Below are 72,089 nucleotides of genomic sequence, written 5' to 3'. Positions count from 1 at the left end.
AGTAGTCAATGATGGTAAAGCACCGTCTATAAAGCATTTTTTTCCAACAACTGTGAATCACAGCAACCACAAGAAATCCTTGAGTTACATGTGCATACAAAATATTAGGCTGGTTTCGTCTAGTAGTTTGCAAAATTAGCTATGGACAGACAGATACACAAAAGACCAAAGGCATGATCCCTCTAGGCTTATGTCTGGCATAGATAATTATAATGACATTTTTTTGTTAAAGAGTGTCAGCCTCCGCCTCTGTATGGTTAAAAGATTCTTTCAAAATTTGTTATTCAACCCAAATATGGAAATGTCTGTGTGTGTAATTTTCCACTCTTCCCCTTTCAGACAAACAGCCACAGCTTTCGGAGCCATGTTAAGCAGAGTAGATGGATTACTGGCTCCACTGCTCAACATCTTGGCCATGTATCACTGGGTCATAACCACAGCAGTCTTCGGCAGCCTAACGCTGGTCAGTGGAGCGCTCAGCTTCCTGCTTCCTGAGACCAGGAGAAAAGAGCTTCCTGAGTCAGCCGATGAGGCGGAGAACAAACCACAGGTGACTATCGCAAATATATTCCATCATTATATACCTCATTAGACAAGTCTCTATCTCTTACATTCACCATTTGTCTACCTGTCTTTCAGAAATAGGACACACAAAGACCCAGCAAGTTGGTGAGATCTAAAATTATCCATGCTGTAGACGTGTGTTAGAAATGCAGAATGAATTTACTGCAGCCTGCACATAAGTCATCAATTCACTTCATACAGACCAAAAGCAGCTGCAGAGGTTCAGAGTCTTGTACGCACAAAGGTCTCTTACTGTTTGCTTTTGTTTTCGTATTCTGCTTAATTTGTCTTTTACTGAGTTGTCATGAAGCTGTTGAATGAACTTTGTTTTAGACAGTGAGATTTTATATTCTGAGTGTACACTTTACACATAGACATGATGGAATTAAACATTTTGAGCATTAAAAATGACTCTACTGTATATATGTATATATACATTTCTGTGCTTGCGTTTGCAAAAATTATATATAAACTAACTATAAAAAAGGCTGCGAATAACAGCCAACTACATGCATTCTCAAATAATATTACATCTAAGCTTCAATGTTAAGTGTGTAAGATTGAGAGGGCTTTAGTGCCATCTAGTGGTGAGGATTGAAGACTGCAACCAGCTTAAACTTCTCCTGGTTAGAATTCCTTCAGCGTTCAGGTCTCCTACTCTTCAAAACAAACAGACCAGGTGATTTAAACAGGTAAAATCAGTGTTTCTCCGACATCCTCCTCCCGGAGGTGCTTCTAACGATGGTGACTGGGGTGAAAACACAAATGTCCCTATCTAAAGCCAATGTCTTGTTTGTCCGTTCTGGGCTACTGCAGAAACATGGCGGTGCAACATGGCAATCTCTGTAGACGAGGACTCACTCTCTATTTAAATATAAACGGCTCAGTCTCAGGTAACGAAAACACAATGATTCTTATTTTCAGATGATTATACGTTTAATATATCCCCCTAAATGCTACACACTGGAGCCTTAAAGGAATATTTTACCTCACTGAGTGTTACATTGAATTTATGAAGAAAACTTTCTTTTTCCCACATGCCTTCATGGTGGATGAAGAATCCAAAAAAAGGTGAACATTCTTCATCAATTGGGGCCATGTTAAACAACAGTAAAACTATATCAAAACATCTGTTTGCAAACTCTTACACAACTCGTACAGTATAATTAAAATCTCATTTTTCCAGTTTATTGCTCAGTACTTCCCAAACAGATGCATCTATGCTAAAACATTACAATGAAAAACACTTCTGCCAACAGGGATTGGATTATACTTTGTGTGAGATGTTGGCAGATGTTTTTACATAGTTTTGCAGTTGTTTAACACAGACCCTGTTTACTTTAATTCATGAAGAATATTTGTCTTCTTTGGATTCTCCGTTCACTGTGGAGGCATATGAAAAAAAGTTATGTTTATGAATTCAGGGTAAACTGTGGTGAGTAATTGTTATGCAGCTGGTCATTTTGCAGGTGAAGTGTTCTTTTTAAGCCATTAGTAGAAAGGTGAAGATATATCTTGCCAAGAGTGTCTTCTTGAGGATGAGTCTTCAAATATTTAAAACCATTTTACAGAGATTAAGATGTACAAATACTCTGATTTTTTGTCACAAATTTGGCATATAACAAGTGATAAATGATTGATTAAAACAGGGACAGAAAACTGGGAAAATGTTTAATTGAATGGGAACTTTAACTTTGAAATAAAATCACACCCACATCATAAAATGCATTGATTTCACAGCTGTAATACAAAGACACATCCACACTCACTTGAAATTACATTTACGTTACAGATCGTGTTGCAGCAAGACATGAAAGCAATATTAGTTTTTTAATTGATTAAATGTGAAGTGGTTCTCATATCCATGCACCTCAAGAAGATATATTTTTACATTCCAACTTCATGTGATACGTCCAGAGTCTGCTCAGTAGTGATCACTGCTGTATCGAGTTCCCGCTCAAACACCCATCCAGCCAATTAAGAGCAGCAGCATTGATCACGAGTACACCGATTGGCACACACAGATGACAGTCATGACCTCATTTTTATAGTGTTTAATGACTAATTAAACCAAACTTATCAGAAAACATACAACAGCATCCAACTCCTTTGGAATGAACAGGCGTCATCTTGGTGTTCGGTATCTCATGATTATTAAAATCTATGGTCCCGACCCCCACTGGAGGTCGCCGAAGCTACACGGGGGGTTGGAAGGGCTTCTTGATTTTAAGGGGTGACAGAAAACAGTTTAGATTATTATTCAAGATATAAACTCCCAGGATGAGGGCACAGTGAAGACCTGAACACAAATATTCACAGAGGCTTCACTCTGCTAAACAGCCTCATCCTGCATTAGAAATGTACGCCATTAAAGCACCAAAAAACCTAATAGAACAATGGTAAAGCATCAGGGCATGAAAACAGTGAATTTGTTTTTTAAAAAAGAAGCCCATTATGTATGTATGATTGATAAAAATGATAATAAAAAAGACAATACAGAGAATCATATACAAACATACTAAAAGTAACAAGAATAATCATCACTGATGCAAGACTCAGGAAACAGTCTGATCAAAATTAATTTGAATCGCTGTTTTACACACATTGCGTTCAATGTTTGGGTTAATTGTTAAGTTTATCCTATGTTCTGTACTGTTACTGTTATACATTGAATATAAAATGAAATATCCATAAAATATTACACTTAAGGTCTTTACACACTGAGTCCGGATTGTTTTTTTGTTTTTTTCAGTCCATATTGTCACAACTCTAAAAATGAATATGATCTCACGTTGTCCTCCTGCATTTGTTGATGACGTTCTGGGACAGCGTGTTAAATTACGCCTGTTAATGCACTGCGTCTTTTCAAAATACACATTCGTTTTCACAGGAAATGTACAGTTCCTGCTCGTTAGATGCATACAGTCTTTTGCAAAATAAACTTATGTTGGTAAACCACCTCGTATTTACGTTTTTTTCCCTTGTGCAACAAAAACATGGTTTTGTTCTGTGTTTGTACGGAAAGTGAACATTGGCCTCCTTGGTGAAAGACCAGGGTTTGTTGGACCCATCCACCACCCTTTCAGCATGCTCTATAGGAACTTTTCAGCTCGTGTTACTGGCAGCATTTTAAACTGATGTCGTGAGCACAATCTCACTCCGAAGTTGGCAAAATCCGGCACTTGGGCAGTGACTTGCACTGTCAAAAACCAAGACAAAAAAGGCATCCTTTACAACGACATGATACACATTCGGTTGCCATTATAGTTTAAAAGCACCTGGCGGCGTCAGTGGGGAAAGCGCAGCAGGACAAGAACAAAAGTTAAGGCGCTGAAAGTCCAGCTGGGGTGGGTGGGAGTTGTGGTGGATGGGTCCAACTTTCACCCGAGAGAGCGGTGCTCACATCCCGTAAGATTCTAAAACCAAACCCTGTTCTTTTTTCCTAAACCTAACCACGTGTTTTTGTTGCCTAAACCCAACCATGTGTGTTTGTTGTTGAAGAAAAAAAAATTCTAGCATTGTAACAATGTAGTGCGTTTATTTTAAAAGATACTGTAAGTTAACGTTCTGTGAAAACAGAAGTGTATCTTGAAAGGAGAGAACTTGACACAGCGTCCCAGAACATCAGCAACCTTGCACATTGCATGTGGACGTGGAAAATCCATGACCAAAATGTCAGTATGTGACATGGTCGGAGTGAGAATGTGTTGATGTTATCCAGTGGCACATCATAGCGCAATGACGGGTGCCATCTGGTCATATTATTAATTGATGCTGCCCATTCACATATCATACAGCTGCAACAGGTGCCACCCGGCCGAACGGCAGCGTATCATAATAGCGTGAGCGATGGCTTTTAGCGTCAGAAATCACTGACAAAATGGCGGTATTCGACAACTTTGGAATGAGAACGGGCTGGTCAATCACGTTTACACACTTTCATCTGTCACTACAGTTTTCCGAACAGGTTCACTTTTCTGCATTTATTCCCATTTTGAGAGATGTTTCATCACGAGGCACTGGACAAGAGAGTGTCACACGGTGCAAGGTTTTTGTGCCTAACAATTTTGCATGGTTGACAAATTTAAAAAAAAAAACTGCTACAAAAAAAAACAGACTCACTGTGCAAAGGCCTTCAGTCAGGGGCCATCAGTTTCCTCAATGATAGAAAAAGGGTTCCTCAAGAAAAAGGTTGCGAATACAGTCCTGCTTTTACCCGAGCAAATCATCCATCCAGCTGCTGCTTGTGACGTCACTTCCTGCTGCTTGTTGAGTGCTGTTGTCAGACACAAGAAGACTGTCCACAAATAAATTGACATCACTTGGCTCAGACACTGGCGGCAACTGTAGCTCTGATGCAAAGATGTCGTCAGCGAAAAGATCTGCCTGAGTTGGTGGAGCAGTGGAGGATGCATCTGAACCAAGTAAATCATTCAATGAGTTAGACGTGGCAGATGTGGATGGCATCACCGTAAACACATCACTTACTCCAAAGATGTCATTGGGAAAGGCAGACAGTTGGGTTGAGGAAGCATCAAATCCTCCTTCATAAGGAACAGCAGGTGACTGAGTGAACAGAATGTCGTTTGAGCCAAAAATATCAAAGTCTGCACCCTGCTCTGTTGTCTGGCTGTTTGAGGTTTGATCCTCAACTTGGTTCATGATCGCTGAATCAGGGACAATTAGCGGATCTGTCGGGCCAAGCATTGTGTCATTCTTAGCCGACGTTGGTGACGAGTCAAGCAGGCTAAAAGTATCAGTGGGAGCAGCTTCAGACAAAGCTGAGGTCTGATCCATATCTTGGTTCATGGTTGTTGAAGCAGGGACAGTTAGCGGATCTGTCAGGCTAAGCATAGTGTCACTCTTAGCCGACATTGGTGGAGAGTCAAGCAGACTAAAAGCATCAGTGGGAGTAGCTTCAGACAAAGCTATGGTTTGATCCTTATCTTGGTTCATGGTCGCTGAATCAGAGACAGTTAGCTGATCTGTCGGCCCATGTATTGTGTCATTCTTAGCTGACGTTGGTGGAGAGTCAAGCAGGCTGAAAGCATCAGTGGGAGCTGCTTTGGACAAAGCTGAGGTTTGATCCTCATCTTGGTTCACGGTCGCTGAATCAGGGACAATTAGCTGATCTGTCGGGCCATGTATTGTGTCATTCTTAGCTGACGTTGGTGGAGAGTCAAGCAGGCTGACAGTATCAGTGGAAGTAGCTTCGGACAAGGCTGTGCCACTCAAAGAAGATGCATCAGCGGGGGTGCCCACAGAAACCTCCGGATCAAAAAGACGAGAGGAATTTTCATGGTTAAGATCAAGAAGCGCTTCACCACACAGGTCTCTCCCTTCTGCGTCTGCATCACACAGTTCATCTGGCTTTTGAGCAGATTTATCAGTATTCATCTGAACGTCCGATGAGGCAACAGGGGCTAAAATATCATCATTAAATTGAGCACTCAAAACTTCATCACCACTTTTCTCATTTGTTAACTGACTGATCAACTCCTTGGATGCTTGGCTCACTGATTGCACAGTAATGGGAAGATCTTTAGACTCAGCTTTTTCAGGATCAGTTACAGTAAGGCCATTGCTTCCTAAATTTGATTCTTGATCACACGTTTGTTCTGGAGCTGTTCGGTCATCTGTTGTTTCACGTGTTGTAGACTTGAACAGCTCTGGGGATTTGCTCATAGCCTCATTTTTGGGTTCAGCATCATTTGACTTTTCCTTTAGATGCTCCCCACCTTCTTGATCCTGAGACAGTACTTGAAAGTCCTTTTGCATCTCTTTTGCGACGGCCTCCTTAACCTCCTCTTTTTCATCATCACGTGTTTTGTCCTTTCTACCATCTTGCGCAGTTGATTTTGTGGCATCCTCAGCCTTCTCCGAGGATGACTGAAACAGTCTTCCCAAGAGTCCCCCACCAGGTTTGACATCAGGCTTCTTGGCATCTTTTGCCTCGTCCTTTTTGTCATTTCCACCTGATGTGAAGAGCTTTGACAAAGGACTCTTCCCTTTGGACCAGGATCCCAGTTTGACCTTTGTCTTTTCAGCCTGTTTCACAGAACCCCTCAGAGAATTTGCTCTTGCAACAGGCTTCTTCTGTCTGCTCCCATTTTCTTGATCATTGGCTGAATCAGCCTTCTCAAGTAGATTTTTATCCCTCTCAAGAACGGCCTCTTCTTTGGTAGTATGTTCAGCAGAACTCTGAGGAGCTTGTGGATCTTCTGATTCAAATGGGTTGACAGAGTTACCTGGGATTACTTGGGATATCTCAGATGCCACTTGGTGTTTCTCAACTACTTGAGAAGAATTAAAAGTTTCAGTGAATCTATGAGTATCAAGTGAAGCCTCCACCTTGTCTACACCTCCATGGGGAACTGTTACATCAGTCTGTCGGATCTCTTGACTGCTCTCATCTTTAACTTCAAGCTCTTGGTTGCTGCTTGTTTCTCCATGGCCTTTAGATTCAGGGATTTCAAGGCACACCTCACTTTCGCTCTGTTCTTTGCTGAACTCAATTGACAAGTTATTTTTGTCACTGACGTCTTCTATATTCCTGGATTTATTCACTTTGTCGTTTTCAGTTTGATCTGTAAGCTGTGTGCTCTGCTCTTCACCTTTGGCTCCAGTGTCTAGGTGAGAGGTCAGGTCATACTGAGCGACATCAACACTTGGAGAGAACCGTACAGACTTCCTAACTTTATTTGGATAAGAGTCCAGCCTGTTAGATGTTGGCTTGTGGTTTGTTTTTGAGGTGGGTGCCACAATTTTCTCTTCGGTTATCCGTTTTGTGACAATTACACCCTTTTCCACTGAGGGCGAAGAAAAGTTAAGCACTGTTGGGGAGATGCTGTCTTTGGTTGGATCACTCCTGCGTTTTGCTTGCTCTGACGACAGCCTCTCAACTGAATGAGATCGTTCCTTGATCCCTGAAACAAAGGAGCTCGACAACGTCTTCACTTTACCTTTCATTTCTCCACTGTAGTTCATCTTTAATTGGCTGTCACTTTTGTGATGCTCTAAAGATGCTTTACCAATGTCAGATATCTTATTTCTCACATACGTTTGCTGTGATTGATTAACCCCTGGACTCTTCCTCTCTGGTGGCCAGCTCCTTTTCAGTTTGCCCTTCACATCAGCACCACTATATCCCAGCTCTTTTACATTAGACTTTGTGATGATCACACCAGTAGAGGACTCTCTGGAGCCATCAGACATGCTCAAGTTGCTTTTTGTAATTTTGGCTGTGGGTGCAGCTTCTGGTTCATCTATGCCTTTGTCTTTTTTAAGCCAGAGGTCTTTATGTTGCTTGTGCCCGAAACCCTCATCGTAATTTCCTGTTCTTTTAAAAAGCTGCTGGTAGTGGTGAATGCAGTAGAACTCTCCATACAGAGACGAATAGTTGTGGATGCTGCAATAAAGTGAGAAATCGTTTGTAATATAAAACAAAATTCAAAATCAGATATTGTTTAATTTGTATTGATTTATTCCTGCTGGATCAGCTGTTGTGAATGATTTCAGTGTATTGGAGATTTGCAATTATCATGGTTTAATTTCCAAAATCCTCTGTAATAATATTTTTGCACATTGATATTAGAATACTTTGTTTGCAATCACATGACTATAAAGACGTGCAAAATTGAGATGAAGGAAAGGAAGTGATAAATCCTTATACTGTGTCAATTGTAAATAGAGGGAAGTGACTGCATCAAAGGGTTGGATGAACCTTCAGGCAGCAGGTATTGTCAGGATATTGAAACTCATGTTGGATGTAATTAATACAAAATGAGGAAAAGTGATTTTTTTTCCCCGCAACTTGACCGATTTGCTTTAGAAATTACCTTGTCCTCCAGACCTTCTAATGTTACTGATGCCACACAGCGAGCTGATAAAAGTAAACAAGACTCTAATGGACTGTAACTATTTTGTGTGTGGTTCGGTCGACGGCTGAAACGACTGCAGTCTTGTTTTTGGCCGGGTGAGTAAATGACAAACAGCGTAACTGTCTGTTGTTCTGTTCCCGGGGGTCTTTGCTGCTGCTTACGCTTTCCATGTAGGCGCATGGAAGGGCAAGGAGGTTTGTGCTCTCTGCCTTTGGCTTTCTGTGTAGGCCTAGAAGAGGCAGAGAGTCCCCAGAACAGAGTCATACTGCCAAATATAGTACTGCAAATGGAAATAAAGGTTATTTTGACTATGGTATACACTGCTGTCAGGCTAACGTTACTGGCTAACACTAGCTAACAACTATTTTCTATCTTCTAGGTAAACTGTTCCCAGAGGTCTGGTGAAACGTTGCTGAAAGTCTGGGTCATGGCTTAAAACATGGAAAAGTTGTCACAGCATATTGTAATTGCATCCAGCTCAAGGCATGTTCAATAGAATGCTTAAGTTAACGTTTGTTAACGTTAAGTTGACTCTGCTCCTCCAGACTGAAGAGGGAGGTTTTTGATTCACATCTGCTGCTTTATTTCTTGTTTTTATTTTTTGAATTTACTTCTCCCCTTTACGTTCTACTGTTTTCAGGACTTAAAGCGGCCTTTGTTTTTTCCCAATTTCATCGACTGGAACAGGCGTGAACAGATCACATCATAGGCATTTGTGCAGTGTTGGTTGTCTTTGCCCCCCACTTGCCTTCCCTTCATCTGGACAGCACACCGATGAATGACGCCATGCAATGAAGCTATTTTCATTCTGGTGATTTATGGTATTAATTTGGGTAAATATCTTTATTTTTACAATTGTAGATTTGATTTCATTTTATCACACTGTGAAAAACATCTCACCTGAGCTTCTTCTGACAGTGTTTACAGCAGAAACAGTTCTTGTGCAGGACAAGTTTATTGGCCACCATTTTCTCCATCGGATAGACGGGTGTCAAACAGGCTGAACACATGTCCTTGGCAGGTAACCCAAACTATGATGATAAAACAAATTCAGTTTAAGATATTTTATGTTAAACATTTTACCTCATTTGGCTTCTGTGTCATCTTTTTATTTCTCCAGCATTATGCCTGTATTGGAATGATTTACCAGAGTTAGAAAATGTTAAATGACACACTTTTTTTTTCTTTTAGGAGCAGTCAGCTTTCGCATTGGAGCAATTTTCTGCCAAACATAGGCTGGTGTCTGCTTGCTGCATGGAAGTCCTGTCCTGATTTCACCCAAGTGAGTCTTCACACACCAACTTCAGGTGACTTGCAAATTGTTGTTAGGAGGAATTTTCTCTTTTGATGGAGGCAAATTGATTTCACATACCCCAGTGTTTCAGCTAAGCTACACTAACCATGTCCTGGACCTGCAAGTGTACTGGATCAACCCAGCCTCACTCCAAAGTCGTTAAATTTGGGGCTGTAACTTGGGACGTCAGACACTGACAAAAAAAAAGCCAGCCGTCAATGTTAGCATGATATGCGGCTGGTCAGGTGGCATCAGAGAGCGGTGTTCACGTCCCGTAAGATTATAAAGCCTGTCCTTTTCTCCTAAACCTAACCATGTGTGTTCGTTGTTGGAGGAAAAAAGATATCAATTTGTGTTGTTGTACTGAAGTAGTGTGAGTCAGTATGAAAACTGTAAATTTCCTGTGAAAACAGAAGTGTATTTTGAAAGAGGACAATGCATGTAGCAGGCAGACCTTGACACGGTGTCCCAGAGCATCAACAACTTACACACCCAGGGTACCTTTCAAATCGTATCTGGACGTGGAAAGCCCAAATTTCAATATGTGACAAGTTCGGAGTGAGAATGTGTTGACTGGATGTGCCATGTAGACACTGATAGCTGATGTCATTTGAAGTTTAAGACTTAGAATTCAGTCAAGTATACAGTATTTTGCTAACGTGTAGTGATACAAACACATAATGGCATCTATCATTAAGGTGAAAGATATTTATGTCCACATTTTAAAATATATTTCTTTTGATAACTTGAAGGGATACTCCACTCACAAAATAACCATTTGTATATGGTACTTTAAATCCATGAAGAAACCTTTTGTTTTTCTCGCACCTTTACAGTGAACATTGTATAAAAAAAGTGAACACTCGTAATGAATTGGAGTCATTGGGGTCCAAGTTTAACAACAACAAAACTATATCACAATGTCCATTAAAAAACTCTCACACAACCCATACAGTAGAATCCAAGTCTCATTTATCCAGTTGTATGCTCAGTGCTTCCCAAACACATGCATTCCTGCTAAAATGTGACAATATAAAATACTTCTGCTTACGAGTGAGTTGCCCAGACATGCTACTCATTCATGCGTTAGACTGTTTATGCCGAATAGTTTTAAATCGGAGCAAAACTGCATGTGTTTGTGAAGTACTGAGCATACAACTGGATAAATGAGACTTGGATTACACTGCAAGAGTTGTGTGAGAGTTTGTGAATGGATGTAGTTTTGCTGTTGTTAAATGCAGTCCCAGTTTAATTGAATTCATGAACAATGTTTACCTTTCTTACCTTTCTAACTGGCTGCTGACTTATATTCAACTATAACAGATATAAGAGTGTTACTGATAACTCTCTGTCAGGAAGCCAGTGTGAAAGTGTATTTACCAAAATGTTGATTAAAGGCTGGGCAACATAGGAAAAAATCAAGTATCACAATATTTTTGACCAAATTCCTCAGTGTTGTTATGTTGCGACAATATTGTTGGGTTGACTTTTGGTGCTTTGTTGATAGGATATTTGATAAATAATCATCAGTAATGTGGATATAATGACTAAGTGGGTATAGACAAGTAAAAGAACAGTCTAGTCAAATTACAAATTACATCACTCTTCTGTAACGCAGCCTTTAAAACCAGGAAAAGACAACACTTGTAATATGATATGACTATGATATCCAAAATCTAAGATGAAATCTAGTCTCATATCACTATATTAATATAATATCAATATATTACCCAGCCCTGTGTTGAGCTGTTCCTTTAAGCATACTTATTTCTGTTTAACCCTTCAACGTTCTGTTCAGCAGTTTGGGCGAGCACATTTTGAGTCACTATATCTTTATGAAAAATCAACCTGATCGAGCTATCTCTACCGTTCTGTTTGGGCATGTTAGGCTGACAAAAATCCACTAGATGTCATGTCTTTAAATCGTCTGCTTTTTCAGTTCGCCTCCTACAGGAAATTAGTAACAAAAAAAGTGCGGTGGGACTTTTACAGGTAGGCATATTTTTTTGACATGCTATAGTTCAGAGGTCTTATTGAATAGATTTATGTAACTTTATATGAAAATAAGAATCTAGTAAGGGTCAAATCATTTTTTAAAAACCTGCCCTACCAAACGGTTGATATGTCCTTTTATGGTGAAGGCAGTGATGCTAAGCTAATGTAATTAAGTTTACACTGACTGTTTGCTACAAAATAAAAAAAGACTTCTGATCAGTAATTGTTGTTAAATGATACAGTCATTGTTATCTATTATATGTATGCTAAGATAATTTTGTAAGTATGATTTTTTTACCATCTAAAGCTAAGTTCAACCAAACGCTTGGATTGTCCTTTTATGGTAAAGGTGCTGATGCTAAGAAATTAAATTTACAGTTTTTATTAAATGTACATTAAAGGGTTAGCTAACTTTAGGTTTTAAAAATTGTGGAGTAATAAGTGGACCAATATAAAGAATACATTTTTACAATCACCTTTTAAACTATTTATTTGACAATTTACACAACAAAGCAACAGTATCAACTATATGCTTAGCTTTAATAAAAGAACTTAACACTTTATCATGTGGTTACAGTATAAAATCTATAAGACAAATTCTGTTTTAATTAGCAGTCAACATTTTAATGATTTCATGGGATCAATTTTACGACTAACAAAATCTTGAATGAAATGAAAACACATTATAATAAATACACAAATGGAAGAATTAACTTTCCTAAAATTAAAGGACCAGGAAACACACTGCTTGTCTTATTTAGTGCTTTTCCTTCGGTTGGCTAAATGTTACAAACACTGTCCCTTCCTCGTTGCTCAACACTTTATCATCAAAGGGGCGACCAGCTCTTCGAATTAAGGGGGATGTCATGACTTCATATCTGGCCGGACTCCCGACAACCTCAAACAGCGCTGATGATTTACTGTCAGACTGTTTGGTGACGAATGTTGAAGTCACAGAAGAGACAAATACATTGCCAAAGCCATCGGTCTCTTCGTATGTTTCACTGACGGTCTTTGTTCCAACTATTCCTGCGGGTTGCTCTGGAACAGTTTTCACTTCAAGCACGCTGACCTTGCGTTGTGCAGGACTGTTGCCATTCTTTGAAGGTTCAGCAGCAGCACCCTCCTGTCCCACATTACTATTTACATTGTGGCAACTTTGAGAATCACCCTCTGTTTTTGGTTTAAATGTTGACATGGGTGACTTGGGTTGTTCGGCAGGCTTTCTGGCAGCTGAGTGAATGGAGATAAATGATGGAGAAGACTGGGAGGAGGCTTGCCTGATGAGTGGCTTATTGTTTCTCGGCATGTCTTGTTTGGCAGGATTTGAATCCGAAATGGATACCTCTTTGATTTGCCCCGATTTGGCCTTGCTTGACCCAATACTTATTTTCCTGATGTTGTTGGTGGGTTGAAAGTTTTGCTCAGATTTCAAAGATTCATCGAAAAGTCCTGACAACCCTGCAATGTCAGCCTCAGATTTCAGATTGGAGACGGAGTACAAAGCCTTTTTAATTGCCTCTTCGATGTCAAGAAGTTTTGCTAACGTTTGTTCCTTCAGATTCATTATTTCCTTGCTTGCCTTTTCTAGATCTTCAAATGCAGTCTCGACCGAGGAAATGCTTTCTAGATCATCGTCCTGTGTCTCTACTTCAACTTTCTTTTCCTCCGTTTTACTTTGCTTTCCACTTGGTGTGACCATCCAAGCAGGGACAGTCTCATATAATGTCTTAAAGGAGCTAACGTCTACACTGCTGGTCTCTCCTTCTATCTCTCGCACCTGAGACAGGATTCCTTTGAGTTCCTCTCGTTTCTTCAGATTTTCAAAGATCTCCATGGCCGCTTTCACATTTCCCTTCATTATCTCCTCCTTGTGGACAGAAAGCCTTTGTCGTCTTTCTTCATCTGTCTCCTTTACTTTCTTTTCTCTTAAAACAACTTTACCCTCGAGTTCTGGTTGCTTTTCATTGGGGTCATTTTGCTGTACGTGGCATCTCTTGGTTGTTGATGTTTGCTGTGCGTCTTCAGTGTCTTTCTTGGGAGTTGATTTTTGTTGTTGAACAGTGGTGTTGTTGGTTTGGTCATGGTCACTAACGTCATTTATCACTTTTACCTTCTTGGACAATGAAGGGGCTCTTTTATCTAGAGTCTTACTTTCCTTTCTTTCAAAGTTCTGTAGAGCAGCTTGCAAGCTCATGTTCATTTCATGTTTACCATCTTCTGCGTAACTCTTCATGCACATTTGAATCTCCTCAGCTGCATTGATTTTCTGTATTACATTTCTCTCCATTTCCACTTCAGTACTGTTTGGCATCCTTACTTGGCAGTCTGATTTGCTCCCCTTCTTCATTTCTTGAACCGTTGAGTGCGTTGGTAGACTTGTTTGATTTGAGTCTTGCAATAACTCAGTACACTTTTTGTGGGATGTTTCATGTGAGTTCTCTTTACTGATTTTGCCTTGGGTTGTGATTTGTTGTAGTTTATCTGGAGAGGGTGTAGGAAACTGTTTGCTTTGTTTTGGAGGAATCACTGTGCTTACTATGTGGTCTTTGATGGGGCAAGCAGCTTCGGGAGCAGGCAACATATTCGGTTCTTTGACAACTACTGATTTTGTCCATTGAGGCTTTGGTGGCAAAGCTGGCTTCTTCTCCTGCAGTTTCTCACTTGTCTTTTGGGGGAGTGGAGGTGGAGTTACATGCACAGAGCTGGATGATTTAGAGTTTCCATTTGCTACAGGGTTGGGTGTTGAATTCTGTGTTGTAATGGGTGGTTGTCTTTCACAGGTTACTGAAATTGAAGGAGACAATTTTGTGTCAGATAGAGGCATAGACACCACAACACACTGCTTGCTCCTCCCTGGACAAGCCTTCCCTGAATTCCTGTATATCATTGCAGCTTTATAGTCTCCTTTGGATACATTTACACTAGACTTCTCAAGAGATTGCAGAGCCAATTGGACATTACCTCTTACAATATCTTCTTTATCTAAGAGCTTCTGCTCCGTGGCTGCACTCTGCAGAGACCTAATAGCTGCCCTCACATCTCCTCTGATAACTTCCTCTGTCTCTTCTTCTGTTGTCTGACCATTACACTCACAACTTACAAAAGGTGGCAGTGATTCTGGTGCACAATTACTGACTATAATTGCACTTGGTTGACAAGCCTTAAAGGAAACATGGCTTCCCTGATCTTTCTCTGCATCACTGACCTTTGGAAAAGTCTTGGTTTGCTGACATCTGGAGGAAGTCGAACATGTGGATTGCATCGCTGTGGAGGAGCTTTCCTCTTGTGCTGTGACATTCAGGTTGTATATTTTTCCTGGGACAAGGACTTCACGCTCCACATGCATGCTTTGCTGCTTAGCCATTTCAAGGGACTTTTTAGCCGCTTTTACATCTCCGGATATAATGACCTCTTTTTGGGCTTGGCTTCCTTCAGTTTCAGGGCCCGGCATGTTCATCTCATAGATAGTTCCAGGTGTAATGATCTCCTTCTCCACACACATGCTCTGTTGCTTTGCACGTTCTAATGACTGCATTGTTGCCTTGATGTCTCCAGCCACAATTTCCTCTTTATCCACAGTGACAGGTTGCTTTACTGCAAGTTGTTGCTTTGCTGATAAGATATCTCCAGGGATTATTTCTTCCTTTGGAATAAAATTTTCAACATTGACAGAGCACTCAGACGAGAAAACTTTTTTGGTGTTTTTTACATCCCCTGGTAAAACATCAGAAATGGTTCGCTCTACCTGCTCTCTTTGCTGGCAGAGGCTTCTCTTTGCTTCCCTCACATCCCCCTGAACTATTTCAATATGCTCCTCGGCCAGAGAGCTGTAATCAACTTCATCTCCCGATGCCTCAGTGTGAAGACTTTTCAGATAGTGCAGATCTCCTTTCTCAATGCAACTTTTGTACAAATTCACATTTCCCTTTTCAGTTTCATCCACTCTGCATGATGCTGCAGTCCTCTGACTGCTGGCAGTAGCCAACAGATTTCCAATCGTGGACTTTACGTCTCCTTTCTCTATAATGTGACTCTCACTTTTGGTTTCGTAGATGAGTGAATAAACTGACATCTCTGCTTGCCCCTCTGCAGTCTCTTGCATTATGATTCCTTTTTTCAAATCCTTATCTTGAACCAGCAGTTCGTCGATCATCTGGACGATGTTTTGTACTCTTTGATCCCTCTCAAGGGTGATAGTTGTGGCTGACTGGTAGACTGGAAGTTCAACTGCTGTGGTATTCACTTTACCCTTCTCCACTTCTCTAAGAAGTCTAACTTGGGGCTTTAGGGTTGGTTTGAGTAAAAGTTGTAACATAATGTTCCTGATGTTGCCCCCAACAACCTCTTCTTTCTGGATTTGCACACCTTCATTGCTTTCAAACAGATATTTTGCCATGTTCACATTTTTCCTCTCATTTGCTTCTATTATGATGCCGCTTGAGTGAAGAAAATTCATTTGATACAGATAAGACAAGGTGTCAGACACACTGCTGGCAGTGATTTTGTCCAGTGGAGTGGTCTCAAAGAGCCAAGTAGTACACTTCACATCAGATTTTGGTATCTCCTCTTCTGTACCTTGCACTAAGGTATCCTCAGGCTCCTTGATCTTGTCCAGTGGCTGTGATTCAAACAGCCATGTGCAGCGTTTCACATCTCCTTTCTGGCTGTCTTCCCTGTGGACTGTTTTTACTGGACCTTGTTCCTGAGGTTCCCCTTTCAAACTGTCAATGGATTGATTCTCAAAGAGCCAGGTGGAGGTTCTCACATCACCTTGCTGGACGTCAGTGACACTAACCATTCGCATGAACTTCTGGCTTGATTGATCAGATTCAAATATCTGTTTATTGAGTTGCACATTACCGCTTCCCAAGTCTTCAATGACCCTGACAGATGGCTCATCTCGGCTGGTAAGGGAGTCCAGAGGTTGTGTCTCAAACTTCCATCTGGCTGATTTGACATCTCCTTTCTTGACATCTTCTTGGGTAACAGCTCGGATCACGTATACTTCCTTCTCTGCCTTGATGGCGTCAAGGGGTTTCGTCTCAAACATCCACCTTGCTCCTCTTACATCCCCACTCATTATCTCCTCCTTTTTCACAGTTGTAACTTCATGAAACTGGCCCTCTTTGTCTCTGATTGCATATCGTGGCAGGGACTCAAACATCATGGTGCTTGACTTTACGTCAACATTGCTCACAGGCTCCTCCACAGTGTCTGTCTTCAGTTCGAGGGGTTGATCGTGCATTTTGTTCAGTGAGGAAGTTTCAAATACAAACTTTTTGTTCTGTACATCACCACTCTCTGCACCACTGACTGTCTGAATGTTTGCATCGTCATTGTCCTTATTGATCTGGCTCATGGGACAATTTTCAAACATCCAAGTAAATTTATGTACGGAACCCTTTTCAAGGTGTTCGTCTTGTTTCTGTTCATCAGATGTAACCATTTCCAATCCTATTTCGTCGAGGGACTGGGATTCAAAGAGTTCTTTGACTCTTGAGACATCTCCAGACTGAAAGTTGACCTGGCTGACACATCGCACATTGTGTTCAGAATTTGCATCCTTTCTTATTCTGTCCAAGGTCTCTGTTTCAAAAACATGTTTGACTGTTTTAACATCAACCTCCGATTTGACAGAATCCCGTATGGTGTCGCAGAGCTTCAAATTGTACTCCTCGCCGTCTTTAATGCTGTCCAGAGGCTGTGATTCAAAAAGCCAAGTAATGGACTTGACATCAGTATTGTCAATGGCTTCTTTATCATTTACTTTTTCTGATTTGTCATACAAAATGTCCATTGGTTGTGTCTCAAATAACCATTTACAGTTCTTGACATCACCTCTGTGATGCTCCTCTTGTACAGAAGCATCCTGTGCTGTCTGGTTGAACTTGGAATGGATCCCATCTATTGTCTGGGTTTCAAACAGCCACTTTGCCATCTTGACATCACCCGATGTATCCTCCTGTCTGGTGATGCCTTTGATTACCTCAACATCTCCTTTCCCTTCTACAAGCTCATCTAAAGGCTTGGTCTCAAACATCCACTTGTAGTTTTGGACCTTTCCTGTGATGAATTCTTCTCGGCTGACTGTTGTGACTGTGTGGAGGTTTCCAGAGCTGTCCTTTATTGCATATAAAGGCGTTGTCTCAAACATTGCTTTGTTGCCTTTTACATTTCCTGCTGCTATAGCTTTTTCCTCTTCAACAATCGTTCCATCGGAATGAGCAATTTTGCTCAGAGGAATTGTTTCAAAAAGATGTTTGAATCCCTTGACATCGCCCTTTTCAATGTCTTGTTCTTTGAATGAGACGTTCTTTTGAATACTGCTGCTCTCAAACATTTGTTTTTTGCCTTTGACTTCTCCTTGTTCGTCAGCTGAAAGGGTGACTTTCTTCAACCGTCCAACTTCATAGCTATCGGTAAGGGTCTCCATGGGTTGAGTTTCAAACAGCCACAGAGAAGTCTTGACATCTCCCGCGATAATTTCTTCCTTTTCCAAAGACTTTTCTTCAGAGTCTCCTTTTAGTGCTGCCAAGGGCTGCATCTCAAAGAGTTTCCTCTTGTTCACGACATCGGCCTCTCCTGCACATTCAGCCACCGTCCCTTCAAACTTGCCCACTCCCATGACCTCTTTTCTTGTGTCAAAAGACTGTGTTTCAAACATCCACCTCTTCTGATCAACTCCTCCTCTGTGCCCCTCTTCCAGAGATATACCCCGAATTATTTTCACTCCATCTGCTCCCTTATTAATCAGATCCAAAGGCTGGGTTTCAAAAAGCCAACGTGCAGTGCTGATGTTGCTGCTGTTGATCTCCTCCCTGCAGATGGATTTAATCTCATGGATGTTGCCACTGTTGTCTCTGATGGCACAGCAGGGTTCTGCCTGGAAGAGTTTTAAAGTCTTCTTGATGTCTCCTTTCTGCTCCTGGAGCTCAGATCTCAGTTTGAGGAAGCTTTGGTCTTCTATGGAGTTACAGCGTCCCAGGTCACTCAATGGTTTAGATTCAAAAAGCAGCCGAGCACCTGTCACATCTCCTGGCTGGATGGGTTCTTTCAGCACTGCTTCGAACAGTTCACCTTCTTCTGTTTTCGATTTACTTAAAGAATCTAAGGGCTGAGACTCGAACAGCCATGTCGATGTTCTCACATCCCCTCTGACAGAAGGCTGTCTTTTAGGGGACATGTGTTGGGTGTCGTCAATGTGTTCAAACATGGAGGAGGTTCCTCTGACGTTTCCACCTTTTAACTCCTCATCATCCAGCAGCTTCTTGGTTGCATGAGGATCCCCAATATTGTCCAGAGTCCAGTTCTCAAAGATCCACCTCATGGACTGCACTTCACCCTGATAAGCTGCGTCCGCTGCCTGAGTGCTTTCTGACTGCACCGCCTTCAATATGTCATCATCCACGGCGTCATCGAGACTTGCCCTCAGGTCTGGGTGGATGTGTTTGAAGAGCCTCTTTAGCTCGCTCTTCTGCCGTTGCTGGTAGAATGTGGAAAAGGTTTCTTTAGGTGGAGGCAGAGGGAGGCCACTTAATGGTGAAGGCCCTTCATAGTCGAGGGGTCTGGGTGGTACGGGAGGAGGTGGTGGGAGAGGAAGGTCATCGTCATCATGAGATGATTGCGAAACTGTGATTTTCCCAGCTGCTTCAGCCATCTTTAAATGAAAGACAGACGGGAGTAATATTGTCAGGTTTCAGTTATCAAAAACAGTATTAGTTATGATACATGCAAATATTAGAATGACATGCATTTTAGCAAGTGAAGCCATACTTTACCTTCGTCTATGCTCGCTTGATGTTTTTCACAGCAAACCATCCTCTGTCACACCAGGGTTAACAAAACACTTCACAGCTGTTAGTAAGCAAACATCACACAAACACCTAGTCTACACAGTAAGAGCACTAATTTACATTAATAACTAAATGTCTGCCTTTTGAAATATAAATCTGCATTAGACCAGCAATAGATTTGTTTTTTGGCCACTTGGGGGCAGTGAAAAAAAGCTGCAAATACAACACTAATCATTTCCACTGCATGGTTCGACTCAATTCGACTCTACTTGACTCTTTTGCTACCTGGTGCTTTTTTCAATTTCTCCCGGCCATTGTTCACCTCCTCAGCCTGGCTGGGAGGAGATTTTTGAGCCGACTGAACAGGTCATTACATTATTTTTTCCTGCTTTTATCCTGAACAATGTTTAGAATGGCCATATAAGAGCCTACGTTTAAACAGCAATAAAACACTTTTAACTGAATAACTTGAAAATGAGCTAAATAAAGAAGTGGTCTTTGAACAGAGTGACTAATCAGAGGTTTAGCGGCAGAGGGAAAGGAGGAAAAGGACTTGATGCAGCAAGCGTCATCATAAATTACTAAGCCTGCGATCCACCGTCGAACTTGATCTGGATTGCCGTCACCTAACGACACCGAAAACGCTAAAGCAGGATTTGTGCTTCTGCGTCAAATTGATGCCGTAGCCTGACATGCACCTTGTGACGACGCAGACCCCCTGTCTATTTTTGTAAGCTGAAACCATTTCCCTCAGTGGTAACGAAGGTTTATTTACTTAAATTTCACAGATAAATAAAGCCTCCACAAAATAGCATTTTAAGTCCTGTGAGTGATTTATCCTGGCTTCATTTGAGTAGAGGAAATCTCTGCTTGTTGCTAGGTTAATTTATACAATGTAAAATACCATAGGCTTGTGCTAATAATGTTAGCATGTTATATTTGTTTGGAAAACGTGTTTAGTATAAGACAGTTGTTTTGTCAGTGAACCTTGTGACCTCTAATGGAGCCAGATTTTGTAATGTTACCTTTGTTAAATGTTGCTGTTGTCCCTGGCTTTATATGAGTAGAGGAAATATCTGCTTGCACATCTTATAGATAACCCTGCTACTCTGCATGTAAACAAAAGTGATCCTTGATTTTGTCCTGTTTATGGCACTGTACCTCACTGTTTCAAAATTACTGTTGCCTGACATTGACATCAAACCTAAATTACTGAGGCCATGGTAGAAGAGTATGTTACTGAACATAAAGCAGTTAAGTTGGCTTTTATAGAACTGTAATTTCATTATATGTTACTATATGGTACATGTTGAGTTCTTGTATGTAGGTCAAAGGTCAACTGTGTCTTTGGTCATACAAGCAACATAGGAGTGAGCAACACAGCAGACAATCTATCAGCACCCACACATTGTAGGAAGGGATGCTAATACAGTACCTTGCTGTTTTTAGCTCTTGTTCCTGGAGTATTAACAATTTCCTGTTGAACAACAGAAAAATTAAGTTAGATCAGTTTGGATCAGGAGTAAATATATGTCATCACTGTGCTGCACATCTGTTGTAGACGACATTTAAAGTATGCGATAGATTTATTGTAAAATGTTGAGTCGCTCCCATTGAGACGGAGCATTGTGGTCATTCCCTGTTGGGGCCCTTGACCTCGGTGTGTGGTGGAATGAGAGGCATTTCAGGAACTCACTGGCTGTGTCGAGCCTCCTGTGGAGTCGATAGCTGCTGCTCTTGACAGATAGAGAGCTGATCTGTCTCTCACCGAGGAGGAAGTTGATATCCTGTCTCTGCTTTGTCGCGTTGGCGTGCCCCCCTTCGTCAGTGATGGACTATATTTGTCATCTGCAGTGGAAAAGACAAAATAAATCCAAGATCATTCGAAAATTTCCTCAGTAAGACAACAATAACTGAATTAAAAATACTTTGGGGCGGTATCGCTTTTGTTAGTTTACATCTGTTGACACACACTTGTAAAAGTAGGACTCAAATGTGTCCCGAAATAAGTGTGGAGTGTTTCCAGAGCCAGCAACAAGTTTAATGATAACACTGTGTATATTTATAGTGTTGGAATCTTTCTTATCCCTGTCGCAGCCCCCTGTTAACATGTGCAGTAACCGATCTGACATCCCAACAGTGATTTTAACAACTTATTTAAACAAAGTAACATGATTCACAGTGCCAAAGACAAACACTGTGACAAACAAATGAGTTTACGAAGGCTTTGAACCCAGTAGCTGACAGGACAAACAGGCCACACAGCCTGCCTGCTGCCTGGGACCGTCACCAAACTGCATGCCATGAAGCAGCCATGACGCCCAAGAACAGAAAAAAAAAACAGCAACTGCTAGCTCAGCTGGAGTGACACAGATTGTTTGCACATTGTTTGTGTGAGCTCTCTGCCATCAAACCATCAACACCTGACCAGAGGAATGTGACTGCCTGACCTCGTAAAAAACATGGAAATGATCTCAGCTCGGTGTGCGTTACTTCACCTGGTTGTTTTACTCTGCAGTAATGCAGTTCCTTCATTGATTTAAAAAAAGCAAATGTGGAGTATGCAGTGTTGTAGCTCTTGAGATTGGTCTTGAATCCACTGCATTTTTTCTCAGTCTCAGACAAAGAGGACTCAGGATTTTATTTCAAGAGCGCAGCTGTGGGGAAATCACCGAGTTGCCTGTGCGCTGTCTAATTTAGTGCACAGGCACACATGAGCAAAATTAACACCATTGAATATTCACCTCCTGTTTACCTCCATTAAAAGCAAGTCAGGGGCGTAAATGTAGACAGTGCAGGCAGTGTAGTTGCAATGGGGCCTGAGGGGTGGAGGGGCCCGATTGCCACCTGGAAATATGCCCATGTTCAAACAACAGCTCACGTTAAATGGTGCAATTTTCTATATCCTCCTAAGACCCATGTTCTCATTGGAGGACATTTTGGGTTGACACGACTTTGATTTCACTTAACTTTGACCTGTTGTCCTCGTTCGTGGACACTTTTTTGTGCCATCTCGTGGTAGTAAGAGCACAATACACTAATCCATGTAAAAACAAGATGGCAGACATCTCTGCCAAGCCAGTCTGCAACTGATCCTGACACAAAAGTGAACAAGGTCCAAAACCTGATCACATTTTAAGGTTGATACTTGTTTATTTATGATTAATAGTGTTTGTAGTTTGATAAGGCGACAAATTTGACCAATTTTAGCAACAGTAACAAGCTAAGATTAGGAAGCACTTGTTTGAGGACATTGGAACTTTATTATCGTCTTGTCTAAGGACATTGGGACTTTCTTGTTGTCTCTTTTGAGAACATTAGGACTTACTTATCATTTACAATGTATAGTTTTTATACTTATCAGGTCCCACTGATCCCACATAGCTAGGAGAAATTGAAAATGCATACCAAACAAAAGTTTGAGTCTCAGGAGGTTAAATGCCATCAAAAAGGCATATTCAGACATGTAATGATAATTACTGGGTGATATGTATGTTGATGTCCAATATCAGGTCACTGTTTAATTGTGTAACGAGAGGATACGACTTACAGGAGCTAGTTTCAGTGTTAAATGTCTCAAGACTGAGAAGCTGGGCACATCTGCAGGTGGATGTAACATAAAAGCGGCAGTAAGTCACACTGTTGGTAAAATATATATATGCCTAAACCTTAGTGTGTGCTTCATGACTGGTAACTAGGGCACACTAAGGCCCGTCATAATAGCTTGCACTGTGGCCCATTGTAACAACCTTACGCCACTGATGCGAGCAGAGTTCAACTTTGGTGAACGCTGACCAGTTAAGCTACGACCAGTACCAAAGACGTATGTACGAAGGTGACATTGTTTGTTGCTTTATCTTACCAGCTGATAAGTAAGGGATAATGTATAATGAGCCGGTGAATACTGGGAAAATAACGCCCGACAACTCCCCTGAAGGGAGTTGTTTTCCCAGTATTCACCGGCTCATTATACATTATCCCGCTTATTACACGGCTAATTATCAGTTGAATAGACAGAATATTGATTAATTATACATTTTGTAAGCGGTAACGGCTACTTTAGCCCGATAAAAAAAGTAACTGTTGTCAGGGCAGCGTCCCTATAGCAACGCCGGGCTACATAGCAACTGTGTGTAATGACCGTTGCTACTAGCAGCGGTCATTACACAGTAATATCAGACCGCAGAATGCCGCGACTGACCAATCAGAATGCAGCATTTAATAGAGCCGTGTAATAATGTTCGATATTGACCATGAAAAATACAAACTGCCCCACGTGAGCGAACCTGCCTGGCTGGCAGTTAGTCAGGAGAATGGCATAAAATGCAAGTAAATGGTGTACCAAAAACATCATATTTCGCTGTATTTATACGGAGCTAGCTAGCATTAGTTAGCAAACCATTTTTCCGTGTCCATCACGTGAGGAGGAATAGAAAGAATGTTGTCTCGACAGGTAAAAGGTAAACTGGTAAATGGACTGCACTTGTAAAGCACCGTTCTACTCTTCCGACCACTCAAAATGCTATTACACAACATGCCACTTGACACGGCCCACTCAATCAAACCGCATGACCGTAGCTCTCAAATGAAAGGTCATATGAGTAAATCACTTAAACTCAGCAAATACAGCAGTTGTTTATATATAATCATCAAATAAAAACCTTACAAGGTAGATTTCTAAGTTGTCATCATTTGTCACATCATTTCCTGTCTTTACTCATCTGTCATCATTTCCTGTTTTGTTTTCTGTTCTCACCTCTTGTCTTGTCTCAGATAACTTCACTTCCTGCCACTGTGTGTTTCCCACCTGTGTGATTACTGACCCCGCCCTGATCAGTTTCACCTGTCTCTCATTACCCTGCCTTCTCCCTGGTGCATTTAGTCAGTGTGTTCCCTGCGCTCTGTGTCGGTTTGTCTTGGTTCCTCAGTGTCCAGCGTTCGATCATTCTCTCCAAGTGAGACTTCTTTTGGTATGTGATGTTGTTCTGTATTTTTGACTTTACCTTGAGCACTGTTTGCTCTGGACTACTGTTACCTGGGGACCTCTGTTCACTGACATTATCTCCCTGATAGGGTGCATTTGTAACTCAAATATACCCAACACAGAAACATTACACAGTCCTACTAGTAATGGTTCTGCCACACATCGTCACACGTCATCCAACTCATCATCTTTCGAGATGTCGCTCTTCTGATTGATTTGAGCTTGTTTTTTTCTGCAAATAACTCTCCATGCGGTGTATTGAGATGACTCTCCTGCACCTAAAATACTGTTAAAACCTTCCTTTGTCATTGAAAATGCAGCTTCCATAGTTCTCAACTGGGAAAGACGCAGAAAAGAGACGCTGAGAAAACGAAAAAAACTAAATACAACCGCAAATATTCAAGATGGCGATTCGCACAGGACTAATATTATTTCACGCCCTCTGTTTGGAAATTTGTGGTGGATTAATTTGAAAAATAACAGATGGGATAAAGATCACAGATGACCACCACCATTATGACAAATTACAAGAGGTCCCCAGGTAATACGAGTCCTGTGTGAACAAAGCTTTTGAGAACAATTTGAGGAGTGACTATGGTTTGCATGTTCCACATTTTATCATGTGTGTGTCATGCAGATCTGGTGTTGATCTCAGACTCAGCTAGAGTTGAGTCAGTTTCTGGTTTTGCCACTCCCATCTGTAGTACGAGCTTAAACCAGTTTGATTTTATGCAAACTGTGTGAACTGGCATTTGTCATTATAACAAGTTATGGTAAATTAAAAAGTAGCCCACATCAGCAACCTGTGCTGACGGCATCACAGCGCTAAATCCTGCCAGATTAACATAATATTATGTTTATAAACGGACTAACAGAGCCAGTAGTGTCTGACAGGCCGTGTGCACTTTATTGCCGAGCTCAGGCCAGTGTTGACAACATGAAGATCAAAATTCAGTAGAGGCAAAGCAGCACACGCTGTTTATTTACAAGAAAGTTCATGTGTTTTTTGGGGTGACGAGACGAGACATGGCAGAATTTGTCTCTTATGGCCCGACCTAACTGACCACTGCTCATCAGGTGAAAAACAAAGAGTCCACTTCTTCTTCTTCTTCTTTGATACTTCATTTGATACATTTCTCACCGCTGTAGTCGTCAAAGGTACAAATTTTTACTATTACATTGAGCAGTGTACATCTGACTTTACATGGCGGTCAAAAAAACTATGTGTACTCCCCCGTCTAGCAACACTTGTCCCTGAATGCATGGGTCTTACCTATATTGACAGACATCCATGACAGAACAGTGACCCCTACAGGACAAATTAGCATCCCACCCATGCTTTAGAAGCACCACAATGGGTGAAGAATGGTTGATTCATAAAGCTGAAATGAGGAATTATCTAACAATACCTCCTTATTTCAATCCAAAAATAAGGTGGCAGCCGGCTGGATAACGATCACCGGAGAGATTAAAGTTTCTTGTAAATGACCATCCCTAATAACAAGCTAGGCTACTTGCTGTTGGCCATGTGTCATTTTCAGTAAATATCACAATATAAAATGTGTGTTTTGGTTTTAAAAAGTAACGTAACAAACATAGGAAGATAGCAAGTAGGCTACACTCCCGTCTGATCTCAAGCAAACAGCTGATAGCTATGTTTGTTTACATGAAGTGACAGAAGTGCATATTTGGCTTCAGTGTGGATGGAGAGCTCTGGCACCTGGTAAAATTCGATATACTGGTCAAGTCTGGTGTTTGTAATATCAAACCAGTTTGACAATTTTCACACCAGCCCAACCCCAGTCTAAATCCCTCAAAGTCTTGGTCTTGTCTCGGTCTCGACACACTCTTGGTCTCAATCATGACTTGGTCTCGGTTTAGGTGAGTCATAATCAATCCGTCTGTATCAGCTGAAAACAGTCGCTCGGTCTGAGTCAAGAACACGGTAGATGTGATAAAATATTTCAACAACAACAGCTCTGTGAACAATTTGGCCAGAGGTCAACAGCTCGGAGTGCTGCACGGGCCATCCAGCTGTAACTAATGGCCTCCTCTTTTCACACACTAAGCCCTCGCAGGACAAAAGGATGGACCAGCAAGCTGGCGCCTCTCACGAGTCCGGACTTAAACTATTTTCATAGATGGGTGAGCAGACAGAATGAGGCAACCGAGTGCCGTGCGTGTCCTGTTGAAGTCCTCACCCACTCAACTGAGAGGTCAACTTCATCACTTATCATCACCACACACACACACACACACACTGTGTCAGCAGCTGGTGAAATATCGATTTGTAAAACCCAGTCGTTTCCAGTGTGATTCCCACACTCTGAAAACTATTTTCTGCTCTTGTCTCTTTGATGTGGGCTCATTCTCCAGGAATGAAGACGAGCTATTAGCGGCTCAGTAATGTGGGGGCGTTTTGGGCCGCTGGCAGCTGTACAAATGATGGTGAAATGCAGTTGCTATTTGTTCTTCACCACCACCACCTTCACCACCATCAGCTGTTGCCGATTGTAGCTACATTCACAGACTGTAATGAAAACCAGCGTGCCAAAAGGCTGCTCAAACTGGAGGGCCCCAAACAGCACATCACGCCCCTGTGTGTCCCACCAGTCGATGAAAGTTACGTCTGATTTTCCTTATTTCATTTATTAGAGATAGACTTGTGTCAATATTATTTGTGTGAGGTGATCGCCAATGTGTGTTAATGTGTAGTCTGTGAATATAAAACGACCGCCACAAATATAACAAAAGTTTTGTAAAGACTCAAAAATATTTAACAAATACAAAACATCTGCAGATACACAAATGCAAAAGTGTGCGTAACATGCTAATTCGCAAGCGTAAAAAACTGCGGTTCAAAAATAAAAACTGGATTCACAAGTATGGAAGTAGATTTGTGTCAGTATTTTTTGTGTGAGGAGATCGACAGTCCGTGTGTTAATGTGTTATCTGTAAATATAAAAAAACACATACAAAAAAAGATTTGTAAACGTACAAAAATATTTCGCAAATATAAAAGGGATCTGCAAATACACAAATATGGAGGTAGATTTGTGTCATTATTACTTGTGAGGGGATCGACAATCTGTGTGTAATCTGTTAATATAAAACAACTTCAACTAATACAAAAAAGATTTGCAGAATGAAAATTGACGAGTGAAAAAAATAGCTTTATAAATAACAATCCACATGTTAATGTGTAATATGTAAATTTAAAACAACTTCCACTAACAAAATATTTTCAAATGTAAAATAGATGCAAATAACAAACTTTTGTTTTTTTTAAATGTGGAAAATACAAATTCATGAGCGAAAAACTGAGATTCATAAACAAAAATTGGATTAAAAATATGGGGATAGAATTGTGTCAATACTATTTGTGCAAATCTGTAAATTTAAAACACAAATACATTAAAAAAAAGACTTGTAAACTCAAAAAAATAAATAAATTGGAAATTCCACCAAAAAATAAAAAAATCGAAATATATTTAATTCAATTACAAATAAATGAAAAGCATTTGTGAATATCTTACTAACATTTACAGCTTTTAAACAGATCATTGTAAAAATATGCACACTGAGTAAATTCTTCTAATTTCTGGAATTAGTTTGTGTATTAACAGATCTGTTTTATATTTGCAAAATATGTTTTTTGCCTCTACAAAGCCTTTTTGTACGTGTGGAAGTTGTTTTATATTTACAGATTAACACGTTAACACACAGATTGTCAATCTCCTCACACAAATAATACTGAGACAAATTTATCTCCATACACAAACATCTGAAAGTTGTAAATGTGAGAAAGATATAACAAATGATTTTCATTTATTTGTGAGTTAATTAAATGTATTTACTGGAATTTGTGTTTTTGCAGATCCATTTTAGATCCAAAGTAAAATCTTTTTTGTATTAGTATGTTATATTCACAGATTAAATATTAACACACGGATTGTCAATAATATTGACACAAATGTATCTCCATATAAACTGCTTCTCATTTTACAGCTTGCCATCAGTCTTTTGACGATGGAAAGAAGGAAAGTTAATGGCTGAGTGATCCTGTCGTATGACCTCCCATTCCAGACATTACAGAGGATAAAGGGCTGAAAATTGATCGCCACTTAAGACTAAATGAAGATGCCAGTAATGTAGACACAACACAACTAGCTCTGATATTCAGAGCATCTGTTTCGCTTCTTTTTGATCAGAGTTGGTGATTCAATAATTTATCCTTAGCTTTTATCCTTTTTGTTGTAATCTTGGAAAATACGTTTGTTTCTCTGTGACTTCTTGACTCAATGGCACTATTTCTAACTTTAGTATTTTGAATATCGTTACGCTGAAATAACAGAAAGGAGCATCCACTACACTTCACATCCAGTCTCACAGATTGAAATCATAATAGAGTACTGTAATATAAAACAATGTATAGCTTTCTCAGTCGTCCTTAAAAGGTTATTTTTATATTTGTTCATCAGTTTCAGTAAAGTTAATACTCACTGACACACCATCCGGTGTCGTTCCCTGTGTATCTCCGCTGTGCTGGACTCTTAAGGCCCCTGTGATGTGTGATACAGCCTCTCTCAGAGCTCCTCTCTGCGTCTCGCTTCACTGTGACTGAGCTCTTTCTCGCCCTGTGGCCTCGGTGACAGCTGATTTTTATCAGAGCCCACTGCCCAAGTGGAAGGCTTTGGCTATTTTGGGAGGGTGGGCTGGCGGCTGCTGCTGCTGCTGGCCTGAGTCAGTCACCTCTGTTAGTCACCGAGGGACTGGGGCACCCCTCCACCTCCCATTCTCATAGTTACATTGTCACCCACTATAACGGGCGCTGGGTGGGACCTGCAGTATGTGTGTCAGTGGGTGTTTGGTGGGCAACACGAAAAAAAACGACTTACTGAAGGGCCTATTTTGGTAAAGTGGTACACTACAACGCTGCTAAAGAGACTATTTTATATTATTATTGTCACATAGATTATTCTAGCAGACAATAGGAGGATTTTCTAGTAGTTTAAATGTAGTTTTTAGCAGAAGTAGCAGTGTTGCGATATCGATACTGATGATAACTGCCATATTTAAAAGTAAAATATAGATATCATATTAATAATACACTATCTATTCAGTCTAATAGCTCTTTTTGTCAGATTTTGTACAGTTACCATTAAAGACTCTTTCCACCTCCCTACACTTGTATTTTAGTGAAATTCATTTGCCAAAAAATAAACAAAACGCACAAACTATTTTTAAAGTTGAAATTGACGGATGACATTTTTCTATGCCTCCATGCCGTGGCAGGATGTATTATATTTTTAAGTTGTCTGTCCCATTATCATGAACATGGTATCTCAAAAATGCCAGAGGGAATTTCTTCAAATTTGGCACAAACGTCCACTTTGAGTCACTGATGAACTGATCAGATTTTGTTTGTCATAGGTCAAAGGTCAAGGTCACTGTGACCTCGTCTGCGTCATTTATATTATATTTAGGTAATTTATTTTATTCTTTTATTTTTTTTTTAAATTTGGCACAAACGTCCACGTGGACTCATCAATGAACTGCTTAGATTTTGGTGGTCAAAGGTCAAGATCATTGTGACCTTTGCATGTAATTCATTTGTCAGAAAAAGAGACAAAGTGCACAATAAAGATGCTGTTAAAGATGCCAGTGGTAGATGTGGAGGGAGGCATTATGTTTTCCGGTTGTCCGTTCCATTCTCATGAACGTAATATCTCAAGAAAGCCTTGAAGGAATTTTGTAAAATTCAGCTTGAAAGTCCATTTGGACTCAATGACGAAAGATTTTGGTGGTCGTAGGGCAAAGATCAAGGTTACTGTGACCTTGTCTGCATCATTCTAGCAAATGGGATATTTCAACAACATCGGTAATGCTTTCAAAATTTAGCACAAACGTCGACTTTGAGGTGAGAGGCATTCCATTTTCGGGTTGTCTGTCCGTTGTCGGATTGGCTATAACTCAAGAATTCATACGTTAATTATGACAAAACTTCACATAAATGTCTAACAGGATAAAAAAATGAAGTGATAACTTTTTGTATCAAAAAGGTCAAAGGTCAACTTCACTGTGACATCATAATGTTCTGCAAAGACCCTTCTCAGGCCATTATTCAACGTCACATCTCGGGAACACAAGGGGAGACATTTGGTCAGACATTGAATTGAAACTCTGCTGACTGTATAGAGCTTCTATGCTGTTGGGGGTAAGATGTATGTGAAGCATGTTTTCACAGACATGGATGTTTGCAACTTGACTGGTTTGCAGAGACATACAAGCGCGTGGGAGTAATTCTAGTTTTCATTTTTCCATAGATATCGTGATAATATCGTTACCATGAAATCTTTTGACCATGATACCTGCATGGTGAAAATCCAGCCCTAAGCTAAAAGTAAAAAAAAAAAAAAAAACATTCCCAAATATAAAAATTATTTCAAAAAAAAAAAAAAAACATTCCCAAATATAAAAATTATTTCCTAAATATTTATTTAGACATTTATTTTTGTCAGTAATCCTCAGAAATTCCACAGTTAAACCCTGCAGATGTCTGCTCACATTCCTGTCTGTGTCTTACTCACACCCCCGACACATCTCAGGGTCAAAGTGTCAACTACGAAACGCTGGAGTGATATCAGTTCCAGGACATGGCTCAGAAGGCCAAGGTCTGTGTCACGGTCAGAGTCGTCAGCAACTGCCTCACTCCTATCTTAAGCATGTAAGCCAAATACATATTTACACCACTACATCCTCGTCTTTATTTAGCTGTTTCCCTGCAACTCCCACGGCCAAAGGACACAGAGGTCGGTGTTTCCCCAACTCTGTCAGGACGGTGACACTTCAAATACCCGAGGCCTTGGTTGTGGAATTTTTACCCTGGCAGCTTAAAGGAATACTTCACCCACAAAATGACCATTTGTACATCAGTTACTCTCCTCATGCTATGTTAAATTTGTGAAGAAGACATTTTTTTCTTGGCATGTCTCCACGGTGAACGAAGAATCCAAAAACTGGGAAAATATTTGATGAATTTAAGTCATAGACGACCGTGTTTAACAACAGCAAAACTACATCAAAACAACCATTTATAGTCTCTCATATGACTTGGGCAGTTTAATCCAAGTCATGAGCTCATTACTTCACAAACACATCAATTTTAAATATGTAGCAGACATTTCTTTATGTTATAACAACACTGTGATAACCTGATTATATTTAGGCCAAAAAAGAAAAGAAAAAACTTGGTCATGGTAGGGAAAAGATAATGTTTTGGCTTAAAATACCTGCTTTAGGTGGCACAGTCCTGGCTGGAAACACAGCAGTGTCTCCGTAAAATAAACCTGCTTTTTGTGCCATTTTTCTCAGCTCGAGAAACAACGATGGATCGCTAAAAGTCACTCGTGTTTGGTGACTAAAAGCAGCTGGAAGACACAGTAAAACCCGCTAAAAATAGCCGGGGTTTTTTTTGGTCTTGAACAGTGGTCTGCAGCTTGGGCAGTGACTTGCGGTATCAGAAACCAACAAAAAAAGGCGTCCTTTAATGTCGGCATAATATGCAACCGGTTGCCGTTATAGTTTAATGGCGCCCAGTGGTATCAGGGGGAAATGCAGTGGGATAAGAACGAAAATTAAGGCGGTGAAAGTCTGAGTGGGGCAGGTGGGAGTGGTGGTCGATGGGTCCAACAAACACTGACTTTCACCTAAGAGAGCGGTGTTTGTATCCCGTGAGATTCTAAAGCCAAACCCTGTTCTTTTTCCTAAACCTAACCATGTGTGTTTGTTGTTGAAGGGAAAAAACGTCAATACATGTTGTTGTACTGACGTAGTGCGTTTATTTTGAAGGAGACTGTATGTAAACAGTAAACTTCCTGTGAAAATAGAAGGGTATCTTGAAAGAAGATAATACATGTAACAGGCAGAACTTTACACGGTGTCCCAGAACGTCAACAACCAACAGACCCAGGGTGCCTTTCACGATGTATCTGGATGTGGAAAGTCCATGACCAAACGTCAATATGTGACGAGGTTGGAGTGACAAAGTGTTGGCATCTCACCTAGGTGTCACACCACTTTTGAAACCTTAATATGAAACATACAAATGTAACCTGTTTGTGGTTTGCAGAAATGTACAATGCCAAAATTTTGTTCTGACGACTGGGCTGACGGTGAAGGCATTAGAGGACGACTCAGTTTTCTTCACACATCCAAGGTAACACGGGGTAAGTAACTGATACACAAGTGGTCATGTTGTTGGTTAAGTATTCCTTTAATCTAAATCCATGTGATGTACTTAATATGTGAGGATACTTCAGCACTGTTTCTGACACAGACTGATGAATGTCTCAGCCTATGTACCTATTTCAAAGACCCAGCAGGAACACAAACATTTACTTGCTCAAGGATCAGTGACAGCATTCTGTTTTGAGTCATCCCTTAAAGTGAGGACAACTGATTGTGAACCACGCACCAAAATACAACAGTGATCTCATGCCTCTGATGTAACCCTTGCACTGACTCCACCTGCCCTCTCAGATCTCAGTGACGATAAACATGAAATGCGGCACCGCTGCTCACCGTGTGAGTATCTGGATGATCTGTCGTGAGACTCTGGGAGTCCATTCATGGCCTGTCCTCCTTCCACCTTGGCGGTTGTCTGTGGAAAAACAACATACAGAGAGGTGAGGACAGTTTCTATTGACACCATGTCTCTATTTGGGAAAGTGGCTGCTAAGACTTGAACCATTGGGAGCTCAAAGGAATAGTTTGACGTTTTGGGAAATAACTTAATTCACTCTCTGTCGGAGAGATGGATGAAAAGATTCATACCACTATCATATCAGTCCTTTTAAATGTGAAGCTACAGCTAAGAGACAGTTAGATTAGCTTCGCATAAAGACTTGAAACAGCAGCATGTTTTCATTCCCAACTCAAATACCGTCACTTTGTCAGTGCTTTCAGCATCAACACCAATGTGAACAGACACCTTTCACCAGTCGCCACAGCAACTACATAATATATAATATAAATGAACTGAACTCACACACCTGAGAGATTGTTCCCTTTAAAGACGTGCTGTGACTTCTCCAGTCCTGCAGAGGGCAGTGTCTCCCTGCAGCAGAGGCTGAGTTCAGCCGAGGGCTGCTGCTGAAGCTTTGCTGCTGGGTAGCCTTGGACTCAAACAGTGCACAAAGAGCTCTGGTGCCTGAAGATTCCCTCTGGGGGAGGAAGTCCATAGAGCGGCTCCGGCACAGATTAGAAGTCCGTCCAGAGCCCCAGAGGGCCACACTGTCCCCTCTCTCTGGCGTCCGCCAGTGATCATCCGCACAGCTGTCTGATGCCTGGAAGCAGCATCAGTTTTTATGTTTTTGGACAGTGTTTTACTGGTTGACAGATTTGTCACTAATGATGAGAAGAATAAAGGAAAGATATGTTTTACCTGAAGTTTATGCTGCTCTTTTTCAATACTCCTCAGGTCAGCACAGCTTTGGTAACTGTCAGCAAATGTGTTTACAAAATTATTCAGCCATGTTTCCTGGAGATTAAGTTTTTGTACAACTACTTTGACACAGCAAATACATTTTGAGGGGAATGTAATGCAAAGCATATTACGTTTCCTATTAACATAATGAGCAAATGTTACTAAATGTATCTGGCAAGTTATCAGCAAAATGTTTTGTTGTTTTTTGCCGAAACAGGCAATAAAGTATCCCGTCATAGCAACCGCAGCATTATTAATTACCTTTTTTTTAAATTAACATTTACCTTCATTAAGGTCTTTGCCTAAATGTAACCAAAGTGCTTTTGTTGTTTTAACCCAAGAACATAGATGGATTAACAAACAGGCCCAGGGGCCTAAAGTGGCAGGGGCCCCATGCAAAATGCTACTGAAATTAACATGTACCAACCAGGAAGAAACTCAAAAAGACCACAAAGTAACTATATAGAGACACAAAACAACCAAAAAAGACATAAAATTGTCTCAAAGTAACACAAAACAACCACAAGAACACACAAAATGACTAGAGAAAGAACCTATTTACCTCCAAAATAAACAAAACAACCACAAAGAGACACAAAAACAAAAAAGACACAAAATTACTTCAGTGACACAAAATAACTAGAAAAAAGAGACACAAAATGACTAACAAGAGACACAAAACAACCAAAGAGAGACAGAATTACAACAAATAGATGCAAAACAACAAGACACAAAATGGCTAACAAGAGACAGAAAACCGCTAAAAAAAGACACTTAATTACCTCAAATTGAGACACAAAATGGCTAATAGGAGACACAAAAAAACTAAAAAGACACAAAACTATTTCAGAGACAAAATGTCAAACGAGACACAAAACAACAACAACAAAAAAAACCACAGTTATGTCAGAGACACAAAACAACATAAATTGACAAAAAGACACAAAACAACCACAGGGAGACACAAATGACTAACAAGACACACAAATCAACTCCAAGAGACATGAAATAACTTCAATGACAAACAAAGCCACAAAAAGATCCTTAACAACTACTAAGAGACACAGAACCACCAAAAAAGACACAGAATTACCTCAAAGAGAGACAAAACAACCACGGAGAGGCCCAAAATGACTAACAAGAGACACAAAACCACCTCAAAGAGAAACAAAGCCACAAAAAGATGTATAACAACTACACAGAGGCACAGAACCACTACAAAGTCTGTGTCTTGCTCCTGTGTAGAAGAGGTGATGGGGCCTTTTGCTTATCTGTGCCCAGGGGCCCATTGTCTCTTAATCCGTCATGATTATAACAGTAGTCTGGACACGAACCCAAAGTTCTTGTGTCAAGTTCCTGCACTTAATATGCCTGCCCTCCACCTTGCAATGCCTACGCGGTGCATGAATGTAAGTATTTCATTACCTGACAGAAACGTTTTCTCTGAATATAATTCTGGCAGAGAATATGATGCCACAGCAACTTAACTAAAAAAGCAGTTTAGTAACATACAAATTGAAATAATTTCTAGGAGACAGGGTGGATTTATTAACGACAACCCTTCTGATTTGATTTCCAACAATCAACTGGTAATCTGTGAGCGGTACAAGTGAATGAAATGCTTTGAATGAATGAAATGAAATGCTTTGAATGAATGAGAACTGTACTGGGAATCTCCCAGTGAGTGCAAAAGTGTGAGCATGAAATAGTATGTGAATATGAATGTTTACACAGAGTATATTGTGCAGAACTCACTGTTGCACCAGCTGAGACACTGACTTCCTGTCCCAGCGGGTGGGGGCTGGCATGACCCATGACCTCTCCTGAACGCCAGAAAGACTCTTCAAGGACTGAGTCCTCCTCAGACCAAACCCCTCCATGGCAGTCCCTCTGACAGCAGCTGAAATAAGGAAACGTTACAGTAATAATGTCTGACAGCATTACTGTGTGTTAATGCTTACAACAGATTTGTAGCAGAATGTGTAAGATTTCTTGATGCTAAATCAGTGATTTATTTAATGTTTATTTGTATAGGGACAAGTATGTAGCATACATAAATGCCACACACCACAGCATTTATAGCCTAAGCTAATTTTGCAATGCTCGTCCCCAGCTGGGCCTTAAGATACAAAAGACTCAGCAACAAGAACACAAGTAACAGTGCAAAGTACAAACAACAATTAAAATACAGACAGAACAATACAAGACACAGACTGCAAAAATAATAATAATAATAATAATAATAATAATAACAATGACACAGGACACAGAGAAAGGTCCATACCATACCACACCAAAAAAACAGACATATCTATGTACGAAAATATGATATAATAAATACATAGCATCAGAAATAAGGTGGATAAGATAAAAAGAAGCGGACCAAGAACAGAACCCTGAGGTACTCCTGTTCTAGTCTATTTATGATAACGATTGCGGACATGTTTCTGTTTGTTGATCACAGAGCTTATAGTCACATTTAGAGCTAAAAAGATGAAAGATGATATCTATAAATTCTTATTCGTCTATAAACAATCTGACTGGAAGCACACAGCTGAGGTTTAACTTCGTTTGAGTTATTATGTAACGGATTGTCACACTGACAGTCATATGACGCTGTTAATGTTTATGAGCTCCTGCAGTCACACAGAAAACCCAAACTTAGTCCTAACTATGAGCGTGTGTTGATAATATATGATTATACTGTTGCTAAAAGACCCACTCTAAAAAAATTAAATAAGTTACAAGATTTTGAAGATTTTTAAAAGATATTTTTTCTATAAATGCATCATGGTAAATAAACCTATAAGCTACCATGCAAAATACAGTTAAATTATTGCCATTGTAAATGAGGTTTTGTTGCTCTGTGTGCAAAAATCAACAGAATATTGAGCTGCGTACCTGAAGAGAAGGAGCAGAAGTCACCTGTGCATCTCTGCCTCTGTGGCTGACTTGTGGTTTAGGAGCATCTCTCACAAGACACAGCAATTACCAGAGGCCAAAGTCCTTCAGCACCTTGTGATTCAAAGCCTCCGGATATGAGATCTGCTACCGTGACATCACCTGATACATTTTAAAAGAGTCCATGTTTTTATGATGCAAAGCAGATCGTAAAATTAAAATTAATCTCTCATCTCAGGGATTTTGTTTGGTACTTAAACACTGAGACTGTGGTGACTGTGAGAGGCAGCTGCTCCAGTCAGATGTTGGTGTTGAAATGTCCAGCAGAGCTGCTCTGTATCTGTATCTCACGCCAGAGCAGCAGCATTTTATCTATGACTCACATGCTTATCGTCTAAAGCCACTTAATTACTGCCGCTGAGGTCACACTCATTCACCCCAATCACACACTGATGTTCCTTAATGTGCTGTTCTGCAAATACAGGACACACAGGTGTAGATTTCAGGAGGGACAGGAAATTAAAGCGATTACACCATAAATTGATGCAGAAAAAGCATAAAGTGGTGCATATGAATTCACCGGGATGCAGGAAATTAAGTGTTTGATGGTCAAAATATTCTGGTGGAGGACCCATCGATCCCCCATTTCACGTGTCCCCCTCAGTGAAATCTATGAAACGAAATCTATGCCCTTGAGAGGTCACATCCGGAGCGCAGGAAGTGCTGACGCTGCAGTCTGCTGGTGTTCAAAGGGTGGAGTTACAATCCTACCAAACTATTGGCACATGAATTATATTCACCAATAAGTCAGAGGGAGCTTTATCTGTTACTTTCCTTCAACACGGGAAACATGAAGTAATCATTAACTATCATTAAGATTCACATGTGTGCACATTTTACCATGCACTCATTGCTCTCTGAAATCAGAAAATTAATTTACCATTAAGGAGACAGATATTCCTCTCAGGAGTTGGTGGAGACCAAAACAGAGCATAAAATAGGATGAACGTTAGACTTTCATTTGTCAGGTGAACTGAAATATGACTCATTTTAAGTTAATGTTGCTACATAACTGCTGGATGTGTAAATAAAAAACTGTTCAGACAAATCAATCTAAAAGACTTCTGCTGCTCCCAATGCAGGTGTTAGTTTATTATTTTGCTAACATGCAGGGTGTTATTAGACATATACAGGCTGCATTTTGAATGCCTGGCTGCCCGTTTCTTGTCCTATATTCTTACCAGTCCATTAATCATCCAAGACTGTTCTGTAAAGTTAAATTTTTATCATTATTCAGCACCATTAACCCTTTGGAACCTGAGCAAATTGGCTTGAGTTCTTTCAAAAACATGGGAAGAAAGCAACAAGCAACGAAAGAAGAAATGACCCAAAAAATTATCAATAAATTTGTATATGAAGAAACAAGAAAACTAGTACAAAAAAGTAAAGATAATAAAATAAAAGAGGAAAGAAAAGAAAAGAAAGTGAAGAACAAACCAACAAACAAACAAACAAGAAAATGACTTGGGAAAAGAGCTTAAAAAAATATAATAATTCTGTAACAAATTTTAGATATATTTTAATGATAATTCTAAAATACAGTTCTACCCTAGCTTTTTTAAAATTAATTTTCTAAATCTATAATTTGTTTTGCAATATCTAACCAAGTTGCTCATTGCCTTTTTTCTCCATTTTTTTGTAAGAAAGTGCACCATTATCTCAGGGATCAAAGGGTTATTATTTCTTTAATCTGACCTCATGACTTCTCATGAGTATTTATCATGTCAACCTTCAATGGAAGATAAAGGTTCGTTCATTCGTAATATCATTTACCAGCCAGGAGATGGCGCCAGAGCGACACGTCTGCATCCATCGAATACATGTAGTTAAAGGGCATCATCGGTGAAAGTCTGAGTGGGGCAGGTGAGAGTGATGGATGGGTCCAACAAGTCATTGCCTAAGCGCCGGATTTCGACAACTTGAGACTGGGCTCTGCAGGGGTGGAGGGGCCAGTAAAGAAAGCGGGCCTTTGCAAGTGATTCAGATTGCCACCTTGAATATATTCTTGTATTCAAAGATGAATGATAAAAAATGTCCCTAATATCAATATAAATATATAATATATAAATAAAATAATAAAAAATATATATTATTATAGTTTCACATAATATCTAATTGTATTCATTGTTTTACATGTCTTCAGTTGAAAGTGTTTAACACATGCAATCCACCCGAGTGGACATGAAACAAACAAACAAAAAATCCTTGAAAAATGCATGTTTAAAAAATGAACTTCAAATTTTTAATGCCTTAAGAGGAGGAAATAACACTTAGGAAAAAATCTTGACTGAGGTAGTTATAATTCATGCATACGAGATGCCTATGACATTTCATTTTACCTGAGTATAAAGACAATAAAGATGATTCATTCATTCATAAAATGATAGGTCGGTGGTGGGTGTGCGTTTGCAGCAGTTGTAGTATATGCATACTGAGAAGTAGTAAATATCTCGGGAACTGTCTTGTGTAATTCTATACTGTTATTCTGTTGTGTACACTTGAAAATAATAAATATAAATAGGTAAATAAAAAGGTAAAATGACAATATATGATGCACAAACACATAAACAGGACAGGTAACAGTGGAGCCAGACATCAGCGACAGAAGTGAGAAACCCCTCCTGTGTGTGCAGTTGTGTTGTCAGTCTTTAATGCATGTGCTTCACCAGCTGCAGTGGGAGAAAAGAGAGGCAATCAGTGAGTGACTGAGCACGTGGGGGAGGGAGGGGGGAGTCAGACAGTCTCACCCACACACAGCTCAGTACTGTCCTGAACAGCTGAGAACAGAGCAGGTCTCCTTCCTCCTGCTGCTGCTGCTGCTGCTGCTGCTGTGTGCTCCTACAGAAAGCCTCACATGGAGCCACATGTGACAGCCAACACCAACAGCAGAGTACAACTCGGAGAGCTCAGGAGCTCCCACTGCAGGGCTGACAGCCAGACGCAATCAGAGGACACTTCCTCCTCACACACACACACACACAATACTTCAGCCTGTCATTGTGAATGCATAATGAAACAAAGGAGACGTAAAGAGAAATTCATCTTTACTAAGGTCCTTTCGGGGAAAAACGCCGTTTGGGTCCACGTTGCATCACAGAGGCCAGTTTGTAAGTTTGTAAGAAAGGTCACCACAGCTCTCCAGCTAATGTTGACAAGAGGCTCATTGTTGAGGGGGGAATGTCAAACCCAATCACACAGCTGCTCGGCTGTTACAGCTTGTGCTGCTCACATGCAGCGAGATAAGATCACTGCTGTTGAAAGTTGTAGTTGTGTAACCTACTTTGCACTCTGGGCTGCAGCTTGACTTGTGCAACATAACTGTAAAACACTGATATTGCATGTATGATGTTCCTACAATGAGCAAAACTGCCCGTTGTTATGTACTGGAAATAAAAATGTAGTGAATCATAGTTAATTAAATGGCTTATACACTGCCTTAAAGGGACAGTTCACCCAAAAATCAATAATACATAGCTTATCTCTTACCTGTAGTGCTGTTTATCAATCCAGATTGTTTTGGTGTGAGTTGCCAAATGTTGGAGATATCAGCCATAGAGATGTCTGCCTTCTCTCCAATATAATGGAACTAGATGGCACTCCGCTTGCGGTGCTCAAAGCGCCAAAAAATACATTTCAGTCAGGAACACTTTTGTCAAAGAAAACTTTATTTCCATTTGCAGTATTATATTTGGCGGTATGGCTCTGTTCTGGGGCCTCTCTGCCTTTCCTCAGGCCTACGCAAAAAAAGCCTCTTCCACGGGCCTTGGTGGGTCAAGATTACATACAAAGTCAATGCAAAGACGCGATTAGACGTGAATTCGCGCCGGGCGGTGCGATAGACGCGAAATTCGCGTCCAACGCCTCATCGCTCGAGTTGAAAATATTGTACTTTTGAGGCGAATTCGCGTGACGCTGTGCTGCGAAAGCCAATCAGCATTGAGATTCTCCCGACGTCACCGGCGTGTGTCATCAACGTCCAGTTGTTGACACAACAATAAACTGCTACTCACCGGAGACAGATGGACAGACGCTCCGCAGCTGAAATGGAGCGCCTGTAGTTGGTGTCCTGCCGGGAGATCCTGGCGCCAACCCTCGCCAACAGGTCCTCAAACTGGGCCCCAGTCAGCCTGAAGTACCGCTGAAAGCGGCTATCATCCAGACGGAGTTCCTGGAGGAGGTGGTGAAACTCGCCGAGCTGGATGCGCTTCTGCAGGATAGGGTGAACCCAAAAACGACGGCGTTTGGCCCTCCGACGCATCTGGGACTTCCAGAGCAGGTACAAAGCAGCGATGGTGGTTATCTCAGCCATGGTCGTCAGTGGCTACCCGGAGCTATATGATACTACGTGTCTACTCTACAGAGACCACAACAAAAAGGAGCAGGCTTGGGTGAAAGTCGCCGAGGAGACTGGTCTACTTGGTAAGTTCTGTAAATATGTGTCCTTAATTGGTTTGCAGAATGGTTGTACTATGAACGTTAGCACTAGCTTAGCTCCAGTTAGCACAGCCGGCTTCCCCACTACTCACGCGAATGACGCGATAACGCGAATTAAGAAAATGGTCAGGCGTCTAAACTCACGCGTTACGCGCGGCGCGTTACGAGCGAGTAATTCGCTTCACTCGCACCCGGTGTGAACACTACATAAGGCGGAGAGAGCACACAGTGCAGTTAGCTTGTTCATCATATTTCATGAGTGTCACTGTCATTCAGAACGTCCCACTGAACCCCACTCAAACTCTATATGGATAAAAACAGAAGGGGTAGTCAAATATTCGTATTGAACAGTCAAATCTGATTCGACTGACATAATTCTGAGTTGAGTTCAGCTGGTTACTCAAGATAGTTTCATGTAACTGTTTCCTCGTCCATGAGTAGATGTACTGTTTTCTTTCTACCTAATCACACCCACCAACCATATGACCGTGCAGAAGGAAGCGTGCATCTACTGATAGCTCACCTAGCACCACTGAGCTAGCTAACGACAACTTACACCAGAGCAGTCCAGACTGATGAATAGCACTACAGGTAAGAGACAAATATTTTTTGTCAGTGTTGCTGCACTCTAAAATCTCTGCAATTACTTGAGCACAGTGTTATGACAGATAAAACTTATTTTTCTTTTACATCTGTTTTTAATCACAGAAAAGCAGAGGCAGGTGAAATGACGCCTGAAACCTGAATGTCAACTTGTAATTTTCCTGGTCTGCAGATATCTTGATGAACAGTCCAAACTGACTGTGGTGGATTCAGCTTCCTGGAGCTGAGTTTAAAACAGAAAAGAATAAAACTTGGAACGCTGCATGAGTTGCATGTCCACATGAAGTCTGTGCATCTTTGCTGCCTGGAGAATCTTTGTCAGCCTTTCAACTATAGATCAGTTAATGGTTCAAACTAGTAAAATAAAAGCCTTCTCTTGAATTTAACGGAACTAGATGGCACCCGGTTTGTGGTGCTTAAAGCACCAAAAAATGCATTTGAAAAACTCGACAGTAAACTGACCCAACTCGAGATATTACTACTTAAGATACTCAAGATAATCCACAGACCTTGCTGTGAGCTGTTTCATGTAGGCACTATTTTCTTTCTGCCGAACTACACCTGCCACATGTCTCAGTCTCACTCCCAACTTGTTGAATACTGACGACATTTGGTCAGTGCGCAGAGACACTCATATGTTGTGTTCACACCAAACAGGATGCAAATTTTAGCATTGCATTACTTGCGCATGTTTGAATGTGTAATGTTTTGTTTTGACTCACTTCATAGGTGCGAATAACTTGTGTGTATGCAACCACCATTTTTCAGTTTGTCACCATCAACCACATACCCAGCCATCAAAGTGTCTCAAGACGTCTTAAGATGTGTCTTAAGACGTCTTGATGTACAAAAATGTCTTGAGACGTCTTGATTTCGGTCATTAAGACATCTTGAGACACTTTGATGGCTGGGTATGCACCAAAGCACCACAAGCTGAGTGCCATCTAGTTCCATTATATTGGAGAGAACACAGACAACTCTACGGCCGATATCTCCAACACTCGGCAACTCACACCAAAACAATCTAGATTGATAAACAGCACTACAGGTACAGTGGCAAGAAAAAGCATGTGAACCTTTAGGAATGTCATGGTTTTCTGAATAAATTTTTCATAAAATGTGATCTGATCTTCATCTGAGTCAATTGACAAATATGGGAACTGCCCATTGGTTCGACTGCCCATTGGTTCGACAGCCCATTGGTTCGACATTCCATTGTTCCGACCATATTAAACTCATTGTTCCGAAGTCCGTTCCGAAATCATCATGATGCCCTGTGGTTAAGGTCTAGTTAGGTTTAGGCACAGAAACCACTTGGTTAGGGTCAGGAAAAGATCATGGTGTGGGTTAAAATGAAAAAGAAAGTGACAAACACATAAGCCGTGAGCCTGCTCTGCCTCAAGCGGGTCGCGGCGCACCATACACCCGCCGCGAGCTGTTCAGCACCGCGGACAGTTGGACTAATGGGATGTCGAACCAATGGGCTGTCGAACCAATGACATGGACCCACAAATATAATGTGTCTAAAATAATAACACACAAAAAAATCTGATCTTTCATGTCTTTATTGAACACACTGATTTCAACATTCAAAATGGCAGTGGAAAAAGTAAGTGAACCCTTAGAATTAATAACTGGCTCTCTTCAAGTCATTCCATAGCATCTCTATTGGGTTGAGGTCTGGGCTCTGACTTGGCCACTCCAAAAGGCGGATTTTGTTTTTTCTGAAGCCATTCTGTTGTGGACTTGCTCCGGTGTTTTGGGTCGTTGTCCTGTTGCATCACCCACCTTCTCCACAGTTTCAGCTGATGTACAGACATTCTCAGATTATCCTGAAGAATTGTCTGATAAACTTGGGAATTCATCTTCCCCTCAATGATTGCAAGCTGGCCAGGCCCTGATGCAGCAAAGCAGGCCCAAATCATGATGTTTCCTCCACCATACTTTACGGTTGGGATGATGTTTTCATGATGATATGCCGTGCCCTTTCTACGCCAGATGTAGTGCTGTGTGTTTTTTCCAAATAGTTCAATCTTAGTTTCATCACTCCACAAAACATTTTGCCAATACCGCTGGAGCTCCTTCGTGGTGTCCTGCTGTAGATACCCTGCTTGTTCAATGTTTTACGTATTGTAGACTCGTGAACAGAGATGTTAGCCAGTTCCAATGATGCCTTCAAATCTTTGGCTGTCATTCGGGGTTGTTTCTTTACCTCATTGATGAGTCTTCGTTGTGCTCTTGGTGTCGTTTTGACTGGGCGTCCACTTCTTGGTAGAGTAGTAACAGTCCCAAAGTGTCTCCATTTGTAGATTGTTTGCCTAACTGTAGACTGGTGAATTTTTAAAGTCTTTGAAATCACTTTGTAACCCTTGCCAGCTTTATGTAAATCAACAATTCTTGATCATAGATCCTCTGAAAGCTCTTTTTGGCGAGGCATGGCTCACATAAGCATGTTCTTCTTGCGCAGAACAAACTCCAAAAGTTTGAGGGGTTTTTATAAGGCAAAGTAGCTGTAGTCCACACTTCCAAACTCATTATCTTAACGAGACTCCAGGTGTGCTAAAACCTGACTCCAATTAGCTTTTTTGAGGTCATTAACTCAAGGGTTCACATACTTTTTCCACAAGCACTCTGAGGTTTTTTTGGTTATTCTCAATAAAGACATGAAAGATCAATTTATTTATTTTTTTGTGGTATTTTAGACACATTATATTTGTCAATACCCTTGACTTGGATGAATATCAGATCACATTTTATGACAAATTTATTCAGAAAACCATGAAATTCCAAAAGGTTCACATACTTTTTTCTTGCCACTGTAAGAGGAAAACTATGTATTTTTGGTTTTTGGGTGAACTGTACCTTTAAAATATTGTAACATAGCAGCTTTGAACCTCACTGTTCTGAAGGCACTGGAATAATCTCAGTCCATGCACTGTGTATGCAGCTCACTCCCCATTACAGCATAGCTCTCACTTATATAAATGTTTCAACCTACATGTTGCTCAGATAGCACCCGTGGGCTCCAGGATGTTGCAGCCTGATTGACTACACAGATACGGTGTCACTCCTGGACCGGCTCCAGGATGAGGCACAAGGCCAGCGGCTGCCATGAGGGTGTCACAGGAAGTTCTCTGGTGTCACCTCCTGAGCTGATACCACTGCACAGACAAAAGGATGTCAGTTGATGCTTCACTTAAGGTGTCACTGTTGTGAAATTTTACCCAAAGTCTTTATCTGATGGCATTTTCCAGCCCATGGAGAAAGTGAGGTTGGTGTCTGTGTTTGGCACACAGTCGACTTTAAAGGCGCTGGAAACATGTTTTCGCAATCAGCTTTTCACTGAGAGCGCAACATGAATACAAAATATTCTGACAAACCTGGAGCAGTTTTTATCATTTCTTTTTATTTTATTTTTATTTTACTTATTCTTTATGTGGTTATTTCTCACATCCCCTTTTACTTTAAAAAAAAAAACATTTCAACATAGTGACAGTTTCCTTTTCAAGGCGTGACAATATTTAAAAGGTCTCATATATCTGAACAGTAACTGGAAATATAGATAAAAATAATCAAAGCAAATTGAAGTAATAATAGTAACAATACTGAAACATAAGCATATCAAAATAAAATTAACTGTATATCTGGGGTCATTTTAAAGCCCTCTTATTGTAACTGATTTCTTTGTTGCTGTTTGTTTGTTGTTTCACATTAAATTTCTGTTTTTGCTGTTTTTATCTGGGCTCTTCTCGCTGGTCTGAAGTGGGTGGAGCTCTGTTTGACAAAGGTGATGTCACATGTTTTGTACAAGACTCAGACTTCAGCAACATTTGCACCAAAGTTGTTATTGTGGAGTACAGGAGGGGTGTAAACACTGATGATGTCGTCAACCTTGACGACGACAATGCTGATGACAGTGATGGTCGTGATGATGGTGATGATGATGATGGTCATGGTGATGATGATGATGATGATGGTCATGGTGATGATGATGATGATGACAATGACGATGATGGTGACAATGATGATAATGGTCATGATGATGATGATGACAAAGACAATGATGAAGACGACAGTGATGATGACAATGACGATAATGGTTATGATAACGACAATGATACTGATGACGATGATGGTGATGATGACAACAATGATGGTGATGGTGATGACGGTGATGACGACTATAATGATGACATCGGCAATAATGATGACGATAATTGTGATGATAACGACGATACTTATGTTGATGATGATAAAGATCACGATGATGATGATGATGACAGTGATGACGACGGCAATCATGATGACGACAACGATAATGGTCATGATGATAATGACGATGATACTGATGATGATGGGGATGATGACGACAACAACAATGATGATGGTGATGACAGCGATCATGGTGATGATGACAATGACAATAGCAACAATGACCTCAGACAATGATGGTGGTGACGGTGATGATTAGAATGATTATGGTGACGATAATGAGACCAACAATAATAACAACAATGACGATGATGATGGTGATGACGAAGATGATGACGATGACGATATTGACAATGATGGTGATGATAAAAGCTGCTGATAAAGGAGACAGGTTGTTTAACCTGCAAACCGTAGCAACAATTTGCACTCCGTCAGACTGAACGTGCCTCAGCACTGTCAATAAAACTGATCAAACCACACCCACAAAGTGCTGATGGATCGTCTGTGTTCAGATTCAATGTTTTTATCCAAACTTTAACTTTGTTTGTTATTTAGTCATGAATACTTAATGTTATTGAGAAACACTCAGTGAAAGAATTTAAACCTATTTATATCTACAAAACTTAAATAACTGCTTCAGACATGACAAATCTAAATCAGAATAAAAAGATCATGAAGCTAAGAACACCACTGACGTCAAAAATGATGACGGTATGATGGTAGTAGTCACGCTGCTGCTGCTGATGATGATGAAGGCAAACATAATGATTCACTGCTTTACCATGCTCTAAAATAGGGCTATATTTGCCCTTGCGACCATGGCGACGACAGTGAAAACATGACATCAGAGGCTTTGTATGAAGGAGCCGACTCGTGTGTGTGACATTTCCACGAGAAGAGCTGGAGTAAGACATTGACGACTCAGAGAGAGAATGTAGGAGTGTATTCTCCGTTTCTCTGTGTCATGAGGGAGTGAATCATGTTCAGTTTAGCCTGCCTATCTATCTATCTATCTATCTATCTATCTATCTATCTATCTATCTATCTATCTATCTATCTGTCTGTCTACCCATCTACCCGTCTTTCCATCGTTCCATCCATCCATCCATCCATCCATCCATCCATCCATCCAATCTCGTCGCACCTTCTCTCACTACCTGACCTGATCGCAGTAACACAGTCCGACACTCTACCCGGTACTTCCTGTTATGCTCACAGTGATCTTTAAAAGGGGGTAAATCCCTGAGATAGTGTAGTATCCACAGGAAGGAAGGAGGAACTGGGGCACAGTTTCACATGCCTTGAAGCTTTGTCAAACTCTGACAGTACATTGCTGTATGTGGGCCATCGCTGGCGTAGCTTGGCTGAGAAAACGGGGCCACGAGAGCCAGTGGCAGCAACCTGAGAGGCTGCCAGAATGTAGGTTAACTATAAGTTATGTAACATGGACTCTGGACAGAGAGCACGGTGAGGGTTTACTCTCACTGTGCACCGATAGGATTGTCTGTCAGACACAGAATAGGAGTGCATGACAATGTGGAGGACAGCAGCTCTGAAATACTGGATCTGGCAGTGTGTCACTTCAGTGTTTTTACATGACGTGTGAAAGGAATTAAATCTGAAAAAAAGAATAAATCAGGTTAGGAATCTGGGTTAGTTTGACTTTGATGGCTGCATTAATAAAGTGAACAAATACAGAAATGAGAGTTGCAGTACTGCCTAAAGAAAAATTCAAAATTCATATTATTCCTATGGTCTGTCCAAAAAAAATTAGTAATCATGAACAACTATCTCCCTAATCCAACAGCAAGAGTGCTAAAACTCAAAGAAATTTGGACGTAGCTAGCGTGATCTCACCCTTTGGTTTGTGGACTCCTGATTTGAAGCCTCAAGTTCAGCATTTTAGCTGTCGCCATCTTGGATTTTGGAGCCAGAAATTACCATATTAGGATGAGAAGTTGGAGCTGTGGAGGAGAAAAGCGTGGATCTGACCCGTAGACTGTAGCGACACTTTGCTGACAGCATGTCGCTACGGTGGCCACGCCCTTAAAAATGCGTAACTTTAAGCCCTAATAACATTTAAACGGGTGAGTTGTATAAAAAATCACCTCACGCACAGTTTGAATGAATGTGGAATTTGATAAATAGGCCAAAAGCATTTTTTGTACCAGGCTGTAAAGGTGTTTATGCTGTAAAGTTAGCCCAGCACCTGCTAATTAAGATCCAGACGTTCAGGAGTCCATCTACGTCCCAACCTCACCGATGGTCATGAGCTTTGAGTAGTGACAGAAAGAATGAGATTGTGGATACAAGTGGCTGAAATGAGTTTCCTTGAAGGGTGGTTGGGCTCAGCCTTGGAGATAGGGTGAGGAGCTCGGACATCCAGAGGGAGCTCGGAGTAGAGCTGCTGCTCCTTCACGTAAAAGGGGTCAGTTGAGGTGGTTCAGGCATCTGATCAGGATGCCTCCTGGCCGGTTAGAGGTGTTCTGGGCACGCCCCACTGGTAGGAGGCCCTGGGGCAGACCCAGAACATTAGGGAGGGATTATTTATCTCATCTGGCCTGGGAACGCCTTGGGGTCCCCCAGGAGGAGCTGGAAAGTGTTGCTGGGGAGAGGGATGTCTGGGGTGCTTTGCTTGGCCTGCTGCTCCTGCAACCCTGCCCTGGATAAGCAGACGAAAAAAGAAGGATGGATGAATGTCCATGAGGTTTTTACCTGGAGTGGAATTATCCACAGGGGTCTCTCAGGTGATTCAAACTGGTAAAAACACTGATTAAAGCAGTTTCACATTAAAAAATCAGTGCTTTTTCCGATGCGCTTGTTGCAAAAATGCAAAAACACAAATGGGCCTGTCTAGAGCCTGTGTTTGGTTTGTCCGTTCTGGGCTACTGTAGAAACATGGCAGTACAACACGGGGATCTCCATAAACGAGGACCTTCTCCCACGTAGATATAAACAGCTCATTTTAAGGTAACAAATATACAACGATTCTTATTTTCAGGTAATTATACACCAAAGAGAACATACAGCCATTTACATCAGTGACGGCAACTCTGCTGGGTTGTGGATTCTAGTTCGGACACAGAACAGCAAGCTAGCGCTGTCCATGCAATGAGCTGCGAGCACCGTTCAACTTTTTACTCACTGACTCCGGTGAAAACTTGCTGTCTTCATATGTAATCTTGTCACATCAACTAACCAGTCAATGCGCTACATCTAGCAACAAGGAACACATTTGTAAGGGAAGGGAGGGCGTACAAACTTAACCACTGTGAACTGCCATACAATATCATATCCCAAATGTACCTAATTAAAGCTTTTAAATTCATGAGTGCAGTCTTAACTGATGTATTTTAAGTCGTAGAACAATACAACAAAGTCTCTTCAGCTTGTGCTAACTACAGACCTCATTTCAGGCATCTAACCAAAAACCCATTGACTGTGAGACAAGGGAACCAGGAGTGCTAAAATGCTAACTCATTTCCAGGTTTGAGGACTCATGACGAGTTGAAAGTGAGAATCTGTTGCAAAATCAAGCTCCCGTTCATTGTCTTCAGAGCAGCTCCAGACTTTTAACTTGATGACATCACAAGTTTCAGACTTCTCTGGTTTCTGGCTTTAAGGGAAAGTAGCTCATGTTCACAAATATTAATTGGACGTTCCCAGGACATGGAAGTAACATGCCGGAATTTTTCATTTAAGTGAAATACGAATTTTCTTCCTCCTCTGTTAGTGCTGCACTAGTGTGGTCTGAGAAAATCTCCTGACACAGTAAAGCACACAGCAAAGTCACAAAAAGGAACAGGAAACTCCATCTGTATTGCACAAATGTATTTTTGGACAGGCAGTGTGATTGTACTATAAATAGCCACGTAGCCTGGCGTAGCACTTTGATCATGTGTTACGAGGACGTCATGCCAGAGAGGATAAACAAACTGGATGTACCTTCAGGATGAAAAAACAACAGATTCTTCAGTACACATGTTCACAAACAGTCTGAGATTGAAATAAAAGACATTTCTTGGTTATTCATGTGCTGTTTCATGGTATTAATAATTCCCTCCTCTCTTGCAGCACTGTCTCCCTGCAGGTCAGTGGAAAAGAAACACTCATACACCACAGTGATTCCAGCCAAAGTGGGTCACATGCTCATAACACACGTCCACTGAGTGCTGAGGAAGAGACATGCAGCCCTTCCTCTGGCCTCAGCGTTTGGTCCGGTATTAGTGCATATTTTCTTCAGACTGACACACTGTTGTGTAGCAATGTGGGGTCAAAGTGCAAGAGTATTTCTGGACTTGTGTGTCCTTTTGTTCATCTGTCTGTCCATCTGCTGATCTCTCACTCTGTCTGTTCATCTCTCTGAGTGCAAAACACTGACTTAAAGCAGCACTGTGTAAGATTAAGGGAGATTTAGTGGCGTCTAGCGGTGAGGATTGCAGATTGCAACCAGTTCAAACTTCTCCTGGTTGAAATTCCTTCAGTGTTTAGGTTTTTACCAGGAACCAAATTATCCACAGAGGTCTCTTCCTCTCCAAAACAAACAGACCAGGTGATTAAAACTGGTAAAAACACTGAATAAAGCAGTTTATTATTACAAATCAATGATTTTCCAGTGCTGTTTGGCATGAAGCAAACAGGCTGTCAGCCCAGTGCCTCCTTCTGTGTGCTCACATTTTTTGTCTGATAACTTCAGATCCAGACATTCAGGAAGTTTTTACTTTGAGCAGAAATATCTGCAGAGGTCTCTTCCTCTCCAAAACAAACAGACTTGAAGATTTAATCTTGTTTCCCCATTGCTGTTCGGCTTGCTGTGGAAATGCTATTAGTCCAGCACCTGCTTGTGTGTGCTCACCTTTTTTCTCTGATAACTTAAGATCCAGACTTTCAGGAGGGTTTTACCAGGAGCTGAATTATCCGCAGAGGTCTCTTCCTCTCCAAAAGAAACAAACCAGGTGATTAAAACCAGTAAAAACACTGAATAAAGCAGCGTAACATTACAATTCAGTGTTTCTCCGATGCTGTTTGGCGTATGGCCCAATCTTGAACCAGAAGCCACTTTTACACTGCCTGTTCAAGGCAAGACTATTGTGCCGTTATGCCACCTCTGTGGTCTGTATACGATAGGTACGATAGTGCAAAGGCATGACAGAGTTGTCTCGCCTCTGAGCCAGGAATGGAGGTGGTAACAGCCGCGAAAAGATGCCTGTGAAAAACATAAAGTAAGAAAGACATGACCATGGGTGGAACAGTTGTGATGTTTTACATATTATGTTGTGGACCCATGACAGGAAATTTAAAAAGCAGCTGCTAGCAGTTAGCGGCTAACTCAAAGAGGAAGAACAGTGGCCACAAATGTCCGCAAACTGGGAAAACAAAGAGATTCGGGAGCTCCTTATCCTCCAAGCAGAGGACAAGATCAGCCGTCACATAACAGAGATGGTAACTTATTGTTATTGCCATGTTATGTCATTCTTGTTGTTAAGGTAGTGCTACCGACACGTATGTTATATGTCACACTAGAAGCAGACGCTATTTTGTTACATGTCACGCCTCTTTTGATTGCAGGATGCCGGGATGCTGTCTGAAATCACATACTGGAGTGGAATGAAGCTGCTGTCATTTGGTTCTGTGTAAAAATGCAAAGGAGGCATAAATAAGGGACTTTGTAGCGGTCCCCAAAAACACAACAATTCTTATTTTCAGGTGATTATACACTTAAAAAACATACTTATTTTATTCCATATCTGCCATTATATCCCTCTAAATCCTACACACTGGACCTTTAACAGTGTGAAAGGTTCAAAATGTGCCTGTTTGCGGAATGACAAACTTGAATTTTCCAACAAATGCCAACATCTGGAACATAACAGGAAAGCAGGGAAGAGGATTTTTTTCCTCCAGTAGAAGAGGCTTTACACCCAAATCCATAACCCTGCCCATCTACAGCCTCTCCGCACCACAGGGAGTTTCCTGGAGTTTAGGAGTGTCTGACTTCAATCACCCTCTCAGAGGAACACCAGTGAGTCATGTTACAGTAATGTAAATGAATACCTGGCAGCGTGTGTCACCTTTAATAGAGGTCTGATCACCGTTTTAATTAGAGGTCTGAAGGCAGTTTACACAGACACAAAAGACCAGACAGTCTACTGAGGCAATGGCAGGCGTAATGATTTAAATCTTAACAGAAAATCAGTGCATCATTCATGAAATTTAACCACTGCATACTTACAGTAATGTTGAAATTTATTAACCAAAGAAAAATGTTGTTTTTAAAATTGCCTTTAAATGTGGATGGGTTCAGCAACAAAATGTATTTTAGCCACCTAAAAAAAGTCCCATATAATATCAGTTTAAGTCTACGCTATATTTAGAATATTTTTACTGCTTTACCTTAATGTCAGACAGTGATTTCCAACGGGAAAATAAAGCCATTGTATCGTTCTCTTCAAGGCCAGACTCCATTGAGAAAATAAGTAATTTAAGATTGCTGAACACAGGAGCTGCTGGTCTACCACTGCTTTGATCAGTCAGTTAGTTTGGTTTTTTTTGTGTGACTCTGGCATTTAAAAGGATTAGTTTGGATTCACCAGAGTCACACAGTAACACAAAATAACTAACTGATTGAAGCAGTGGTAGACCAGCAGCTCCTGTGTTCAGTGAGCTAAAATTATTGTTTTTCTCAATGGAGTCTGGTGGCTTTGACGAGAGCATAAATGGGGAACTGAAGCTGTTAATGGCTTCCATGTCTGACTTAAAGGTAAAGCAGTGAAAATAATCTTAGTAGAATGTACACTTAAACTGATATTGATTTTTTAAGGTGGCCAAAGTAAGTTTAGTTGCTGACCTCGTCCACAGCAGTACATTGCTTCTCCTCCATAACAGACTCCAGCCTTATTCTCCAAACTCGGGGCATACCAACTGACATCTGCTGTACAAAATACCCTCAGTACGTTGACATGATATTAGGGAAATCGATTTATCGAGTTAGTCCGAGTAAAACTAGACTTTTAAAATACATAAACATGTTAGTCTGGCTGAAATCGTATGAAATCAAATTTCTCAAAGTTGGACTAACACACCTAGATAATGCGATTGGGAGTCGAATTCCTCTTCCATGTATACAGTCAATCAGACCCAAACTGGCAGAGGTGCTCTGAGCATGCTCCACAATTTACGCCCCGGGCCTTGACCTGGAAATCAAATAGCATTAAAAGGGGTAACAGAAGAAGAAGCCGGTACCAGCGTGGCAAAATCTGCATCTGTTGTCCACCAGCTAACTGTTGCTAACTTGTTTCGGCTGTGACCTAATAGGTCAACAGGAAAAAGGTCTGATACTAACAAGCTGAAAGGGGAAAGGGGGCATACAACCCCACTTCAAAAAAATCCAGACTATCCCTTTAAGAAGTGATTTAAAAGAGGTCACTGATTCTGTGAGAAAAAAAACTCAATCTCAACAAAAGCTGGATAATATGAGCTTCACCTATTGTGCTGTAGAGTATTCCCATTATTTTGTCCACCATCACCATATCACTTTTACTTTATTGGATAAAATAAGGAAATGATCCAAGGTAACCCAGTGTCCTAACACGTGTACAGTATTGCCTGATTGCCTTCTGATAATCACCAGCTGTAGGTTTATGGGTTATTTATTGACCACCACATCAGTGGTTGTAACAGCACAGTGTGAGCACAGCAGACAGGGAGTCTGTGGGCAGCAGTGACAGCTCAGAGCGTCTCCTGCCTCTGCGTGTGTCACCGTCTGCGTCAACACAGCCAGGGGAGCCGCAGAGATCAACTGTGTGATGCAGGATAGTTCCCTCCCACAACCACTTCCGGTTTCGTTTGACTGAAGCGCTGTTAGCAAAGAAGTAGCCAGATATTTTAAAAACTGAGACATGAAGTTGAACGTTGGTGTTTATTACTTTTGATTATTTTGGTTTAATTAATGTTTTTAACTGATTTGAGACCGAACGACGTTGTAACGGTATGGGTTTTAGCTAGCTAGCTAGTTTTGAGTGTCGTTGTGTTGTGTTCAACTAGTAAAAGCGTCCGTTTTGTTTCATGAGGTGGACTTTCATCGTGGACATAATATATTCGTTCATAATACACATAATACTGTTTCTATTTGACTTTTCCGACACAAAAAAATGGAGTTACTAGCCGTCCTGACAGTTGTACGCATGCGCACGCTCCACGGCGACTCCTTGGGGGTGACCTATCTTGCTGCTAACCGTTGTGTCTTTGGTTGCTCCCAGCCAGTCCTCTCATGTTCACACTGGTACTACAGCACAGTGAGGCTTCACATAAACACATAGGGACACACAATGCTCAGCTGGCTGGACCGAGGACAAGACCCATAACTTCGAGTCAAATCCAGACATTTTTTCTAAAATTATTATGCTGCATTTCACTTCTTGGTGAGTAAAATCACTGTGTTACTCTCATAGGGTTTGTGTCAGTTACTCCTGGGGAGCATTTTGTATTTTGTGTTTAATACTTCTTGTCGTGTTTATGTAGAATAACGTAGCTCATTAGGGACATTTTTGGACTGTTGCTGTTAATTTTACTGTGTTTCGTGAAAACCTTAAAAACTTCCTCTCACAGCGGTTTGGACTCCTCTCTGTGTGTCTGAGCTGCTGTGAGGCAGCAGAGGAAGTTTGCTCAGGTTTAAATGGGACTGCTGGTGTTCGTGCTGTACGGACAGGACAGGACAGGGTGGGAGACAGTGTTGTCATCATAGCTGACATGATCGCCGTGTGTCTCCGTGAGGGGTGAAGAGGTCAGCTGCCTAATGACTGTTATAATGCCAAACAGGAAACGACTCCTGCAACTGCTCCAATGAAAACTCGGTGTGACATCCGAGCAACATTCCTGTAGGGATTTAAAGAGTGTCTGAACACAATAGTGAAAGTGTTGTGGACTTGTTGTGCGTCATGGTAGTTTTTTTGTCCTATAGTGTCACTGTGAAACTACTTAAGTACATTAAAGGGACAGTTCACCCCAACATCAAAACTGCATATTTTTTCTGTTCCCTTTAGCACTGTTTATCGATCTAGATCTTTTTGGTGTGAGTTGCCGAGTGTTGTCGATATGGGCTGTACAGATATCTGCCTTCTCTCCAATATAATGGAACTAGATGACACTAGGTGTGAGGTTCCCAAGTGATCAAATACCGCCACTTTTTCAGTAGCCTTTTTCACACAGAGATCGCACTATAGAGCCGCTACAAAGTCCCGTATTTACGCCGCCTTTGCATTGCAACAGCGGCGGCATGTCGGCATCACAGAGGCAAAAGAGGCATCACGGGTTTGACATGTAACATAAATGCGTCATCTGTTATAAGGCGGCTGAACTTGTCCTCTGCTCGGAGGGTAAGGAGCTCCTGGACCTCACTGTTTTCCCAATTTGCAGACATTTTCCACCGCTGTTCTTCGTCTTTGAGTTAGCTGCTAACTGCTAACAGCTACTTTTTGAATCTCCCGGTGGTGGATTGCATGCATAACACATCATCAAAATATCGCACCTGTGTCTTATATCGTTTCGGCGCTGTTTTTATCTCCACTGCGGGCCTAAAGGCGAGACAACTCTAACTCCGTTCCCCCATTCCAGGATTGTACCTTTTACACAGCATGGCGAGGTGACTAACGCCGTAAAATTGCCGCCTTGAAGAGGCAGTGTAATAAGAGCTTATGATTTTGGTGTTAGACACCAACGTAAAAGGGCACCTTTTGTAGTGGTATGATACGCTGCCGGACGCAGTTTATAACGCCATGTCTGTTTGAAACACTGCTGATAACAGTGTATTATAGGGAGCTGGAAAGTTCCTATTGGAAAGTGGGAGAATGGAGGTGGACGGGTCCCACAAACCAGGGACTTTCACCTGTGAGCCCGCTGTTTGCTTCTTTCGAAAGCAGAAAATAGTGCATCTACTCATGGATGAGAGGCTCCTGCTCAAGACTGTGCGAGATGTAAAGGCTTTTGGTTTCTTTTTCGGCTGAGCTGTAAAGTTAGTTATCTCAGTGGTGCTAGCTTAGCTAGCAATAGACGCACTCCTCCCTCTGCGCAGTGATACATTTGGCAGGTGTAGTTTGGTAGAAAGAAAATAGTTCCTACATGAAAATGCTCACATCAAGGTCTGTGGATTATCTTGAGAAACCAGGTCATGATTTCTGGAAAGAGACATTGATGTTGAAATAATTTGTTGGCACTTTGAGCACCACAAGTCAAGTGCCATCCAGTTTTATTATATTTTAGAGAAGGCAGACATCTCTACAGCTGATATCTCACACCGAAACAATCTAGATTGATTGAGCTCTAAAGGTAAAAGGGAAAATGTGCATTTTCTATTTCGGAGTGAACTGTGCCTTTAATACAGTCCCCCCTCCTGTTTCACCCTAACGCCCATGTGCACTCTGTGCTTCTGCTGCTTTGAACCTTTAAATTATTGATTGTTCTCAGCGGATACCCACATCCACATGTACAGTAAAGTCTCTCCACTCTGTCAGACATGAAGGAGTAAATGTGATATAATCAGGACGAGAAGCAGCTGTAATGATACTGCGACGCAGCATTAATTTGAAACACTGTTATTTAATTTTTCAGGAGTATTAAACAGCCATGCAGAGCTAAATCCCTTTTAACCTAACTGCCTCTGCAGCACAGCGTTGTAATGGCACAAGAAGTGGTCTCTGGTTTCACCTCTCATTCGCTGATGGATCCAGGAAGTTGCTCACTCCAAGTGCGCACACACACACACACACACACACACACACACACACACACACACACACAGCCTCACTAGTTTAACTATTTGCTTACTACAAACAATCAGAAGTCCCTGTTCTCGTGGTCTCAGAATGAGTGAAGCAATTGCAGAGTGCAGCCTGTCAGTGCAGAGGAAGGTAGCCACAGTTGTTTTTTCTGACCAGCGGCAATGTCACTGTTTCACCTAATGTACTCTCTCTCAAACACACACGCTGTACTGTTTATAGTGGCTCGTGCTGTACGCTTCCCTTCCCTTCCCTTCCCTTCCCTCTGGGACTTGAGGGATCAGTCTAAATCCTGGTCAGCTGCTTGTATTACTGTCAGTTTAAAGCATCTTGAGGTCAAACCGCTCTGACTGCCTAAAAAGAGTTTGATAAGTGAATGTTTATTTCTCAGAATGTGAATATTCGCTGATTTTCTTAGACTTCCATTATATTAAACAGAATACTTTGGAGTTTTGGATTGTTGCTCAGACAGAACGAGACATTTAAATATGGCTTTAGGGAAATTTTGATGTGCACTTTAAGTATTTTGTGGCACTTTATGGTTCTGGGGGGGCAAGGAGGAGCCAGTGCCCCTGTAATATTAAACCTGGACCCCTCCTCTGTCTCCGTTAATTGTGGTGAATATTTTCAGACATTTTTCGCCCTACATTTATCCCCAAAAGAAGGTAATTTTAATTATTCATTGGCTGTGATTGTGAGTGTGGCAATGTTGCATTAATACCCGGACGCCAAGTATCAATTTTTTATTATGTAAATAACTAATTCTACAAATTAAACTTTTGGAAGCCTGCTATTCATACATTTTTCCGTAGGTAATAAATTGCAATATATCCTAATATATGTTAGTGCAGTACTCAGCATATCACAACATGTGTAAAATTGCAATAATATTATATCGTGACTTAAGTATTGTGATAATATCATGGGGGCTTTGGTGATTCCCACTCCTGTATTCTTGTGTATGTTGTCATATGTGTATCATTATCATTTGGGGACGCAAACCTGTGGGAGTGGTGGTGGTATGTAACAGCTGTGCTTAAAGGTATATTTCCAATCTACTGAAATGGGGTTATATGAGGTACTTATTCAAATCATTGTATCACCTACATTTGATCTCAGTTGACACGCCCCCATTTTGGAGAAGCAGGCAGGAGTACTGACACAGAATTTTTTAATTTTTTTAAATTTTTTTTATATACTTTATTAATCCCCGAGGGGAAATTCAATTTTTTCACTCTGTTTGTCAATTACACACAGGTCCGAACACACACATGCACAAACAGGACCTATACATGCACTAAGTGGAGAGATGTCAGAGTGGGCTGCCCATGACAGGCGCTCAGAGCGGTTGGGGGGTTCGGTGCCTTGCTCAGGGGCACCTCGGCAGTGCCCAGGAGGTGAACTGGCACCTCTCCAGCTACCAGTCCACGCTCCATATTTTGGTCCGGACGGGGACTTGAACAGGCGACCCTCTGGTTCCCAACCCAAGTCCCTATGGACTGAGCTACTGCCGCCCGAAGCTAAGCAATGTACTTCTGTGGACAGGGGCAGCAGCAGAATGTATTTTAGCCACCAAAAAAAATCAATATCAGTGTGCGTGTACGCTATATTTCAGAATTTTTAGTGTTTTACCATGTCATGAGACTGCATTTTCCAATGGGGAACTGAAGCTGTTGTGTCGCTCTCTTCAAAGCCAGACTCCATTGACAAAAACAGTGATTTAACACTGCTGAACACAGGAGCTGCTGATCTACTGCTGCCTTGAAGAATTGTTTTGTTTGAGTTATTGTGTGACTTTGGCATTTAAACGGGTCAGTTCAGATTTGCCGAAGTCACACAATAACCCAAACTCACAAACTGATCGAAGCAGCAGTGGACCAGCAGCTCCCAAGATCAGTGAGCTAAAGTTACTGTTTTTCTCAATGGAGTCTGGTGGTTTTGACGAGCGCATAGATGGGGAACTGAAGCCATTAACCGCTGTCTGACTTAAAGGTAAAGCAGTGAAAATACTCTCAATATAGCGTACACTTAGACTGTTAATGATTTTTTTAGGTGGCTAAAATATGTTTTGCTGCTGGCCCCCGTCCACAGCAGTACATTGCTTAGCTTCCATGTCTGCACTCCGGCTTGCTTCTCCAAACTGGGGGCGTGCTGACTGACATCTACTGTGTGTAATACACTGTCTATGGACAAGTCCCCCATACAACCCTACTTCTAAAAATCCAAACTATCCCTTTAATATATTTGGTAACCCTTAAATCACATGTGGCCCCAGCCTGGCTCCCCCCATTTGAAATGGTCAAGAACTGCCATTGTTTGATGCACCAAGCCGATTAATCGAGAAAATGTGACTCTGTTTAAAAATGATCATTTGTTGAAGCCTTTAACCAAACACTCATAGGCTCCCATTGTGTCCAAAACTTACTTGACAGCTTCTACACACACACTGGAAGTGGAACTTGTGTAACAGACCATGTAGGACCAGCTTTTCTGCTCAGATTTTCTCTTCTACTCAGCAGCTTTGTACAGCCCTGCTAAGGTTTGTAACCCTGAAATTACTCGTGTTTGGACTTATTTTCCATGTTCACATCCAAAAATAGCAGCCACTTGAACCATTACACCCCCCAGTCCTCGGCGTGCAGCCATTGGATGGTCCGTTTCCACGTATTCTTCACAAAAAAAACTTTAGGAATCACTGGAATGTTAATTACCCTGCAGGGGAAAGAGAGGGAAAAACTCTCTCAAGTTCTCAGCTGCTTGCGAGCAAACGTAGGATTTCAGCTCGTCTGTGTGCACTTGTGAAACATCGGTTTGTAAGATAATCACCATCGAGATGTAATTAGCCTAAACAAACTGGTGCCCTGAAACCGGCTCAACCAGCAGCTCTCAACAGGAAAGACCTCTCATTCCTCAGGTTCTCACAAGATCATTTGACTGTGTACATTTGGTCTCTCACACAGAAGAGGAAACAGGTCATTATTGCCATGTTAGTGAATTGTTACTCGATTATTAATTCATTGATTTACATAACGTCTCGTTGGGTTTGGAGTGCTGAAACAAGCGAGCTCTTTGCATAAAGCCACACAGTGCATGACTTGTTTTCTGTCTCTTGGAGAATCGATCTGTGCATTTAGCACCACACAGCGTGATGAATATTTAAACCAGTTTTTCTTTGTGTTCATGCAGAATGTATATGAACCACCACAGCCAAACCATGAGAGACATCCTGAAGAGAAAGTTCGCAGAGGTGGATGACAATCCCTGCTACTCCTCCTCTCCTCCGTCCTCCCTCTCCTCCTCCTCCGAGTGGGAGTCAGACGGGGAGAGCGGCCCCTCTGACAACCAGGATTTCACACCTCACAGTCCTTCCTCGCCTGCCAGTTTACCCAGTAAGTCTCCAAACTAACGGTCACTGTGCCCCCCCCCCTTCAAATAATGCAAACCTCCACCTTATCTGGTTCTTTCCCCATCGGTGTTTTATAGGAGTGTCTCTTATCAGGCTGCAGCAGCACTGATATGAAAACGCTGTTCTAGATAATGCAGAGTGAATGACTGGCCTCTGGACGGTCCGTCTGGTTGGGTGGAAGATCATTTGCCTGAGCAATAGGGTGTTGTGGAATCAATTTGAATAGCAAGGTCCCTTTAAACAAGCCGTATTAAATGGCCTTATTAAGATATGGCAGAGCTGCACAGGGAGCTCTCATTGACAGGATATTCTGCAGTTATCGGTGTGTGGTCTAAAACCTTATGTGTAACAGCTGCAGCCTTGTTATTCTGTTTGGTCACAAATTGAGTGTTGGTGCAAACAGTGCCCCAGTGTGGAGCTTTTCAGACAGACAGCAGCTGAGATGAGCTTAGTCAGCTGGTCTCAGTTGTTTACTGACTTTTGGAGTTCAGTCTCAGCTATGTGTGAAGGTTAGACAAGTTGTTGAAGCCAAACTGTTGAACTAAACAGTGACCTGATGGATATGTAAGACTAAACTGTCAGATAGAGTCTAAACCTCCACAGTCCAGCAGTTAGGCCCTGGTTTACTTGTCTTTACTGTTGATCTGTCCTCTGCTGCATTAGACCGTTTTCTTGGTATTTCCTCTCCACATGTATGTTGAACTACTGAGCCAAGCCACCTGTAGTGTGTCACCTTGTGGCCACTCAGAGACCTGCAGAAGAAAAAGTCTGTGCCAAAGCTCAGGGAATGTATTTATCAAGTATGAAGTTACATTAGGATTACAGTCAAATGATCTTTTTTTTCCCTTAGGAGCAGGGTTTTCTTAAGATACACCAAACCCCACAGGAAGAAACTCTGATTTTAACTTTCCAAACAGGGTTGAATGAAAAGAGCTTTGACACCAAACTCCTGAGCCTGAGCCTGTCAGTGGCAAAAAAAAAGTTTTAGTGGACATACATTGACAGTGCTCTGACAGATATGCTCATGTCTTCATAGTAAGGGTTAAAGCTCCAGACACCCACTTTAAAACTAAACTCTGATGTCTCTTTGTAGCACCACCAGTTCGCTCCATCCTGAAGAGGCCCAGGCTTGCAGGCGCACAGAGCAACGTGCGCTTTGACCAAGTGACAGTGTTCAGTTTCCCACGGTGCCAGGGCTTCACCAGCGTGCCCAGTCGTGGAGGTGCCACCCTGGGCATGATGCAGAGGCACAGCACCCTTCAGAGATACACAGTGGCGGAGCATGCCCTGGAGCGACGGCACAGGCGCACGGAGAGGCTCAGAGAAAGACGGAGAAAAGAGAGGCTCGAGGCACTGAAACACAAAGTGAGTGAGCTTCACCTCTACATTAGTTTGCATTGCTTGCTACATGGCGGTCTTCTTACTCTATCTGTTGTGTGGGTCACAGTTAATCACCAGTGGGGCCATTGACCGAAGAGATGCAGACACGCTGAAGGTGGATCAGATCCCAGATGAAGACGCTGACGTCCATATCAGTGATGCTGAGCTGGAGGAGGGAGGTTTCCTTCAGCCGTACTCCTCCAAACAGCGGCAGGCTCTCCTCCAGGCAGCGGGGGTGAAACGCATTGACAGGGAGGAGAAGAGGCAGCTTCACGCCCTGCGTCTCTCCAGAGAGGCCTGTGGATGTGACTGCCAAGGCTTCTGTGAGCCAGAGACCTGCGCGTGCAGTCTGGCAGGAATCAAGTGCCAGGTACGAAACTTACAGGGAAATGACTTGTTTTATACATTGATGTACTCTTCCGAGCAAACTGGACAGAACTACCTCAGATTTGTTTTGTAAAGTCTTAAGACCTTGATGATGCTTTTTTGTGAAGATAGCCAGCTTTCGTCAAATGGCATTGCCCTGGCTTGGTGGTCATTTTCCACGTTTCCCCATAACATAGGAGGTTGTTGTAATTTGACTTTACGTAGCTCAGTCTGACCTGAAGTTCACATGCTGGATAAGAGTTCATACCTGAAGAGATATCAGGCTTTTCCCATTAAGTTGCGTCAATGACATCCTGCCTGTACCCCCAATGTGCGTGAAAGTGCGATGGCCTGTTCATCGTATTTGAGTACCCACAGTGCTGATTCTCTCCTGTCTTTTACACAACAGGTGGACCGCTTCAACTTCCCATGTGGCTGCACGAAGGACGGTTGTGGAAACACTCAGGGGCGCATCGAGTTCAACTCCAGACGCGTGCAGACTCATTACATCCACACCATCATGAAACTGGAACTGGAGAGACGACTGCAAGATGAAACACTGAGCCGAGAGGACCAGACGGGACTTCCAGAGGACCTTGAAGATTACGTGGACCAGGATGAGGCTCATCCGGTGCAGAGTGCACAGGATAAGAGCTGCCCCTTTGGGTTTACCATGGAGGAGGACGATCTTCCTCTCACCATGCCCGCCACGCCTTCTTTTCATTTCAGCTCGGAGCGGATGGTAGTGGAGGAGAACAGCTGCAGCAGCGACATGACCGACTCCTCCTGCTCCTCCTCTGACTCTGACGCAGCAGGATGCCTTATTAATGGGAGTCAGAACCTCCCTGATGTTGATGGAGGGTTGTCTCGTGCCCTCAGCATCTGTGACTCTGAAGATAATAACTACTCTGTGTGCAGCCAGCTGAGGCACACAGGAGAACCACTGAAGCAGCACAGCAGCTGCTCTGCCACTCACAGCACACCTGCGGACAGTACAGGACCACTGACAGCCAACATGTTCACAGACAACATGAGCAGGACAGATTACCTCGACGAGAACGCAAACCAAGCCACAGACTTCTTCGATGATGACTCTCTTGAGGGCTTCCCCAAAACTCCTTCCCCCACTGTGGACTATTTCTCAGGCAGGTACATGGACCTGAGTCTGTCCTCTGACTCTGACCTCGAGTTCTTCGACAGCGACTACACCTCTGGACCTCTGCACAGCTCGTTCAAAGCGCACAGACAAACGGACAGCTTTTGCCAACTGCAGCTGTTGAGTTCAGTTAACTTGCCACAGTACGAGTCGAGCACCTACCTCCTGGAGTCTCTGATCGGCCTGACTGAGCCGAGCCCAGAGTAGGGTTACACAGTCAGCGATACCCAGCTTTCATAGCTGAGTCAAGGCAGTCTAGTCAGGGGTGGGCAATACCATACAATTTGGTTTTGATCCGATACCAAGGGCCAGAGTTGCCATAATCGATACTTAAGCTTTGAATTATCAAAAGCAGCTTATGTACATTCATGTAGGGAAGAGCAGTGTGTGTTGAAAGATACTTTATTCATCCTCTCTGGGAAATTCAGGTATCCAGCAGCTCTCATGGTGGGCGCTCGCCACCACAGTCTGATAAACATCAAAAGATCTGAGCCTCCTGGGGAAGAAGAGGTGGCTCTGCCCCTTCTTGTACAGAGCATACATATTCGCAGACCAGTCGAGCCTGCTGTCCAGGAGCACACCCAGGTATTTACAGGTACCTCAGTGGCCTCCACCATTATGCAGACCAGCTGGCAGGGTGGCTTTGATCTTCTGAAGTCCCCCACCATCTCCTTAGTCTTGGTGGTGTTCAGGAGGAGGCAGTCCTTATTGCTCCAGTCACTGAAGGCCTCCACCAGGTCCTGTCCACTTCAGGACTTCAAGACTCAACTTGAGTTTCAACTTGAACTATTCAAAAGTTCCAGTTCAACTAAATTATTCTGAGAATATGGTAATGAATCGTCACATAGATAATCTGTTAAACATCTACAGAACAAAGTGAGACAGTTAAATTGTTGAATGTCAACTAATAAGCTATTGAACTGTTACAGATACTCTATGAACTATCTGTAGGCGGACTATTCAAATTAAGTGTTACTGGTTAAACTAGTCAGAGTGCAACATGTGTGTTTGAGTGCACACAGCATGACAACAGCAGTGGAGAATTAAAGAGCACATACACTAGATGTGTTCACGACAACGAAACATTGTTTGCATGGACACTTTTTTCGAAAACGATCCCATTGCCACTACAATCAATCCTTATAAAATCTTAATATCTGTACTGATATTTTGGTATTGATCCACTCGCCCCTGTTACTAGTGACACAAAGAAACTGTGTAAGAGATTTAACTGTATAAAGCACTGCTTTTATGTATTTGTAAGAATATTTCGATGTACAAAAAAATGATCGATAAAATATTTTTTCCTTGCTGGATATTTTTTCTATTGCCTAAAAATTATTTTGCCTTTGTTTCAGAGAAACCACACTTGAGTAATTAATATATGTCTGTTTTTATTATTATTATTATTATTATTATTATTATTATTATTATGATTATTTCTTGAACCTATATAATGATCTCTGATATTTTATTTAATTTCTTACATCATGGCCACACAGATGATTTTGATAGGGCACATACTACTCCGGATATCAAAAAAAATATCCATGTGTCGTGGGCAGCTGGTCATGTCATAAACAGGAAAATACACTTTGACACATGCAGTAATAAAAAAATAACCTGTCTCTATTTTCAACAATTTTTGGGTTGTTAATTATTTTTTAATAACTGTCTGGCTGATTGTGGATCATCCTGTTTATGCCTAACAATATGTTCAAAATATTTCTGTATCGGATTGATAAAATAAAACATTTTTATTTATTTATTCACTGACTTCAGATTGATTTATTGAGTGGTATTTTTCTATTCAGCCCTAATACGCGTGACGGTATAGGAGCAATAACGATGATAATGATGTTCATGGGATTTACGCTCACTGCTGTTTTTCATGATTCTTTTAGTGCAAAGCCAAGAAGAAGAACTATAACACTAATTAATTCAGTACAATCTCAACTATCTAACTCAGTCCAGTGGTTTGCAAATAGTCAGACATGTTGACTTCATTGCAGGACAAGCACAGGTGAAACTAATCACATTGCTGAAGAGTCGGTTCCTTTAAGTGTTCCAATACACCATGCCAGTGAGCCAGCATACACAGTAGGGCTGCAAGTAATGTTTATATTCATTACTGATGAATCTGATGATTATTTTCTCAATAAATTGATGAATTGTGAGTCTAGAATATGACAAAAATAATAAAAATGTCCATCACATTTCCCCAGAACCTAAAGTGATGTCTTGTTTTGTCCAACCAACAGTCCACAAATTTAAATATATTTACTTTTATATCACAAAAATTGCCTAAATCATATTTTTATAGGAAAGCTTTCCCTTTTAATGCCTGATTTCTACTTTTGTGGTTTGTAACTTTTGTGTTTTATTTCTATGCACTTTGTGAAGCACTTTGCAACCTTTTTTTTATTGAAGTGCTATACAAATAAATATTATTTTATCATATTATTATATGAAAGAAAACAAAGAAAAGCAACAAATCCTCATTTTGGATAGCTGCAACCAGAGAATGATTTTTAGTTTGATGCTTAAAAAAAAAAAAAACATTTATCAAAATAGTCGTAATTTTCTGTCATTCAACTAATCGATTCATCAACTAATTGTTGCAGTCCTAATACACAGCACCAATACCCTGGACCTAGTCTTATAAATCTACATCTCAAAATGACATTGGCGTAAATGTCTTTATGTTCACTGAATTAGCTGCTGTGTAATGTCAAAGTGTCTAAGGGTTGTTTCTCCTGGTTGGTATTAATTTACTGTCACTAATAAACCTGCCATGGTTCAGAAAATATCACGTTTAAGGTCTTTGCATCATTACATCATTACTTTATAATTAAATAAATATGTTACCACAGAGGTCATGTTAGTGACCTCATTAACACAACTCCATTATATAATGCTACCGCTGAAGCAGCCCTGTGTTTTAGAACAGTGGGTATGTCCCAAGTCTCTTATTTTATACTGCTAACTCCTAACTCCCGACTCCTTGCGTGTTTTCCGAAGTGGGAGGGACTAAACAGTTAGGTAAGGTGGCTAGGTAAGGTGGCTAGGTAAGGTGGTTAGAAGTAATTTTAAGGGACTTGGGACGTACCCACTGAAAGAAGTACTGGTGTGTGTGCACATGCGCAATGTGTGCGCCTGTGTCTGTTCGATACCAGCGGTGCTCGATTGTTATGGCCTGCAGACAAGATGGCCGCGGACTGTGAACCGTAATAGTTCTCACAGTTATTATTTTCTGATGAAATTAGCTCGTATTTGAAAGTTCCTGACAGACATGGGTTTATCACAGAGTTCAGAGGTATCCGAAGGAGGGACATATGGATACCACGTGCACGGCGTAAGACTTCAATTATTGAGCTTGTTTTGAATTTGTACAGCGTGTGCTGCAGCTTATCGTGATGCTGCTGTATGCTAACAGTTAGCTAGCTGCTGCAGACTCTGCGGTGAAACCCGACGAGTTGGCACTGTTTACCTTTGTTGTTAAAAGTTGACACAATGCAACATAAACATCTGTTTACTGTTTGTGTGTTTATGTAGTAAATAAGCTTGAATTCAGGCGTTTAACTGGTTTTAAAGAAAGTCCTCCAACAGTTCATCGAGCTGTTACGGTAACAACATGAATTATTTTTTTATCGTAGTCGTTAATATTAGCACTGTAGCTAAATATTAGCTTTGACTAATATAGCTAATGGTTTACAACAGGATGGCGAATAATAGAAGATTGATTTTCATTAGCCTCCAATGAATGGCCTCACCTAAACCTTTTTAGGCAAAATAATACATTAAATGTACAATAATGTCACATTAGTGCTGCATGATCAGTCGGTTAACTGAACTGTGAAATCGATCGATGAAAACATGCCAAGCTTTTAGCCAGTGGTGGATGTTGCTAAGGGACTGTTCCTTATTTATGAGGGGGCTGGGGTTGGTGTAAAACTGGGGAGGCATGTCAAATAATTTATTAAGCACTGGGCAGGCACTTGAGGAGGGACATGTAACTTTAAATTAGGGCTAGTGGAAAAATCGATACTGCATAGTGTCGCAATTTTTGTGTGGCAACATTGTACCGTCACACATTGCCAAGTATTGATATTTTATTGTATAAATTATTAGTATTAAATGTTAGGTAGCCAACTAGAATGATATAATCATCGACTTACAGTTACAGTCAATTTACAGTTGAAAAAAGGTAATATTAAAGGTAATAATAAAATACTCAGCATGTTTAAAATCGCAATATTATTGTATTGTAACTTAAGTATTGTGATAATACGGTATCGTGGCTCCTCTGTTGATTCCCACCCCTAGTCTAAATGGTTATATTTATTTTAATGAAGTACCCTTTGAACCCCAAATTGTTGTTTGGGGATTTGGCATGTTTTATTTAAAATTCTGCAAAATTACGCCGTTTATTATCGACAGAAACTGTAAAAACAGAAATTGTCTTCATATTTTCAAATGTATGACGGTCCTTAAACACATCATGCACGATTAAGGTCTAGGGTTGCAGTGATATGATGGTTTCAAGGTATACTGTGATATAAAAGTTGACTCTTATCACATCATGTATTATAATGCTTATTAATGATATTAACACACAAAAAAAGAGCAACTGGACGGAGAATATCCCCTTCATTTTAGCCATTTTCTAAAGGGAGACTTTATGCACACACGTCCATTAACAAAATGGTTTCAAGTTTCAGTTATAATCATAAAACGTCCGTTCAACCAAAAATAATCCTTCTATTTTCATTTCTTTAAGAGTTATTCTGACTGATGATATTATACATTTTCTAATACTGTGATACAGTGAAACCGTGATATTTTCTGAGATGGTTATCGCACTGTGAAAATCTCACACCGTTGCAACCCTATACATGCCTTCTTTAAAATTTTGCTAAAAATAAACCATGTGCACAAACCAGATCCAGTAAGAAACATTTAGTTCTGCACTCCTGCATGCATGAGAGGAGAGAAAAACCAAGGTGTTTTATGATTCCAGGATTTTGTTTTTTCACTTTTAACTTTCAAACCACAAAGTTTTTAAAATATTAAAATGCTTGTGTTGGTTTTGGCAGGTGCAGCCGAATTCCCCCGCAGAAATGGCCGGACTGCAGCCCTTCTTTGACTTCATCCTGTCCCTGGACAACAAAAGACTTGTAAGTTTAATGCTTGTGCTGTTGTCAGACGTTAATTCAGTAGTCATTGACTGGTTGGTCATAAACAGAGTGGACAGACTCAGTTCTCAGTTTTTACATCCTCGATTCCTTCCCCCGCCACCTCTCCTCACATCTTAGTCCCTCCCACCTTCGATAACATAGTCAACAATTATAAAAGGGGTTTGACAGTCAAAATTGAGCTACGTCTTCACTGTGAAGACCTGGGGAAGCTGGAGGGGGGCGCATGTTTCTATAGCAACACTGTCGGGTCAGCTCCCACCTGACCCAGTTGGTGTGCAGTGCAGCAAAATTGTCCTATAGACCGACATGCATAACTGGTTAAAAATATTCTTGATTTTCTTGATTAACAGTTAATCATTAACATCCCTATTAACCTGTCATTTTTACATCAGAGGTGCTGAAAAAGACACACCTGTGCATCCTCGCTGATAGCTCCTCTAGCAAGCCTCCTCACTCCTCTCTCCTTGACATGCATTTTTGAAATTAGACTTCCTTCAAGGTGGTGCGCTGAAATCAATTTCTAGGTCTCAGGCAGTAGGATGGAGAAGAGAGGAGGCGAGGAGGCACAAAATCGAGAAAGAACAGCCCATAGGTACCAAAGTTACCTCCTACTCCTACTGTTGTGACTCCTTCTGTTACTGTTGACCAGAATGAGGAGAATGACCTGCTGAAGGAGCTTCTGAAAGCCAACATGGAGAGAGCGGTGAAGATGGAGGTGTACAGCACTAAAACCACGAGAGTCCGGGAGCTGGAGGTGGTGCCCAGTAACATGTGGGGAGGACAGGGCCTGCTGGGTGCCAGCGTTCGCTTCTGCAGCTACCAAGGAGCCAATGAGAATGTCTGGCACGTTCTGGTGAGCTCCATCATTAACAACTAGGAAAACCAAATCGACTGAGCTAACTCTGATTTGAGCTTCAAAGCTTCATCTTCAGTTTGTTAACGCTCGTCTCTGTCCTGTAGGATGTGGAACCCAGTTCACCTGCTGCACTGGCAGAGCTCCAGCCACACAGCGACTACATCGTCGGAGCAGATCAAGTGTTGCAAGATGTGAGATGTTCATGTAATGCTTCACTGTGTCACTGTATCTCTTTAACAAATGTTTGAAAGCTGAGTTGAGGTTAACTCTGAGTCACTGATTTCCAGTCAGAAGACTTCTTCTCGCTGATTGAGGCCCATGAAGGGAAGCCGCTGAAGCTGCTGGTGTACAACATACAGACAGACGCCTGCAGAGAGGTGGTGGTCACGCCAAATGGAGCGTGGGGCGGAGAGGGCAGGTATCTGACAGTACACAGATACATGAGTTATTCAGGGGGGCTTACTGCAGAATACTGCAGTACACCTTTTTGACTGATGCAGATTGTTTATGGTCTCCTGTATAAAGTTTATTCAGATCACTATAACGGTACACAAACTCAGCTGGCCGTTCATTCACAGCGAGGCTTTTCCAGATTATGCGGCATTATTCTAAAATGTATGAATTGTTTTAAATGTTCTTGAAGCATTTACAAATGTTTGCTCTTAGTTTGGGTTGTGGCATTGGTTATGGCTACTTGCACCGAATCCCGGCACATCCCGATGTATCGACGCCAAAGCCACCCACCCCTGTTCCTGTGGAGGAACCCTCTCCAGAGCTTCCGGAGCTGCCAACTCATGGATACATGGAGGTAAATCTGAATCCACATGTGCCACATTTAGTCACTGTTGACTGATCTGTTGTGATGAAATTTGTGAACAAAATTTGAGAGAACTAAGCCTTTTGTGTGGATAGAAAAGGTCTAGATCTTTTATTTCAGCTCATGGAAAATGAAAGCAAAAACAAAAGTGTTGTTTATACTTTTGTTCAGTCTATACGATGTCAGAAAATGGTTAAAAATCACATCTTAGAAGATGAAATCAACAAATGTTTGGCATGTTTGCGAGATAGATTGCTTAAATAACTATGGATAACAAAAAATGTTTAATCAAATCAGTCAACTAATTGTTTCACTGTTAATGTACATATAGTCTGACTTGTTCTGTATCAGAGACAGTAACAGTCAGAAATCTGTGTGGATATTGTTTTTGTTTTCCTGAACAACCACACTGATTTTCTGATGGCGCTGCATGAGATCAAACTGTTATTAGTAGCTGTATTTCTGTTACCTGCTTTCAGGCACCTTTGATGGCACCTTCAAGTCCAAGTGAGGACTTGTTAGACCTGGAGCAGGTCACCCTCCAGGAATCTTCTCTGCCTCCACCAATCCAGAGGGTCATGGACCCCGGTCAGTTCAGCTCTGCTGTGGTTTTAGAGGATGATCATATCTGACATGAAAGAGTTGTCTCCCTGGCGTCTAATTGTGCTCATAAAAATCTTCTGAGTGAGTGTGTTGTGTGTGTTTTTCCAGGTTTCTCAGACTCTGAAGTGGCAGTGATAAATCCCGATCCTGCAGATTTGATGGACAGACTGGATCTGTCCATGTCGTCCATCGACATGACCAACACTGCACTGGCCATGCATGAGGAGAAGGAGGGTGACATCTCTGGTGTTGGTGAGTGAGGACAGCATTTGCATTTCCTTGCTGTGGGACGAATATAGTTGTCCCAAAGAGATGGGTCAATGAATATTGATTGAGGGTTAGTTAGTTAGGGTTTGTTATTTGAAGTGTCCTGACAACATTATGGAAAGGATCCCCACAGAGATAGACCTTTTTGTGAAAGAGTAAGATCCTTTTTGTTCAACCAGAAACAGCCCAGAAATTGCTTTCGCCAAACCCACCAGACTCCATTTAAATAAACAGTAATTTTAGTGTATATAGAGACAGCATGTTTTCACATCTAACTGGGTGAATTAAGGGTTTATTTCAACCAAACCAGAGTTGGTGATTGTTGGAAGAGTGGGAAGATGAACCAAGATGACTTTTGAGTGTTTTATTTTGTTTCTGTCAACTTTGATTGAAGTGTGTCTTATGATAATAAAATTACTGTTTATTTAAATGGAGTCTGGTGGGTTTGGCAACAGTGATTTCAGATTGAACGGAAAGGATCTTACTCTTTAAAAAAAGGTCTATCTCTGTAGGGATCCTGTCCGTCACGTTGTCAGACACTTGGAATAATAATCTGAACCTATCAGTGACAAAAATGTAAATTGATGAGGCACAAATGCCCTGAGTGGTTACATTGCATCCTGTTTTACCACTGCCGGATGCAGTGCTCTCTCTCAATACTGGACCAATTTCCCATCAATAACTGAAACGCAAAACATGGAAAATATGGTCCAGGTTGAAAAATACCAAACTTACCCTCTAAGCTGTAACAAAAAAACTGTATCATGTACTGATTTGGCTGAAGAGGACACAGTCTGAATGTTTGCATTTCTTGTTGTTGTGCAGAGGAGCTGGAGGACAGTGTGCTGCTTTCATCATCAGCAGACAGCCAGACACACGAGCTGAGCTCCCAGGCAGCCATGGACCTCACCTCTGCTCTCGCTTCCACCGACATGTCCGATTCAGGCATCCCACCAGCTGAACCATCTCACCTGCTCACAGAGTCCACAGACCCGCCCGGCTCTCTGTGTGAGCCCGGTGATAGCCCCAGTCCCCCCGTGTCTCTCCCTGTAGAGTCT

At 41.4% G+C, this 72,089-nt stretch overlaps 3 protein-coding genes and 1 long non-coding RNA gene across 7 annotated transcripts in view; 3 read left to right on the top strand and 1 right to left on the bottom strand.

Moving 5' to 3' along the window:
• Positions 1-12,211: 12,211 nt before the first annotated feature.
• xirp1 (xin actin binding repeat containing 1) lies at positions 12,212-37,051 on the bottom strand. 4 transcript variants are annotated; one of them, XM_050075082.1, is made up of 8 exons: positions 36,902-37,051; positions 35,756-35,900; positions 33,959-34,013; positions 33,567-33,860; positions 33,097-33,175; positions 21,226-21,377; positions 20,965-21,006; positions 12,212-19,393 (listed from the first exon to the last, which is right to left on the bottom strand). In XM_050075082.1, exons 2-8 carry the CDS (start codon positions 35,878-35,880, stop codon positions 12,491-12,493), a joined length of 7,650 nt encoding a protein of 2,549 aa, XP_049931039.1. In that variant the 5' UTR covers positions 35,881-35,900; positions 36,902-37,051; the 3' UTR covers positions 12,212-12,490. The 4 variants fall into 4 exon arrangements, with proteins under 4 accessions (XP_049931039.1, XP_049931036.1, XP_049931038.1 ...); XM_050075079.1 differs by lacking the exons at positions 33,097-33,175; positions 33,567-33,860; positions 33,959-34,013; positions 35,756-35,900; positions 36,902-37,051 and adding an exon at positions 29,025-29,267; XM_050075081.1 differs by lacking the exons at positions 33,097-33,175; positions 33,567-33,860; positions 33,959-34,013; positions 35,756-35,900; positions 36,902-37,051 and adding an exon at positions 29,017-29,216.
• On the top strand, positions 24,396-33,746 carry LOC126409150 (uncharacterized). Its single transcript, XR_007572003.1, has 4 exons — positions 24,396-24,499; positions 32,645-32,741; positions 33,055-33,200; positions 33,610-33,746. It is a non-coding gene; the product is annotated as an uncharacterized LOC126409150 (long non-coding RNA).
• Positions 37,052-54,471: 17,420 nt separating the features above from the next.
• Positions 54,472-65,058, top strand: LOC126409143 (cysteine/serine-rich nuclear protein 1-like). The gene is made up of 5 exons (XM_050075095.1): positions 54,472-54,630; positions 60,169-60,371; positions 61,482-61,753; positions 61,836-62,138; positions 62,544-65,058. Exons 2-5 carry the CDS (start codon positions 60,170-60,172, stop codon positions 63,495-63,497), a joined length of 1,731 nt encoding a protein of 576 aa, XP_049931052.1. The 5' UTR covers positions 54,472-54,630; position 60,169; the 3' UTR covers positions 63,498-65,058.
• A 1,416-nt stretch (positions 65,059-66,474) lies between these two features.
• The window catches only part of gorasp1a (golgi reassembly stacking protein 1a), an 11,136-nt gene continuing 5,521 nt past the window's right edge, over positions 66,475-72,089 (top strand). The window contains exons 1-9 of the mRNA XM_050075100.1: positions 66,475-66,645; positions 68,387-68,467; positions 69,138-69,341; positions 69,449-69,535; positions 69,632-69,762; positions 70,011-70,152; positions 70,641-70,749; positions 70,873-71,016; positions 71,857-72,089. The exon at positions 71,857-72,089 is cut by the window's right edge and continues 5,521 nt beyond it. Of these exons, the coding sequence (XP_049931057.1) occupies positions 66,583-66,645; positions 68,387-68,467; positions 69,138-69,341; positions 69,449-69,535; positions 69,632-69,762; positions 70,011-70,152; positions 70,641-70,749; positions 70,873-71,016; positions 71,857-72,089 (1,194 nt within the window). The 5' untranslated portion in view covers positions 66,475-66,582. The remainder of the gene's footprint in view (positions 66,646-68,386; positions 68,468-69,137; positions 69,342-69,448; positions 69,536-69,631; positions 69,763-70,010; positions 70,153-70,640; positions 70,750-70,872; positions 71,017-71,856) is intronic.

Source organism: Epinephelus moara, chromosome 21, assembly GCF_006386435.1.
Source record: "Epinephelus moara isolate mb chromosome 21, YSFRI_EMoa_1.0, whole genome shotgun sequence".
Lineage (NCBI taxonomy): Eukaryota > Metazoa > Chordata > Actinopteri > Perciformes > Serranidae > Epinephelus > Epinephelus moara.
This window is presented reverse-complemented; position numbering and strand designations above follow the sequence as displayed.

Bases quoted from the DNA above. Each gene is read 5' to 3' on its own strand.
- xirp1 (XM_050075082.1), bottom strand. From the start codon at position 35,880: ATGGAGGGGTTTGGTCTGAGGAGGACTCAGTCCTTGAAGAGTCTTTCT. The intron at 34,014-35,755 runs GTGAGTTCTGCA...ATTTGCTGACAG, and splicing joins GTGTCTCAGCTGGTGCAACA to TTACCAAAGCTGTGCTGACC. The intron at 19,394-20,964 runs GTACTGTATTAG...TTTCATTTAAAG, and splicing joins CAAGAGCTAAAAACAGCAAG to ATGGCTGAAGCAGCTGGGAA.
- LOC126409143 (XM_050075095.1), top strand. From the start codon at position 60,170: ATGTATATGAACCACCACAGCCAAACCATGAGAGACATCCTGAAGAGA. The intron at 60,372-61,481 runs GTAAGTCTCCAA...GTCTCTTTGTAG, and splicing joins CTCGCCTGCCAGTTTACCCA to CACCACCAGTTCGCTCCATC. The intron at 61,754-61,835 runs GTGAGTGAGCTT...TGTGGGTCACAG, and splicing joins TCGAGGCACTGAAACACAAA to TTAATCACCAGTGGGGCCAT.